At 33.7% G+C, this 72,089-nt stretch overlaps 6 protein-coding genes and 1 pseudogene across 6 annotated transcripts in view; 6 read left to right on the top strand and 1 right to left on the bottom strand.

Moving 5' to 3' along the window:
• Positions 1 to 5,646: 5,646 nt before the first annotated feature.
• LOC133294196 (cysteine-rich receptor-like protein kinase 44) lies at positions 5,647 to 8,488 on the top strand. The gene is made up of 8 exons (XM_061492841.1): positions 5,647 to 5,686; positions 5,758 to 5,814; positions 5,901 to 6,059; positions 6,155 to 6,261; positions 6,351 to 6,558; positions 6,676 to 6,919; positions 7,851 to 8,001; positions 8,097 to 8,488. Exons 1-8 carry the CDS (start codon positions 5,647 to 5,649, stop codon positions 8,418 to 8,420), a joined length of 1,290 nt encoding a protein of 429 aa, XP_061348825.1. The 3' UTR covers positions 8,421 to 8,488.
• Positions 8,489 to 19,676: 11,188 nt separating this feature from the next.
• Positions 19,677 to 20,201, top strand: LOC133294195 (cysteine-rich receptor-like protein kinase 25). The gene has a single exon (XM_061492840.1). It carries the CDS (start codon positions 19,677 to 19,679, stop codon positions 20,199 to 20,201), a length of 525 nt encoding a protein of 174 aa, XP_061348824.1.
• Positions 20,202 to 22,836: 2,635 nt separating this feature from the next.
• Positions 22,837 to 26,807, top strand: LOC133294194 (cysteine-rich receptor-like protein kinase 25). Its single transcript, XM_061492838.1, has 6 exons — positions 22,837 to 23,023; positions 24,954 to 25,075; positions 25,147 to 25,357; positions 25,596 to 25,692; positions 25,859 to 26,009; positions 26,778 to 26,807. The coding sequence occupies exons 1-6, from the start codon at positions 22,837 to 22,839 to the stop codon at positions 26,805 to 26,807; spliced, it is 798 nt and encodes a 265-aa protein (XP_061348822.1).
• Positions 26,808 to 28,536: 1,729 nt separating this feature from the next.
• LOC133294193 (cysteine-rich receptor-like protein kinase 10) lies at positions 28,537 to 32,121 on the top strand (annotated as a pseudogene).
• Positions 32,122 to 41,211: 9,090 nt separating this feature from the next.
• Positions 41,212 to 45,527, top strand: LOC133294192 (cysteine-rich receptor-like protein kinase 26). The gene is given in 10 exon segments (XM_061492837.1): positions 41,212 to 41,254; positions 42,521 to 42,993; positions 42,995 to 43,361; positions 43,566 to 43,691; positions 43,985 to 44,037; positions 44,039 to 44,109; positions 44,215 to 44,429; positions 44,551 to 44,788; positions 44,896 to 45,049; positions 45,204 to 45,527. Coding segments are annotated over 10 exon segments (2,064 nt in total).
• Positions 45,528 to 65,438: 19,911 nt separating this feature from the next.
• Positions 65,439 to 68,552, top strand: LOC133294190 (transmembrane 9 superfamily member 10-like). The gene is made up of 7 exons (XM_061492836.1): positions 65,439 to 65,564; positions 66,259 to 66,423; positions 66,516 to 66,625; positions 66,730 to 66,838; positions 66,924 to 67,036; positions 67,142 to 67,292; positions 67,395 to 68,552. The coding sequence occupies exons 1-7, from the start codon at positions 65,439 to 65,441 to the stop codon at positions 68,550 to 68,552; spliced, it is 1,932 nt and encodes a 643-aa protein (XP_061348820.1).
• A 927-nt stretch (positions 68,553 to 69,479) lies between these two features.
• Positions 69,480 to 72,089, bottom strand: part of LOC133294189 (probable cyclic nucleotide-gated ion channel 5) — an 8,552-nt gene continuing 5,942 nt past the window's right edge. Inside the window, exons 8-9 of the mRNA XM_061492835.1 lie at positions 71,092 to 71,328; positions 69,480 to 70,390 (exon numbers count right to left, since the gene is read on the bottom strand). Coding sequence (XP_061348819.1) covers positions 69,695 to 70,390; positions 71,092 to 71,328 — 933 coding nt within the window. The 3' untranslated portion in view covers positions 69,480 to 69,694. The remainder of the gene's footprint in view (positions 70,391 to 71,091; positions 71,329 to 72,089) is intronic.

Raw genomic sequence — 72,089 nt, 5'->3', positions numbered from 1 at the left:
CTCGGGTATCATTCTTTCCCTGCGCTAGTCGCCCAAGGTGGCGCCACTAGCGCCAGAACGTTGATGTTGCTTTTACAAATTTGGAAATTTTGAATTTTGAAAGTTTGATCAACGACATTCGATTGATTATTTGTTGGAGATTTTAGGAAACTTTCTCCTCGATATAAAGAGAGAATTTGGATGCATATCTGATTGTGGATTCTACAAAGATTTGTTATGATTTAAAAGGAAACTATTCTCTTCAATATAAAAGGCACTTTTTGGAAACAAGAAAGGGGGTTTCATTCTTTCACACACGAAGGAAGAACGCAGAGAGGGAGGGAGAATTCTAGTTCAGGGAGCAAGAGGAGGATTAAAGAAGATCAAAGCTTAGCAGTAGAGATCAACCATTATTCTTCTACTAGTCTTCATCTCTTTTCTTTTATTTAATTGTTTTTTTAAGCCAGATATATCTAGCTAATTATTTTTTTGTAGTTAGGAATATGGATCCTACATGAATCTGTTATTTGGTTTAATTCTTTTCATTAATTAAATGTCTCTAATTGTTTGTGTTTATCTTGAATGGCTTGTTTAAATTCTTGTATGATCTAACCAACTATATAGGAATAAAGAGGTTCGCAAGAGACATATTGGGGTCTTAATCTAGATAGGGGTAAGCATTGATTCTTGCTTGATCTAGACATAGGCTGGTAGGAATTGTAAACTTTTGTAATTCATCGCGTGTAAGGCTTAATCTGAAAGGGGTTTATAAGATATTAGAATTTTGATTGGGTTAAAGGGTTAAAGAACTAAGACATTAGGATTTGACCAATTAATTCTTAGATGGTGAATTGTTTGAAACAATTGGGACAGAGAGTTATTGAATTGAATTAAATCGTAAAAGGGGGATCAAAGATGAACTATACCTAGCTGCAGTTTTTAGGCAAAAAAATTAAAATATTATTATTTTAATAAATAATTACGAATATATAGTTGTTTCGAAATTATCTACGGATCTATTGCACTCATTCTCATTCACGCCCAAATTAGGCGTGACTATTCACGTCCAAATTAGGCGTGACTCCCAAGGCATTCACGCCTAATTTAGGCGAGAATCATCTGGTGTTGACACATGGCAAAAAAAAGTCAACTTATGAACTGTAAAACTTTGAAAAGCCATAACTTTTGTCTCGGGTATCCGAATGAGGTAATTCTTTTTTTGATTCCACATAACTTTTTGATATCTACGCAATGACATTTTATTTGATATATTTTATCTCTCACAAATACAATTCAAATTTGCAATAATTGTATTATATAGTGTATTACCAAAAAAATTTAAAAAATTATGATTAATAAGAAAAATAAAATAAAGATTTAATTTGTGATTTAAACTCAAAAATTAATATGAAAAATCTGTATTAATAAAGAAAATAATTAAATAAATATTCTAAACACTTGGTAGAATATTATATAAATTTGTATATATTTTAATAATTAAATAAATAACCTTGTACACTATTTTTTTTCAAACACTTGGTACTATAACATTAAATTCAAAATTCAAATAACCTCCAATAAGTTGATTGCATTTTGTATTTAATAGCGTTGATTGTGTTTTGTATTTAATAGGACCTGATTGCGTTGTAATTTTATGAGTTTGTTATCGATTGTCGCCAATTCAAATAAATTTGCTGAAGGTTATTTGAATTTTGAATTTAATGGTATAGGAGTTGATTGCATTTTGTATTTAATAGGAGCTGATTGTATTTTATATTTAATAGAAAATTTGGTGTCATCTTATTTATAGATGAGTTAATCCACGTTGGTACCATCTTTATAGTATCATTGTTGCAAATTTGAATTGTGTCTGTGAGATATAAAATATATCAAATGAGATGTCATTGCGTAGATCTCGAAAAGTTATGTGGAATCAAAAAAATAATTACCTCAATCGGATACCCGAGTCAAAAGTTATGGCCTTATAAAGTTTTACGGTTAAACTATTAATTTTTTGTGCCACGTGTCAACACCAGACGAGTCACGCCTAATTTAGGCGTGAATGCCTTGGGAGTCACACCTAACTTAGGCGTGAATAGTCACGCCTAATTTGGGCGTGAATGAATGCAATAGATCCGTAGATAATTTCGAAACAGCTATGTATTCGTAATTATTTATTAAAATAGTAATATTTTAATTTTTTGCCAAATAATTACACATTTATTGCACAATATCACGTCCAACTTGGATGTCACCAATCACGCTTAAATTGGGCGTCACTCATCAGGTGTTGACACGTGTCACATTAAAAAATTGGGCCAGAGGATAAGCCAAAAATCTTCGGTTGGGGGATTAGTCTCGTCCTTTCTCCGGTTGCGAAGCTTAGTGCACCCACTGTTACAATGAGGGGCTAGCCCAAACGGGCCGTACCCCGAGGGCATGGTGCCCGGAGAAGGTTGAATGGGGATACCTCCTGGCAATATACCAAAAAATATATATATATATTAACAATTTAATCGTAAAACTTCTGAAGGCTGTAACTTTTGACCCGGGTATCCAAATCAGGTAATTCTTTTTTTGATTCCACATAACTTTTCGAGATCTACACAATGACATCTCATTTGACATATTTTATTTCTCACGAACACAATTTAAATTTGCAAGAATGGTATTATAAGAGCGGTTAAACCCAGAAGCCTCTGAGTTCTGGGTTTGTGATTTAATATAAATAAATAAATAAATATTTGATTTGTGATTTAAACTCAAAAATCAATTTGAAAAATCTGTATTAATAAAGAAAATAATTAAATAAATATTCTAAATCTCTATGGAAGAAGGATTTTATTTTTGAAATTAATGATTAATGCTATAAGCTTCTGGGTTATTATTCGTAGTCTGAAATTAATGATGGCTTATGAATATTTTTAAAAAAAAAATCCTTGTTCCTTAGAAATTTAGAATATTTATTTAATTATTTCCTTTATTAATACAGATTTTTCAAATTAATTTTTGAGTTTAAATCACAAATCAAATCTTTATTTTGTTTTCCTTTTTAATAATAATTTTTAATTTTATTTTTAATTTAAATCACAATCCAAATCTTTATTTATATTTTTATATTAAATCACAAACCCAGAACTCATAGGCTTCTGGGTTTAACCGCTCTTAAAATACCATTCTTGCAAATTTAAATTGTGTTTGTGAGAAATAAAATATGTCAAATGAGAAGTCATTGCGTAGATCTCGAAAAGTTATGTGGAATCAAAACAAGAATTACTTGATTTGGATACCTGAGTCAAAAGTTATGGATTTTAGAAGTTTTACGATTAAATTGTTAATTTTTTTTTTTGGAAAAAAAATGACACGTGTCAACACCTGATGAGTGGCACCTAAATTAGGCGTGATTGCCTCTTGAGTGACGCCCAATTTAGGCGTGATTGGTGATGCTCAACTTGGGCGTGATATTGTGCAATAAATGTGTAATTATTTCCAAAACAGCTATAAATTTGTAATTTTTTATTTAAAAAAATAAATTAATTTTTTTACCCATATGTAGCACAAAAAATGGCAAATACATATTAAAAAAATATATTTATTATTTACATACATACATATATATTAATAATCAATAAATAGTTACAAAATTTATTAAAAAATTAATATAACCAATTAGTTTTATGCATAATATAATTATTTTATTTCAAAATATTAATTTAAAACATTTTTTTTAGTTTATTAACCTATGTAAATACCCAACCTTCCGTGATTTTACAAAATAACAAGGCTAGCCTGATAAATTGATAATATACTTGGTTTATTGTACCACAATAAGTATAGTAGACAATTACATACTCACATACAATGTCTCGTCAATTTTACATGCCAAGGAAATTAAAGAGTGTTTCTGGTGCTAACCTTAATAAAAGGAATTTTTCAAGATACAGCTTTTAAAAAAAGTATTATAATTTATTCCTCCGTTTAAATAATTAAAAAATATTACTTATATTTTTTACTTTTATCCTTCTCTCTTAAAATTCTCATTAAATAAAATGTAAAAGAAAAATAATGAAGAAGTTATAATATTCCAAATATTTTGGCAAATATTAATTTAATCAAAGACAACAAGATTTTTCGGAATTAAAGCTTAAATAATAAACTGTTGGAGACGTTATGGCTATTGGAGATATTGTGACCGTTGGAGAATAATTTCAGTTATTGTAACTTTCATGTTTCCCGAACTTATAAATAAGGTATCATTGTAGTGTGACAACACAACAAAAATACATTTTCTTATCTCTCTTTTTCTATTCTTCTTCTAATTCTTATTAATTTTACAACATCTTATCAGCACGATTCCGCTCACATGAAGATTCCTTTAGCATAATTCTTCTAGCGTATTGGATTTTTGGATATAAAAAGCCTAAAAGGAAAAGGTTAGATTTTCAAATAACTATGGAGAAAGAGAAAGGTTAGTAACCCAATTTTTAATCTCATTTATATAAAATAATGAATTCTAAAAAGACACTACTGGTGATCGCATGACAATGGCATGCACAATGCTCTGAATCTCCTAAACTTCATTGATTTTCTTTTTTTTTTTAATTTGTTACATTGGTAATGACTATTATGATGAGCATAAAAAGAAAATGAAACATAGAAGCTCTAAAGCACAGACTCGTTCATTTTTTAAAAATGTGCGTGTCGGACACGTGTCCGACACGGACACGCGTCCGACACGGACACGCGATCAACATTTTGGGACACGTGGTCAATTTTCTGACACGCTCCGACACGTTTTTTCGACACGTGATCAACGCTCCGACACGTTTTTTTTAGTCTTAATTTTATTTTATTAACTAAAAATAAAAAAATAATACATTTTTTTTAAGTCTTAATTTTATTTTATTAATTAAAAATAAAAAAATCATTTATAAATCAATTTTTTTCTGTTATGAAATTTGACAAGTTTTGTTTGGAAAGAAATGTAAGAAAAGGAAATGATTGTGATTGTGATTTGTTTGGAAAGAAAAAGAAAGAAAAGGAAAAGGAAGTTGTGATTGTGATTGTCAATTTTACATGCCAAGTCCCAGTATAGCAGCAGATGTGATTGTGATTTGTTTGGAAAGAAAAGGAAAGCAACATATCTGATGTGATCTGAGATTAAAGATTTGAGAAGTATTTTGAATTATTTATTTGTAATATTTTATTTATTTTTAGATGTTAATTAATGTTATATTTATTTTAGGAAGTTTTATTATTGTTAGAATTTTAGATTTTAAATTTTGAATCAATTTATAATGGGAAAAATGTTCTCTGCAGTTAATGCAGATAATTATCTGCATTTATTTTCAAAACGACGTCGTTTTGGTATTGAAATTTTAAAAAATTTAAATATAAAGACTATTATAACCCTGAAATAAATTAAAATTACAAAAATATCATGATTTCCGCCCCAAAACGACGTCATATTGGGCTTACTGCAGATAAATTATCTGCATTAACTGCAGAAAAAGTAAACCCATTTATAATTAGTCTATAAAAAGGTGCTTACGACCCTTATTATAGGAGTTGAATATTATTATTTTGTTAATTGAAATTGAGAAGTTACTCTTTTGTGCAATCCCAATAGCCACTTTTCTATTGCGCTTGTATCCTTTTTTGTTCAATATGACTTCAATGACACCACTAGTTCCTTCCCCTTCTTCAGGTATACATATATATTTGATCGAGTTTCTTGTGGTCTTCATTCTTCAATTATATTCTTTTTATAATACTCAGTTTTCATCAATCTATTGTCAAGTCAAGGTTGTTTTGTGGTCTTTGAGGAGGAAGTTGGTTCCTTTTTGTGTCCACTCCTCTTCATTTGAGTTTGTAAAGCATTTGCCACTTTTGCACATCTTAAAAGAGGTTACCTTGGGCAGGAAACATATGTGCTTCAACGATTGTAGCAATTGTAGCAATTGTTGTCCCAAATGTTATTTTGGTGGCGCTTTTGGTTCTAGGCTGTTGCTGTTGCTGGAGAAGAAGGCGAAACAAAAACCATGATGCAGATCTAGAAATGGGAGATAGCAGTAATTGTTATTGCTCTTACTATTTATCTATTTCAAAGCACGAACAATAGCATGCTAGTAATTTTGCTTAACTTACTTTTTACCGCAGCTAGGAATTATTTTACTTGTCAAGAAGAGTTTGCATTTTGACTTGGCTACAATTGAAGCTGCAACAAATAGGTTCTCGAATGAGAAGAAGATAGGCCAAGGTGGATTTGGTGTGGTTTATAAGGTAAAAAGAAATTATAAGGAAACATGTTGTCATGCTCGTATGCTAATTTATGCTGACTGGAGCTATTCTAATCTCATGCATGTTTTCAGGGTACCCTTCCTAATGGACAAGAGATAGCTGCAAAGAGGCTATCCAGAAGCTCCTTGCAGGGTGACATAGAATTCAGGAACGAGGCTGCACTTGTTGCACTTCAACATAGAAATTTAGTTAGGCTTTTAGGATTTTGCTTGGAGGGAGCAGAGAGGATACTTGTTTACGAATTCATCCCCAATTCAAGCCTTGACCGCTTTCTATGTGGTTTGTAATTTTTGGACTCTGTTGTTCTGGTTTGGTTTTTAATGTTATTGTATGAACTAATTCTTCTACAGAACTCAATTTATTGCTAACTTGAATATTACAATTTGAAATTTGTAGATCATGAGAACCAAGCAGAGCTTGATTGGGCAACACGTTACCAAATTATAGTTGGGATTGCTGGAGGAGTTAAATACCTCCATGAAGATTCTAGTCTTAGAATAATACATCGCGATCTCAAGGCTAGTAATGTCCTATTAGATGACGAAATGAATCCAAAGATTTCAGATTTTGGCATGGCAAAGATTTTCCATGGAGACCAAAGTCAAGTTGACTCTACAACAGAAAGGATAGTTGGAACTTAGTAAGTTATAAAGGCCATTGTAGATTGTAATAAGGAGCTCCTGAGCAGTGTTTTAAAACCTCACCCCGCTCCCCGGTTGACTCGGGTCAACCCTGACCCCTCCCCTTTGAGGGTTGGGGTTACAAGTTGGACGCTATATGCATATCAACCCCTCTGACCCTCAAAACCCGGCCGGGTTTCAGTGACTCCCGGGTCAGAGGGGTCAAAGGGGGTCACTGCATATATATTTTTTTTTATTTTTTTCTTCATAAAACAACATTATTTTATTAAAAAAATAAAATAAAAATGCTTGCAAAACTAAATCTAATCGCTCTCTTCTCTCCCAACGACTTAGACGTCTTCAATCTTCACCTCGATGCCTTGAATCTTCTAGAAAATGTAAGAATTTTACTCATTCAAATGAAATCCTTACGGTCGTCGATGGAAAACAAAAACTCATTCTTACTTCCTTTAAATTTTCCTTAATTTGTTATGAACCTTCTCAAAAGAGATAGAACCGGGTCAGCGTAGTAACCCATTACAATATGAGTTTTGTACTTTGGTATCTTGATATTTTAATTAGGTTGTGTAATATTGACTTGTGGTTATAATTGGTGAATTATGTTAAGTATATTTTGAATCTTTGGTAATTGGTTGTTTATTTTTTAATATTTTCATATAGGATATATATATTTATATTTTTTTAATATATAAAACCGGATCAGCGTAGTGACCCCTTGACCCCCCGGTTGAACCCGTGACTCCATGACCCTGACCTCGGCCGGGTCGATGGCCGGGCCGGATTTTTAAACACTGCTCCTGAGTAGCCCAAAGAATTTTTTTCCAAAATGAAATTTATATTTCTTTCTTATTATGCTTCCTTTATTTCCTTTTTTGAAAATCTTTCATATTATTTTACTGGAATATATAGATTGTTATTTTTGGTTTTCAGTGGTTACATGGCTCCTGAATATGCAATGTATGGAGAATTATCTGTGAAATCCGATGTGTTCAGCTTCGGAGTCTTGCTTTTGGAGATCATTAGTGGCACGAAGAACACGAGTTATTGTCAATCACATGATTATGATGACCTTTTGAGCTATGTAAGTATAAACTATAAACTACGAGCAAATATTTTCGATTGTTGAGGGATGCCAGAACTTTCAAACTTTGTAATCTAACTTGAGTTTTGCCACAGGCTTGGAAAAATTGGAAGAATCAAACACCTTTCCTTATTTTGGACCCAAAACTGAGAGGTTGGTATTCTAGAAATGAAGCTCAGAGATGCATCCATATTGCTTTATTATGCGTTCAAGAAAATCCAGCTGACAGACCTTCAATGGCGAGTGTAGTACTTTGGTTGAACAGTTATTCAGTAACCTTAGCATTACCTCGACAGCCAGCATCTGTTTTTCTAGGAAGCCCTTCACCAGACAGATTAAGACACCAGCTTTATTCTGATCGGTCTACCAGCTCTATCTCTATGAATAATTATTTAATTACTGAAATATATCCCCGATAATGGTTGTAATCAATATCTGTAAATTCAGTATATGCTATAAGCTGATCAAACTATTATGTAACAACAATATATGGATATGGATATACATATTGTTAGTTTCTTTTATTTTGATTCTTTTTAGAAGCACCTACTTTCATGCTATGAAATTAATGGAGTGAATAAATTAATAGTGAGGTGACCAAATAATAACATTATTATCATTGAAAAAGGAAATCTCGAAACCACAATTCAGTTGTAAAATGGATTAATATAATGGCAAATTAGACTACGCGACACTATCTTTTAATATCATCCAAACCCCCCTTTGGTACGCGGGATTCTTGGAGATTCCCGGGAAATTGAATTTTTCTAAATTTTTAATTTTCAAGTATTATTGTAAACTGAATGTAAAAATTATATTTTTGAAAATTGAGATTCCCGGATAAAAAAAATTTCTCCTCTACCACATTTCATGTCACCAACTTTGGAATTGATATTCCACACTCTTAACTCTCAATCGAGGAAAATAAATCCGAAATCTAGAATGGAAAAAGTATCCAAGAAAATGCCAAAATGCAATTTCTGAAACAGGAGATGGCGGGCAAAAAAAATTAATTTAATACTTTTTAATAAATTAATTACGCATTTATTACAGTTTTGAAAATAATTACACATTTATTGCACAATATGACGCCCAAATTGAGCGTCACTCAAGAGGCAATCACGCCTAATTTAGGTGTCACTCATCAGCTGTTGACACATGTAATATTTTTTTCCAAAAAAAAAAATTAATCACAAAACTTTTGAAGGCCATAACTTTTGACTCGGGTATCCAAATCAGGTAATTCTTTTTTTGATTCCACATAACTTTTCGATATCTACGCAATGACTTCTCATTTGATGTATTTTATTTATCACAAACATAATTTAAATTTAAATCAGGTAATCCTTCTTCCTTAGAGATTTAGAATATTTATTTAATTATTTCCTTTATTAATACATTTATTTCAAATTGATTTTTGAGTTTAAATCACAAATCAAATCTTTATTTTGTTTTTCTTATTAATAATAATTGTTATTTTTAATTTAAATCACAAACAAAAAAATTTTATAATAAAAATAAAAAAATTTATTTTTTTAATTTAAATCACACATCAAATCTTGATTTATTTTTAATATTAAATCACAAACCCAGAACTCAGAGGCTTCTGAGTTTAAAAATGGGACACGTATCAACATGTGTACCTGACACGTCACCAATCACGTCTAAATTGGGTTTCAATCAAGAGGCAATCACGTCTAATTTAGGTAATTTTATTTTTGAAAAACATTCATAAGCCATCATTAATTTCAGACCACGAATAATAACCCAGAAGCTTATAGCATTAATCATTAATTTCAAAAATAATATCCTTCTTCCTTAGAGATTTAGAATATTTATTTAAATCACAAATCAAATCTTTATTTTGTTTTCCTTATTAATAATAATTTTTAATTTAAATCACAAACCAAATTTTTGTTATACTAAAAAAAATTATTATAAAAAAATTCAATAGGCGATCACGCCTAATTTAGGCGTCACTCATCAGGTGTTGACACGTGTCATATTTTTTTTCCAAAAAAAAAAAATTAATCATAAAACTTCTGTAGGCCATAACTTTTGACTCGGGTATCCAAATCAGGTAATTCTTGTTTTGATTCCATATAACTTTTCTAGATCTACACAATGACATCATCTCATTTGATATATTTTATTGATCACAAACATAATTTAAATTTAAATCAGGTAATCCTTCTTCCTTAGAGATTTAGAATATTTATTTAATTATTTCCTTTATTAATACATTTATTTCAAAATTTATTTTTGAGTTTAAATCACAAATCAAATCTTTATTTTGTTTTTCTTATTAATAATAAGTTATTTTTAATTTAAATAACAAACCAAATTTTTTTATAATAAAAAAAATTTATATTTTTAATTTAAATCACACATCAAATCTTGATTTATTTTTAATATTAAATCACAAACCCAGAACTCAGAGGCTTCTGCGTTTAAAAATGGGACACGTGTCAACATGTGTCAACACCTGACACGTCACCAATCACGTCTAAATTGGGTTTCAATCAAGAGGCAATCACGTCTAATTTAGGTAATTTTATTTTTGAAAAACATGCATAAGCCATCATTAATTTCAGACCACGAATAATAACCCAGAAGCTTATAGCATTAATCATTAATTTCAAAAATAATATCCTTCTTCCTTAGAGATTTAGAATATTTATTTAATTATTTCTTTTATTTCAATAGATTTTTAAAATTGATTTTTTAGTTTAAATCACAAATCAAATCTTTATTTTGTTTTCCTTATTAATAATAATTTTTATTTTTTTTTTAATTTAAATCACAACCAAATTTTTGTTATACTAAAAAAAATTATTATAAAAAAATTTAAATCACAAATCAAAATTTTATTTATTTTTTATATTAAATCACAAACTCAGAACTGAGAGGCTCTGGGTTTAATCGCTCTTATAATACTATTCTTGCAAATTTAAATTGTGTTTATGGGAAATAAAATACGTCAAATGAGATGTCATTGTGTAGATATCGAAAAGTTATGTGGAATCAAAAAAAGAATTACCTGATTTGGATACCCGAATCAAAAGTTTTATGATTAAATTATTTTAATTTTTTTTGAAAAAAAATATGACACGTGTCAACACCTAATGAGTGACGCCTAAATTAGGCGTGATTGCCTCTTGAGTGACGCCCAATTTGTGCGTCATTGGTGACGCCCAAATTGGGCGTCATATTGTACAATCAATATGTAATTATTTCCAAAACTGTAATAAATGTATAATTAATTTATTGAAAAGCATTAACTTAATTTTTTTTTTTGCCAGGGATGGCGTCCAAACAAAAAAAAGTTGAGCTGTCACATTGTTTACTAGGATGCGGCTTTTAGACCGTATTAGTTGCTTTTTCAAAAAAATTGATCGGATTAAGTTTTTGATCAAATTTATTATTAGAGTGATGCAGAATAAAAACGCGCTTCTTGTGGTACCGCATTCATACTTGCACTGATCAGTAACGTGTCGAGTGCAGATACAGACCTTGACAAAAAAAACACAATATTTGTCATGCCGCCATGACACCAGCCATCAGGAATGCTATTTATCATATTGAGAACTTGGGACTTCACGTGTCACCCGCTTTAATTTACCTGCATGCATAATTATACCTGCATGTTACTTAGCTGTATTCTAGAAAATATGTTGCAGAATTATAATTATTAAAATTTATTAACAGTTATAACTCTCTATACTCCTAAATTTTAATTCATTATATCAAGACCTAGCTATAAGGTAATTAAATGTAATATACAATAATTAAAATGTCAGTGGCATTTCAATTTTCTTTTTGTTGAATATTATATTTATGTAATTATAAAACAAATCATTTTGATTTACATTATTTATTTATAGTATGAATACAAGACCCAAGGTTATTCAAGATATTCTAAAAATTAATAGGTAAAATAATATAGATATTTTCAAGACCCGAGATAAATTAATGAGGTTTATCCTTATCCACGGTGAGGGAAAGTTACAAAGAAAAATAAATTAGTATTTGAATATAATTACACTTAACCAATCGTTTTTGTGTTTGACACACACTGTCCACATGAGGGAAATTTATGTACCCATTTCGGTACATCTTTTTTTTAAATAGGAAAATTATTATTTTTTATTTACACCCTTGTTATTTTTTATTATTCCCACTAAATCCTAAAAACTTTCCCCATTAGGTAAAAACGTACCTACATCTGATGTACCCAAGGTTTTCTCCCACATTAGAAAGACTACAACGTCTAAATGTGGTAAGTCATGTGTTACGATCACGACAAGTATACCTGTCGTACAAGTAATAAAGACGATAGTAGAGTATCATTCCCACGAGGATTAGTATTTCAAGCACTAATTTACTATTTTTACTTAAGTTGGACAAATCAAATTTGGTTTAAGAAGAATAATAGAAATCTAATTTTAAAGAAAACAATTAAAAGAACAAATGCCAACAACAATTAAATGCAAGAAAAGATTCTAATAATTAAAGATTAATTTAAAATCAATAATAAAAACTGCAGCTAGGTATAGTTCACCTTTGATCCCCCTTTTACGATTTAATTCAATTCAATAACTCTCTGTCCCAATTGTTTCAAACAATTCACCATCTAAGAATTAATTGGTCAAATCCTAATGTCTTAGTTCTTTAACCCTTTAACCCAATCAAAATTCTAATATCTTATAAACCCCTTTCAGATTAAGCCTTACACGCGATGAATTACAAAAGTTTACAATTCCTACCAGCCTATGTCTAGATCAAGCAAGAATCAATGCTTACCCCTATCTAGATTAAGACCCCAATATGTCTCTTGCGAACCTCTTTATTCCTATATAGTTGGTTAGATCATACAAGAATTTAAACAAGCAATTCAAGATAAACACAAACAATTAGAGACATTTAATTAATGAAAAGAATTAAACCAAATAACAGATTCATGTAGGATCCATATTCCTAACTACAAAAAAACAATTAGCTAGATATATCTGGCTTAAAAAAACAATTAAATAAAAGAAAAGAGATGAAGACTAGTAGAAGAATAATGGTTGATCTCTACTGCTAAGCTTTGATCTTCTTTAATCCTCCTCTTGTTCCCTGAACTAGAATTATCCCTCCCTCTCTGCGTTCTTCCTTCGTGTGTGAAAGAATGAAACCCCCTTTCTTGTTTCCAAAAAGTGCCTTTTATATTGAAGAGAATAGTTTCCTTTTAAATCATAACAAATCTTTGTAGAATCCACAATCAGATATGCATCCAAATTCTCTCTTTATATCGAGGAGAAAGTTTCCTAAAATCTCCAACAAATAATCAATCGAATGTCGTTGATCAAACTTTCAAAATTCAAAATTTCCAAATTTGTAAAAGCAACATCAACGTTCTGGCGCTAGTGGCGCCACCTTGGGCGACTAGCGCAGGGAAAGAATGATACCCGAGGATTTGGCGCTACTAGCGTCACGAGACAGTAGTTGTTCATGGTGTTGGCACTTGAGGCGCCATGCGGGCGCTAGTAGTGCCAACTTTCTGCTACTTTCACGTTCCTTTCTTCCTTCCTCTTGAGCTCTCTAACTAATGGGCCAAAAATCCTACAAAAACACAAGAATTTCATAAAAATACTCCTGAGAGTGAATTAATGATTAAATTCTAATTCTAATTTTTTTTTATTAATTTTAGATCAATTAAATGCTCGATTTGACCCTTAATATATAATATATTGGAAACATATCATCAGGTACTATTTTTGTTGTCAATATCTAACTGACTGAACGCGTCAAGAACTCTACTGTGGTATGATAGGTATCGTGTTTCTTGTGAAGGTCTGCACACTACACGTTACTGATCAGTGCGTGTCTAAATACAATACATCCTAAAGCGCGTCATTTTACATCAATCTGGTAATAATTTTGACCAAGAGTTTAATCCGATCAAACATTTTGTAAATGAAACTAATACGGTCAAAAAGCCCTAAGATTACACATGATTGAGAAAATACATAAAGGTGGTTTGATGATGGTAATTACACAATAATGTTTGGTGGTCCTTTACCCTTAAAGGAAATATTTTCTTCCATTTATACTCTTTCCTTCCTTCTAAAGTCTCTGCCAATCCTTTTTTCCTTATATTTTTGGAAAGGGAGCACAAAAAATGAGCTCCATAGATTGCGTTAGGAAAATCGACAAATGCCATTGAAAAAATCCCAGCCCCAAGAATACTTATTAGCCCAATAGAGGTAGCTGAGATTCTTCTGTATGTGAACATCCGAACAAAATCTTTAGCTACTTTTTAACAATTTTAATATAAGGAGAATAGTTTCTTTGCTGACTCAACAAAAATTATGCCTTACTTTTTTTTAAATGATAGGCCCACAATTTATTTTTCTATACAGGAAATTCAAAGTCTCTTATATAAGAGGAAAGACTTAAAAACCCTTTAGGGGGCATCTGGTAGAGAAGAAATTTTTTTGTATTTGAGAATCATGATTGCCAGGAATATGCTGGGAAAGTGAATTTTCTAGGAATGTGACCAAAAAGTTGTTTGGTAGGCCAAAATATTATCGAAAATATTAGCTTAAGTTTATTGATTCTATCTTTGGTTGATTATCAATTATTGATGGGAATGTGAGATAATTTTACAAAAGTAACCCTATGTAAAAGGACAACCCACGTTTATTGAAATTTTACAACCCATCTTCCAGTGAATATGGGGTATCCGAAATCTAAGTCCAAAATATAATTAATAGAGCGGAAAGTTGAATCAATTCAATGGGACCTCATTTTCTCCTGTTTCCACTGCCAGCAATTGGACGGGGTTGGTGACCACCGTCTAGATTCAATCTATCTCCGACAACAACTATACTTCCTCCAATTACTCCGACGCTCTCAAATCCCTCATGCATCTCACTCAGGTGGAGCTCAATAATCTGCCAAAGATGTCAGCAAGGCCTTTTATAATAACCCTAACTTGGGTAATATGGATGTAAGAATTGATTAACTATTTAATTGTGAAATTAATGGTCTAATTAGAAAAGTGCAAAACATGAGAGTTTTGGGGTATAATTGCTAGTAGGCAAAAGTTATCAGAACTTAAAAATAATTGAATGAAATATAATATAATAATTTTAGTGAAAGTCTAAGATCAAGTTAGATGAGTAAAATGGATGAGAGAACGCGATGGGTGTACCGCTTAAAGTTTCTTTGACTTTAAGTATGTTAAATATCTAATTTAGAAGACAAAAACCATTGCATCCTTCTTCCTCCTTCCTGCATGCGAACTCATGGCAATTGGTGAAGAGCTTGGATTTCCATCTTCTTAATTAGTCATCCAATCAAGAAAGTTTCAAGTAGAGAATCACTTAGAATCACAAGACAAATATAACCCCTAATTCAAATATCCTTGAAAGTGGGTGTGTGAAAAGAAAAAGAAAGGAAAAATGGCAATTTTTATGAGTTTGTGAGCAATGGAGGTTTGTTTGATTTCACCCAAAGGTTGAAATCTACTTCTTGCTTGATTGTGAAGCCATTAGTGGTAAGAATCCCATTTCTATCTATGTTTTTGATAACTTGATATTTAGGTTGTCATTTTGGACATATTTTCTTGGATGATGGTGTTAGAGGCACGTGTAGCCTTAGGTCTTTTGGAAATTATGCTAAGGAACCATAATAATCGGTAAAAAAGAGATCAAATCATCATTTGGGCTTGGTTTGATAATTTCAAAATTTCATATGTATATGGCTTGATTTCTTACAATGCAAGTAATTGTCTATTTGTGATTGATTTTGCTTATTGTTATTAAATACTAGGAGCGATTTAAGTGGAGGAATAGAGAGAAAACAACCATTGGATTAAGCCTAGGTGTTGCTAGTAGCTTGTGATGGATACTTTGTTACAAGAAAGATTTGATAGGAAGCTACTGCAGGTAAGCTTTTGGACCTTGGGATTTATCTCGCGCATGTTCCACCATGCTCTAAAGGAGAAATGGTGTATGTGGTATATGTAATTGCATAGATTTGATATAATGCATTGGATATATGTATGTGTATGCTATGTATTTACACTTGGTATGTATCAAAGATATTTCCTTGTGTAATTCATAAAGTATAGGTTCTCTGACCAGTAAAATTTATTGTTATTGCGGCATAAGCATTCTGGAGGAATGTTTGGATGAGCATTATTTTCATAGCATGGATATGTATATTTGTATCATATGATTTATTGTTTTTATGCTGAAGTGAACTTAGGGGTGGAAGAATCTTCAAAAGCCCCTAAGTTACTTAGATATATATGTATATCTCACCCCACGTTACGAGAATTTCATGTACAGGTACTGACGGTGCAGGAGTATCACAGGGTACGAGACATGGCTAGCTTGCCATGATATTGCATGAATGTGGGATTTATTTTGATGTATATATTTATATCTCACATATCATATATGTATTTTGGAGAGTATAGGAGATGTCCATACCTCTTTTGATTATGATTATGGATATTCGTTGAGCCATATGTATAGGTTATTTCACTTATGTGTCTTTTGTTACTATTGATGCATGGAGGAGGGACTTAGCCTATGATCAAGTTATTGGACATCTTTCATGTTATTAATGCATGTAAAAGACTTTGATAATATGTTTTGCATTAGGTAAGTTCTCATTTATGTAGTCTGTGGATATTTATGTATTTTGATACAATTATGATGAAAGGGCTTTATGCCTATTGGATAGACTGAGATGATGTCAGTATTTATTGAACTGTTTATCAGGTTGAGATATCATGTGGGAATTATCCCTAAATGTCCGGAAAACAAACAGAGCTCTGTCCGTTTTGTTTGGACGATGTTGGTAGGAGATTATCACCTTGTATGATTAACTATCTGCGTTGTCATGTGAAGCCATGTTGTTTATGGAAACTTCTTGGTGGTATAATAAGTTTAACCGAGATTAGATGTTTTGGCAATTTATATGAGTTATAATTACAATTTGAATTGTTTATAAATACGAAAAGTTGTTTTAAGCAGTAAAAGTTAATTATTTGAAAATAAGAAAAATTATTCGTGTTTTAATCAACTATTGTGATTGTAACTAGTCTTAATATCATACGTAATGGTAATAAACCGGTTATAGGATGGCAAGTTACACCTTTGGCCTTCTTGCCAGACTTGCCTTCGATCGGTTCCCTACGTGGAAAATTCTTCTCATTACTATGGGGTTCAATGGCTTATCGTTAGCCTGAGAATCAACCCCTTCCATACTGGCAGGTAGGTATAATTAACATTTTTTTATTTGGTTATGAAAAATCAGTCGAATGTTGAATCAATGAATGCAATTACAGGTGTGTGTGTTTCTCTGTGTGTGTATGGGAGGCAATAGCACAACATGGCTGACAATAGGGTAATTTTGTCCCTAAAAAATTACAAATTATTCTTATGGGATGAGATTTGTAAAATACCACGATATTTTAAGTTGGTATTTTTTTCATAAAAATAAATTCCAAGAATCTGATTTTTGGAAAAAAAATAATTTAATCCTCATACCAAATATGAGTAAATAGAATTTTTAATATCAATTTTTTTGAAAATCTAAAAAAAAATCTTCTACCAAACACTCTATATATATATATGATTAGTTCTTGAAATTTCTAATTAATTGAGTGACAGTGATGTAATACTCAATATTTTTATTTTTATTTTATGTTTTTACGTCATTTTCGAGGTTAGGTCTGTTATGATCTAACAGTTAAAATTAGTATAAAGTCCACGTTAAAAGTTTAATGTGAGAAGGAAAACCGGGAAATGTCAGAAGCGTATTCAAATTTCCATTTTCACAGAGCAGACGACAGTCCAGCAGGCGATTCTACTAGATCTCTGCATCACATCTAAAAAACGAGGCAGAGAGAGGTTATGTGCAATAATTAAGTATAAAAATAATGTATTTTTCTCTGCATCAGCCATCACATCCCAATTTAATGTATTTTTTCTTTTTAATTAAAAAACAAAGGGATAATGGTCCTTTGCAAAAATAATAAAAATAGGAAAAATATTTCTATATGCCACACTCACTTGTAAATAAGTGGGTTTCAATTAGTGATGTTAACGGGTCGAGTCGGGCCGAGCTTTGGTCTTAAAAGGTTAAGTCTGTGTTTAAATGTGTCAGCCTGATCAAATCTGTTATCTGTTATGAATATGATTATCGGCATATGGCCTAACTTATTCACACAAAATGGAAGACAATTATCGGCATGTGGCCTAACTTATTTACAAAAAAAGGAAGACTTATTTAGCCTGTTTAAAAAAAATAAGACAACAAAAATTCATCCAAGCAAAATGTACAATCAACAACACTAGTAATTTCATAAATATTCATAAATTCAATATATATCAAAATAACATAATATAGAACAAAATCATTCAAAAAGTTTGTTTAACCAATAAAATTGGATGAAATGTATTGAGGAGAGAGAGAGAGGATTATTACAAGTAGTATAAAAATATAAAATAAAAATATAAAATAAAAATAAAAATTAATATACCTTGCCAGCTTGAGAGGCTCTACGGCCGAGCTTTTGCAGTGAAGTCTGAGGCCTTTTTATTAAACGAGCTTTTATACAAGTTCAAGTCTGGTTCCAACAACCAATTTTAGGCATACAAGCTTAGGCCTTAACGAGCCGAGCTAAAGGTCCTTGGTTCGTTTATCACCCCTAGTTTCAATGTGCCAAATAAATATTTTGTGGCAAATATAAAAATATTAAAACTCATAATAAATAATAAAAATATGTAAAAACTCACCAAAACGACGTAGTTTCATTAAAATGACACAAAGTTGTGTCATTTAAAAAAAATTTATTTGTTTTACGGATTACAGTCTCTTGTCGCATAATTTGGCTTGACATTAAAATAATTGTGAAAAAGAGAGAGACAGGTAATAGCTTCTACGTTACCTGCGCAGTGCGTATATCATTAGGCAGGACTTGACGATCGGTGCCCTTCACTTAACATAAGTTATATTCTCAATATTTTAGGAAAATGAGCCGAAAAGTTTAGGGAATAAATTGAACAAAAGTTCAACAAAATCATATAACAGAATTACTATTTACTTTATTTAGAATATTAATTAAAAGTGGAATAGCACTCTAATACATTTAAGTTCACCGTTTTAGCCTAATTTCAAAAATAAAAAATGAGTTTAATAAAAACAATAAGAGTAAATAAATTTCCTTGATTTCTTTGTCCTTCTTTGTTCTTACCATTATGTCATCCAAATCCAAACACACTATACGAGTAGGTAAAGCCATCCTAATTCAAAATCAACACATATCCATGTTTAGTATGTGTGTCAATATTTTTCTTTTGTGTTACACGTCTTTAATATTATGATTTGATCTTAAAATTTCTATTCAGTTGATTAAAATGATAACGATACGAGTAGGAAAAAGAGACTAAAAATGGAGACAATGATATTTTCTTTAGTTTTATATCATTTTAGGTATGGTCAAAAGGTGCTTGGTTGTCGTTTCAAACTTCATTTCTAAACTGAGGAGACTAGTCCTTGGCGGTTGTTCTCGCTAAGTTTCCATTCATAGAGATTGAGGAATGCATAGAGTTCGATCATTTTATACGCTGCGAAATCCAAGCTAATGTGGAGCAACAAAATATTGATAAAACATGCATCTTTTCAACAATCATGTTATCCCTTCTCTACTCTTTTCTCTATTAGGAATTGTATTATTTACCTTGGCAGTTCCCGTTTACAACGATAATTACTGCCCAAACACCGTAACTTATCAATCCAGCATTACATTCCAAAGTAATCTCAAGATTCTCCTCTCAGATCTCACTTCCAACGCCTCCCAAGGCCGCGACGGCTACTACCTGACAAACATAGGCTTGGCGACCATAAACGTCGCCAGTGGCATCTTCCTCTGCCGCGGCAACGTCTCCTCTGCCACCTGTCAGGAGTGTGTCACCGCCGCAGCCACAGAGATAGAACGTCGCTGCCACAACCAGACACAGTCCATAATATGGTACGATGAGTGCACGTTGGGTTACACAAACAGGTACTTCAACCCTGTCAGCATCGTCCCAAGAGTGAACTTGTGGGATGACAAGAACATCACCACCTCGGATTTGAAAAGCTTCAACCAAACGTTGTTCAGCTTGTTGAACAGTTTGGCTAAAGAAGCTGTGTAACACCCCGTATATATCCGGTAATGTTATCATAATATCGTATTAAGCTGCGCTTAATTAAAAATGCGGAATTACTTTTTTTTTTTCAATTACGATGCCATTAACATTACCAACTTGCTTAATAATCAATTAATAAAACATCGCTTGTATGTAATTGCAATAAAACAGCTAACTGAAATATCTCAAAACATAGATAATAAAAGTGTGGCTCTAGTCAAGGAACTACAACATCGTAGACCGGACCATCTATTAGTTATACAACTCCAAATCAAAAGCACTAACATAAAGTGTCATGGACAATCCCCATGCTCACTCAAATAAGGCAACATGCCCAACATCAGTCTCAACAACAACATATCATAAATAGCGGAAAACATAAACAGCATCCAAATCCAGTCATGCTAACATAAAGCAGTAAAACATAATCAGCTAAGCTCCGGCCTCCTGCCGCCTGAGGCATCAGTACCCATACTACCTGATCCTGAAATAAGCATTCCCCAACGTGGGGTAAGATCTCTAATCTAGAAATCTCAGTAAGTCAGTGAGTCCTCAAGGATCTTCCACCCCAAGCTCACTTACATGTGCAATATAAGTTCAAAAGCAGTTTATCATTTATCATTTCTAAAACAATGCAATGCAGCAGATAATCATGTCATGTGTGTCAATACTAATCTACTGGCCAGAAACAGTGCAGGTATACGTCTATCACCTACACACCGTGCAAGTACCACTTGCATTCACCCCGGTACACCGTCTTGTATGGCGCTACATACTCAGGCTTCCCGTCAAGATGAAACAACACATGTATATTAAAAGCCATTACATGTAAAGTTCAATCAACATATCAAATATCCAAAAGCATGTACACAACATGCATAAACCATACCCCCATGGGACATGGTGGAACCACAACATGGCTAAACCGAGGACACGAAAGCTTACCTTGCAAGCTAACTCCAAAAGCCAAGAGTCCACAGCTCAAAGTCCAAACACAGCAGATTCACAATTTGTTATGGACCAACAATACATCAACAACATGCACCACAAGCATAAAATATTAAGACAACGCCTTTTCATTACGTTTTCAAGTCTTAAAGCTTCTAACAAAGCCACAAGCCCTTAATCCCATGATTCTGGCTTAGTCCATTAAATACAGAAGTTCAACTTCATCAATCTAGGGTCCACAAACCCCCAATAGCCTACTGTACACACAGCACAGCTACTGTTCTACGAAATCCCAGAATATCCGGATATTCCTCGGGACCATATCCAGATATGCGATATCCGGATATCTCACTGGACATATCCGGATATGCAATATCCGGATATCCAGAATCCCATATCCGGATATCTATTATCCAGATATCCCAAAACCCCATATCCGAATACACATATCCGGATATCATATCCGGATATCCCATATCTGGATATTCCACGGGCCGATATCCGGATATTTCATGACAGAATGCAGTTTCTGCATTTTCGTGAAGATATCCTTCCAAGGTTGGGTTTTTACCGATTTTAAACACCTAAACATGCATTTCTAGGTGTGTTCAACATTACCCCACAACAAGTTATCATCTTTTGACCTTAACATGCATCAAGCTTTCATTTTTAAGCATTAAACTCAAGATCAAAGGTTGGTATACATACCAAAGGCTTAAAACAGAGAAGGAGATGCTCTTGGAGCTCAACACAACCCCTCAAGTCTGACTCAAGAAAGATGCACGAAAATGGCTTCACAAGGGTTGGTTCTTCTCACCAAAGGTCACCACTTGGACCTCCAAAATGCCATAACTATGGCTTTCAGCAACCACACCACCCAAAACCAGCACTCTCACCCACACACATAGGATGGAAACTCAGAATACACCCTCACACTTCCTCACCATGCATGTTCTTAAGTGTAAACAAGCTCAAAGAGGGAAGAAATCAAGTAAAGGTGACAACTTGAGTTCAAAAATGGTGAAAGGAGGCAATGGAACAGTAAACCACCCTCAGCCCACCAAGTGCCTCACGTAGGAATTCTGGTATGCCTAGGGTTATGTGCTAAAATGCATATATATAGCCACTTAGCCATAAAACACACAGTATTAACTTTAATTGCTATGCTTAGCATTTTAATCCCAAACTTTGGATTATGAAACTACATAATTTTCTAAGATTTATCATATTTTTCTTATAATTTCTGAGCACTTTTCCGGTACGCGCTTTTCCAAGCCAGTACCGGTTTCCAGCACCAGTTCTCATTATCTGGACTTGAAACTCGTTTTGAAAGTCCTACATATTATTCTAGTAATTATCATGCACTTACATTAATTTTCCGGGATACTTTTTCGGCACGCATTTATACCGACTAGCAGAACCGGTATCTGCACTTTTCTTCCGAAAAGCGACTTTCAGCATTATTACTCACTAACTATAATTATTAAAGCCTCATAATAATTATTAGAGTCAATTATGGAATCATTTCCTATTTTCTCATAATTTATTAATTAAATACCTTAATTAACGGTGCGGGTTCTTACAAGCTGCGAGTTCCCAGCTTGTGAAGAAATTCGCCACCGGAGAAACAGAGTTCAAGGGGTCATCGAGGCATAACAGAGTGTATGGGCTAGCACAATGCGCTCCCAGCGTGATGAATGATCAGTGTGAGGAGTGTTTGCAAAATGCAATCGGAACTCTTACTATGTGTTGTGGGGGGAAACAGGGTGCGAGAGCTATGCTAGCATGGTGTAATATTAGATACGATCTGTACAAGTTTTATTATACAACTGAAACATCAGCAGCACCGCCCCTGGTTCCTTCTCATCCTCCTCCTTCAGGTACTTTTTTTAACCAATATTTAGGTCATCATCGATATATGCTACAATAATGTTAGCACTCTCTTTTCCTTTTTTGGTAATTAAAAGTTTAGGTGGGGAAAAATATTGGTTCCCTAAGGGAAAGATCCCAAATTTTTTGAGAATTTCTGAAATGAATTACAGATCATTCATCAACAAAGTGCTCAAATCGGTGAACAGAATTTAAACTAATACCCTTGTAGGGAATGAGCGTAGTCCTTAACCAATTATGCCTAACCTAGTTGGCGTCTTTGTCTTTTTATCACCTCCTTCACAAGGAAAGTTCGAAGACAGTGCGCATGACTAATATATATATATATATATATATATATATATATATACATACATATATATATACATACATATATATATATAGGGTCGGGATCATTTTACACCAGTGTAAGTTACATTATCAATCTTGTCCGTTGATCGCACTTATATCTAAGGGCTTAAATTTTTTAGTAATGTGAGCCATTGGATATAAGTGGATCAATGATCAAGATTGAGTGTAAGACTTCTAATTCTTACACCGGTGAAAGATTCGTTTACAATTTTTTTTTACAAATTACACTGAGTATGATACACTCTTGATTAGTGTATGTATAACACCCCGTATGCACCTGGTGTATTAACATACATATGATATTAAGCGCAACATGTTCAACTTAATTAATGCAGAAGCCAACTGAATAAATTTTCTCTTTTTTTCTTATGTATTGCAAACTTTTTCACTTCTACGGCCAAAATAAAACGGACAATATTTCCTCTGTATTTTGGACCATTGGGGATAATTCCTACCAAGATAATTTCTACCTGATTGACCATTTAATATAATCCAGGCATCCACCATAGGCTATCTCATAATCATAATAGATCTCTCAAAATAATATCCGTAGAGTTACTTATTTGATTACAGTATGACCGGTCAGACATAGTGTAGTTTGTAAAAAGCTTGTAAATCTTCCCCTATATATATAGAGAAAGATAGGATCTTTTGACACCAGTGTCAAATTTGAAATTTGACGCCTCATCTGAAAGTCATTAGATCAAAAAAATCAATGACTCTGATTTGTAAGCTTGTGACACATTGTTCTTTTTTTATCTAATGACTCTCAGATGAGGAGTCAAATTTCAAATTTGGCACTAGTGTCAAATGATCCTACCTTATATATATATATATATATATATATATATATATATATATTTATATATATGGGGGAAATTATATTTACAAATTGTTTGTTTATAAACTACATTATGTCTGACCGGTCATACACTAATTAAGAATGTATGACCGATTATATTTAGTGTAATTTATAAAAAAAAATTATAAATGAATCCTTCCCAATATACATGTGCCATCTTTCATGACCACAAAATTCTTCTAACATGACCTTAATAAATACCTATTCATATGAAATAAAGTAAGGTCAATACTAATCAATGTCAGTAGCGTAAGTAAAAAATATTGAACTGCATTTTAGTTAAATCAAATTTTTTGTGATGGAGCTTAATTAACTTTATAAGATTATAGATTGAAACTTGAGTGTCCAAAAAAGAGCTTTTCTGATTGATAATTAACAATAATATAGTTTATAAATAGATATAGAATATTAGCATTTTTTATTTTTTAATTATTAAAGCTTGAATTTTTTTCTCTACAATTATTTATGCAGGAAAGAAGAAAATTGGACCTCGAAAAATTGTCTTGATTGCTGTCCTTGTTGCCATTTCGATAATTCTGTTGTGTTTCGTCTGCTATTTTCTACTGAGAAGATCAAGGAAAAATTATAAGACTCTTCTAAGGGAAAATTGTTAGTAATTTGAAATGAAAACTCAAATCCTTTCTCAACTCTTGATTTAGAAGGTTAATTTGGTGATTTTTGGCTTGCCTAACTTGATGTTGCTGCAGTTGGGGATGAAAGTGGCACAATACAGTCGCTACAGTTCAATTTGGCCACAATTGAGGCTGCCACAAATAAGTTTTCCTATGAAAACAAAATAGGAAAACGTGGATTTGGAGAGGTTTACGAGGTGATGAAATGTAATGAAAAATGAATATGTATGTTTGTTTCTCATACTTAACTGATTGGTTATAATTTCAGGGTGTTCTTTTAGATGGACGAGAAATAGCTGTAAAAAAACTCTCGCAAAGTTCACGACAAGGTGTAGTAGAATTCAAGAATGAGGTTTTGTTAATAGCAAAACTTCAACACAGAAATCTTGTAACATTATTAGGATTTTGCTTGGAAGAACAGGAGAAAATGCTTATTTATGAATTTGTGCCCAATAAAAGTCTTGATTACTTTTTATTCGGTAAATAATTTCTATTCTCACCTTTATTTATTGTTAAATTTTAAAATTTATGTGTTGATATATAAATTTTCACTTTTCTTACTTGAGTGGATTTTGACATTTATAGACCCTCACAAGAGCAATCCATTGAGTTGATACAAAATTATTGAAGGAATTGCACGTGGAATTATTTATTTACATGAGCATTCACGATTAAAAGTAATACATCGTGATCTCAAACCTAGTAATGTGTTGTTAGATAACAACATGAATCCAAAAAACTCAGATTTTGGCATGGCAAGGATGGTTGCTATAGATCAAGATCAAGGAAATACTAATAGAGTTGTTGGAACATTGTAAGTATTTTTGAATCTTTATTCTTTTCAAATCTTGTTCTCCTTAATTTCTTCATTTCTTCAGTTGTTGGAACATCGTGCTTGAATCCATTTTAAATGTGGTTTTAGATTTATTGTTGTCAAATACGTTCTATACACAATTTCTAATGTTGATATTTTTATATAGTGGTTATATGTCTCCAGAATATATAAAGTATGGGCAATTTTCAGAAAAGTCTGATATCTTTAGCTTTGGAGTCATAGTTTTGGAGGTCATTATTGCTAAAAGGAATGCCCATCCTCTTGTATCATCAGATGATGATAGCCTCCTAGCTTATGTGAGTATTTATTTCTTTCTTTCAATAGTAGAATACTTTCATATTAGTTGTTGAGACATATAGTCCCACATTGGTTAGATGTGCAACTAATGTAGCCTTTATAAGGCCTTGGGCACTCCCACCCTCAGAGCTAGCTTTTGGGGTGGTGTATCCCAAGGTTCTTTACATGATATCAGAGCTTGAGCCCTCACCGCCTCCCACATCAAAGTGGAATTAAAATAAAAAAGGACAAAAGGTAAACCAAAAATTGGGCCTGTGCAATTCCACGCTTCTAGCCCAAAGGGCTCTTGCGTGAGGGGACGTGTTGAGATATATAGTCTCACATTGGTTAGATGTGCAACTAATGTGGCCTTTATAAGGTCTTGAGCACTCTCACCCTCAGAGCTAGCTTTTGGGACGGTGTATCCAAAGGTTCTTTACATTATTATTTTTGTTTTATATTTTTTATACTACTTGTAATAGTTCTCTCTTTCTCCTCAATCCATTTCACCCCATTTTATTGGTTAAATAGTTTTTGAATGATTTTATTTTATATTATGCTGTTTGGATATACATTGAATTTTTGTTGTCTTATTTTTTAGAAACAGACTAAACCAGACTTTTATTTTTTTATAAATAAGACAGGCCACATGTCGATAATTATATTTATAACAAGTAACAGACTTGACAGACTTAACCCTTTAAAACCAAATCTCGGCTCTGCTCGTTAACATCCGCTCTACATTATCAATCGATGTCTTGGAACTCATTTAATTTGTTCTTTTGTAGTATCGCTCACTCTCCTTTTGTGCAAACTGAGATAGAATAATCCTTAATATGTATGACCTTCTCTCTTGATCTTAAACCTTGCTTGGTAAACCTTATGATTGCATTGAGTTTTCACAATGGAATAAGAATTAATAGAATGATTTGAAATTATTATTTGAAACACAAAATATATGTACGGGTAACTTGTTATTTAACAAAAGTGGACTTAGATTAACCCATGGACTACCTTGCTTAATTGATTGATATTTCAAGAATTCGGGTTGAGTTTAAAAAAGGGGAACAAATGGGAAGTAAGCAAAATTTTTAGAAATTAAAAACAATTAGTATTTTAGGAACTTATAGATTAACGAGAAATAATTGAAAATTTTCTAACATCAAAGTAGTGTTTTACACTATTTTATTTTAAAGAATTAAAAAAACTCCCAAGAAATATTGTTAAGCGTTCTTTTGTAGCCTCAAATCAGCGTACATTTCAGAAAGCTAGAAAAAGAACACGTAGGATCTACAAATGAAGGCTTGCATTTTGCCGGGAAGATGAAAATTAAAACTGACGCAGAATTGTTCGACCCATAAACATGATAGTCTTCAATTTTGTGTTTTGAATACAAATTCAAGATTCAGAAGTGTATGGAAAAATTCAAGTTTCCCTAAGATTTTCCTTAATTTTCTCTTACGTATATAGATATGTTACCCAATTGTCCATTTTCATGCCCATTGTCATTTTCTATATTGTTGTTGATGCTAAAAATTCATGTGAGTGATGAAGTGTCACAGTCACATGAAGTGTAAGTGGAGTTCATATGAGTAAAAGATCCGTGAAATTGTTGTTAAAGATTTTGAGTTAAAAGAGGTCCCAAGTGGGAATGGAAAAATTGATATATCCTCTGTATGGATAACGAACCAGTTCAAAAAAAAAAAATGTGGTCTCAGTTCACTGTAGTAGTTTGTCATTTTATCCACTGAAGAAGGTATCATTACTTCAATGTATATATTTTTGAAGTAAAGTAACATTAAAAATTTCGGGATTGATTGAGAACGGAATTGAAGGAAGATAGAGGAAGGGAAAGGGAGCTTTATAATAAGGACTGCCAAATGTCAAGGCCTCTTATTACTGGGCTAAGTTGAAGGCTAACGATCCACAAATTAGTAAATTTGGGCAAATGTAAAGTTTAAAAGAGCAAGAAGCAAAGACATCGGAGTTGAAACTAGTTATTCTATTAGTATACCACTAACAGAATAAAAAAGAATAGGCAGAAGCTTCCGTTCTTTGTCATTATATGTCATACATATTCTATGGTCAAACAACAGCTGCGCAAGTGTTTCGCGTGTCATAGAAATTTTATTCTTTCACCATCAAGCATTCCACAAGTCTCAGTCTCACCGAAGCTTTTAATATATTAAGTGATGGAATGATTTTATATTTAATACATTCTCTCAAAGAATAGAAGTCTTTTGGGCTCGAAAGTAAACAAAAAGACATTTTCCCTTCATTATTAAAAAGCTCCTTTTTTGTTTTTTTTCCTTCCAGTTTAAAATAACAAACAAGGAAAAATGTTTTGGTTTTTTTCAAAATTTTCCACTTTGTAGACTACCATGGGAGTTTTTTCTAGACTTCCAGTTCTACATGTCATTCATCAACCGAGAATACACAAGAGAATGAGTCAAAAATAGAACAAGCAATGTGGAGAGTTTATCAAGTTAAACACATCCTAGTTCAAGGTTGGAACAAGGCATCATAATCATATTGAGGATCACCGAGATGATTCTCTTCAACATTAACCATGTAGCCCTGTTTCTTCTCCTCTCTCTGTTTGGATCGCTTACCCCATCAAGCGCATCAGCTCCCAATTTCAGCGATATTTACTGCCCGAACAACACCACCTACGAATCCAACATCACATTACGCACCAATCTCAATGTCCTCCTCTCTTCTCTCATCTCCAACTCTACCCAAGGCGCTTTCTCCTACTCCACCACCATGGGATTCGGCACCACCAGCGCCCGTCAACGGTCTCTTCCTCTGCCGCGGCGACGTCTCCTCCGCCACATGTCAGGAGTGTGTCACCACCGGAGCCACAGAGATAACACGGCGCTGCCCCAACCAGATAGAGTCCATAATATGGTACGATGAGTGCATGGTGAGTTACACAAACCGCTACTTCAACCCTTTCAGCATCGTCCCAAGAAAGAACTTGTGGGATCAAAAGAACATCTCAACCTCGAATTTGGAAAGCTTCAATGCATTGTTGCTCAGTTTGTTGAGCAGTTTGGCTGCAGAAGCTGCGAATTCTCAGTCAACGATGAAATTCGCCACCGGAGAAAGGAACTTCACCGACTCGTCGCAGCAGTTAACGGTGTATGGCCTGGCTCAGTGCCCGACGGGCATGACGAATGCCCAGTGTGAGGGGTGTTTGGTAAATGCCTCGAGAACCCTTCTCACATGTTGTGAAGGAAAACAAGGTGCGAGAGCTCTGCTTTTACCAGTTTTACAATACAAGTGGTGCATCAGCATCGCCACCGGTTCCTCCTTCTCCTCCTTTAGGTCATTTAACTCAACCAATGATACCATAATTAAATGATATAAATATAACAAGACTTTCTCTTTAAAGAAGTGAATCCACCCTATAACTACTAAAGATAATTGAAATTAAAAAAAGAAATTAATATTTATGCAGGAAAGAAGAAATCTGGGAAACGAAGAACTGTCACGATTATTGTCATTGTTGTCGTTTTGATCATTCTCTTTTCCTTGGGTGGCTATTTCCTTTTGAGAAGATCAAGGAAGAATTATAAGACTCTTCTAAGAGAAAATTGTAAGTAATTAAAGAAAAAGAAAAAGTCAAATCTACTCTCATTTCTTAAAAGCTTTAAGGGGAGAGACATTTAGCTTGCTTACGTCTCCGATGCCTATATATTTATTCTTGCAGTTGGTGTTGAAAGTGCCACGTTAGAGTCATTACAATTTAATTTGGCAACAATTCAAGCTGCCACAAAGAAATTTTCAAACGAGAACAAAATAGGCAAGGGTGGATTTGGAGAGGTTTACAAGGTAAACAAAACGTAATGAAAATTGTATGTTTGCTTTTTTTTTTTCTCATTCAACTGAATGGTTAGAATTTCAGGGTATTCTTCTGGATGGACGAGAAATAGCTGTAAAGAAACTTTCTCAAAGTTCAGGACAAGGTGCAGTGGAGTTCAAAAATGAGATTTTACTAATTGCCAAACTTCAACACAGAAATCTGGTAACGTTAATAGGATTTTGCTTGGAAGACAAGGAGAAAATGCTCATTTATGAATATGTGCCCAATAAAAGTCTCGATTACTTTCTATTTGGTAATAAAGTTCTTGTCTGTCTTTGTTCATCATTTAAGTTTAAAATTCATGCATTGGTAGAAAAATATTAAATTATATTTCATCTTTGATAACGTATTTGTAGATTCCCACAAGGGCAGATTATTATATTGGTCTGAGAGTTACAAAATTATTGAAGGAATTGCACGAGGAATACTTTATCTACATGACCATTCAAGGTTGAAAGTTATACATCGTGACCTCAAACCTAGCAATGTACTGTTAGATGATAATATGAATCCAAAAATATCAGACTTTGGCATGGCAAGATTGATTGCTTTAGATCAAGATCGAGGAAGTACAAATAGAATTGTTGGGACATAGTGAGTATTTTTTAATCCTATATTGTCTTTTGATCATCTTCCTTTCTCTAGTTACTTAATTTGTTAAGAGATATAGCTTCATATTTGCATTTCATCCTTAATTCTTTTCATTTCATATTAAATTTAAATTTAGAATTACCTAGGTGAAGACTTTGTATGAAAACTCATGGTAAAGATAAAACTAATCCTAACTCTTAACAATTTATACATTTAGTTTCATATTATTTTTTAAACATGTCTTGTCTAAATTCGATTGAAAAGAAGTATTTATGTAAACTAATGCTTGATCTACATTTGATGACTACCTACTTGGTTTACTTTTTATTGATGTCATATAATTTCATCCTTGTATCTTTCTCAATTTGATACATGTCTATATCTAATATTCATATTATTATTATTATTTTGTTATAGTGGTTATATGTCTCCGGAATATGCTATGCATGGACAGTTTTCAGAAAAAATCAGATGTCTTTAGTTATGGGTGTTCATCAACCGATCCAAACCGATTCAAACCGCGAAAACCGAACCGAAAAACCGATAACCGAATAAACCGAAAACCGAAAAATCGAAAACAAAAAAAAAACCGCAAATTTTAATTGGATTGGATCGGTTTCCGGATGGGTTGATGAAAATCGATCCAATCCAAACCGATCCAATATATTAATTATCCTCTATCTACTTGTCCTTTCTCCAATCACAACCCAAAAATTTCTAAACTCAAGACCCATTAACTCATCAACTAAACCTAAGAAAAAATTTAGTCACGTCTCATCAACTATAGTATTGTTTAATGATATTTTTGTATTTCAAAAAAAAAAAATTTACAAAGCCAATATATACAAAAGATGTTATTTGCACAGTAATTATGAAACTAATTTTAGGATATTCAAAACATCGAAAACCGATCCAATCTAAACCGAAAAAAATTGGATTGGATTGGATCGGATCGGATCGGATTTGAAAAAAAATCTAAACCGAATGGATGTTGACATGATTAAACCGAAGGGATTGGATCGGATGAGTTTTGCTTCCAAAACCGATCCAATCCAGACCGCGAACACCCCTATCTTCAGTTTTGGAGATGATAAGTTCAAAAAGGAATGCTCGTTCTCTTTTATCACATAATGTTGATGATCTCTTGAGTGAAGTGAGTATTCTTTTTAAATATTATGTTTCCTTTTGTTGATACAAAAGAAGCATAACGAGGGCGATAATTCAAATATCTAATTCAACAAATTGTTGCAGGCTTGGAGACAATGGAGGGATCAAACACCCTTAAAAATATTAGACCAAGATATAAAAGAATCTTGCAATCATGATGAAGTGATTAAGTGCATCCAAATTGGTTTATTATGTGTACAAGAAAAACCTGATGATAGACCTACGATTTCAAAAGTAGTTTCGTATTTCAGTAGCCCTTCAGCTGAGTTACCATTCCCAGAAGAACCCACAAATTCTATGCATAACGAAATATTAAGGAAGATGGGAGTTGGGGAGTCCAATTCAGGTTCTACATTAACGGTCAAGGAAACGTATTCAATTCCTCGGTAGTACAAGGTTCTACATTTTCGTTCAATTCTTATAAATCATGCAACATTTTCATTTTTAATCTTCATGTCTTAACAGAGCGAGAAAGGTTTTTAAACGTTGATCTTAAAGCTTTGTGATTTTTCCTTATCTTACAGAATACAAAGAATATGGGATTAGAGATTGTGGGTAATACTGTAACTAATCAACATGAAGTTGTGAAAGTAATCGGCAATGGGCTTGAAAGATTCGGCATTTGGACGTTGGAACATTGCAGGATTTGAACTTTCAGGTCAGAGCTTGAATTGAAACCACCATGATTCAAGAGATATATCAGCAACAACTCAGCAGCTTAAAGGAAATGGCATCAGTATAATTAGTGCTGCAGTGTTGTCTTTATGTTCTCTTAATATTTTCTCACCCTGTGTTAGTTTCCTTGTGATGATCCTGGTTGCAACAACTAAGGATTATATAGTGGAGTAGTGGTGTAATGAAATGGGCACGAAGAAAATTGCCTGAATTATCTCTCTATTTCCTATCCTTCCCTTCTCTTTCTTCTCCTTTCCGTTTATTATTTCGCAAATTACCCGCTACAATATCATTGTAATGAAAATTAATATTTGTGTCACGAAAACTCTTTTATTTGATATTCCTTGGAATTTAGACTATGTACAGAAAAAGAAAGTGATCAAGCATAAGAATAAAATTCTAAAGGGTTAATTAAAAACTTAAGAAAAAGTGGGGGAAATGGATACAATTCGGGACAAGAAGTTGGACTGTCCAACCAATCGGTTTCCCTTAAATTTTCTCAGTTACCAAATAGAAACTTCTCGTTCTCATTCAAATCACAGAGAAAACAACGCAGGATCATCACCATTTTTTTTAAAAAAAAAAAGGAAAAATGTAACCATCGAGCGCTTCGCCAGATCTAACTCTCCGATTCAAACACCTCAATTCTTTCAATTATCACACAGCAACACAAACAGAGAGAGAGAGAGAGGATAACCTGAAAGATGCGAAAATTCTGGGAAGTGCGAACGCTTCTTCTTCCTTCTTCCAAGAACAACAGCTGAATCATTAACGGGGATAGCTTACTGGCAACACTTGTAATAGTTGAAGTTTGTGGTGGAAATTAGGGTCAGTAAAAAAAATTAAAAAATAAAGAAATTGAAAAAAGAAAAAAAAAAAAAAACACTCTAAAACCGATCATATATATATAGAAATTGAAAAAAGAAAAAAAAAACAACACTCTAAAACCGATCATATATATATATATACATATATACGAGGTAGCCTGCGTTGCACGGACACATTTTTTTTTTTTAATGCGTGTTGGATATCGACACGTATCCGACACACGGTCAACATTTTAGAACACGCGGTCAATGCTCCGAAACGCGGTCAACGTTTTGACACGCATCCGACATTTTTTTTAGAACTAAATTTTGTTTTATTAACTAAAAAAGAAAAAAAAATTATAAATCATTTTTTTTCTGTTACGAAATTTAACATGAAAAATTAACAAGGTACGAAAAATTATTTTTGTTTATATTTATGTTATAAAATTTAAATATTTGATTGGTTATAGGACTTATTATGGGTTGTTATATGTATTAAATATAAATTATATTATATATATTAAAAATATTATTTAATATCAAAACGTGTCCCAACGTGTCGGAATATGACATTTTTTAGAATTAACGTGTCGTGTCCCGTGTCTCGTGTCAGTGTCGGTGCATCATATGAGGTAGGATCATTTGACACCAGTGTCAAATTGGTGTCCAATTCCAAAGATCTTTTATACTATGTCCAATCCCAAAGTTAGTTCTATACATATGACCAGCAACGAGAAAAATCAATGCAATAGCTAAATGATGATGGGCAATATCGGTCAGCCATAAACTTTGTGTTTGCGGATGGAATCCCCCAAGAAGTGTTAGAATGGCAATTCCTGCTCCTTGGGAGGTACCAATAAATGACTACTAGAATCGGGGTTTTGAGCATAAAGATTCCATTGACCTATAAAAAGTAGGCCTAATCCTTGGGGGTGTGGCAATACACTTAAGAAATTATTCCAACGAACGTATTCCCCTATGGATCCCGGAATAATGACATGGACTAAATGTCCTGTCCAAGCCAAGGAAGTGACTCCGAATAGTCTTGACAAATGATGATTAAGGCGAGATTTCGCATTTCTAAACTAGGAAAAACTCGGTTTCCATTTCATTTGTAGATGTAAGCAACTCGCTATTAAAGATATGGCAGAAAGAAATAATAGAAACAGAGCCCCAGTATACAGATCTCCATTAGTACGAAAACCGATTGTATACCACAATTGATAAACACTGGATTAGGCGATATTCACTGGGCCAAGAGCACCCCCTAGAATAAAAGCTTTTACAGCTGGTTGACCAAAATGAGGATCCCAAATTGCATGTGCAATAGGTCTTACATGTAAAGGACCCTGTACCTATGCCTCAAAATTTCCTTGCCAAGCTACATGAAATAGATTCCCAGAAGTCCACAGAAAAATTATTGCTAATTGTCTAAAATGAGAAGCAAAAATATTCTGATAAAGACGTTCTTTAGTAATATCATTATGACTCTCGAAGTCATGTGCGGTAGCAATACCAAACCAAATACGACGAGTAGTGGGGTCCTGTGCTAAACCTTGGAAATCTTAATGTCATAATGCTTTTCAAATCCTCCTAGCCATTATCGTACTGCAATAATTCTTGCTAAGAAGAATGCCCATGTTGTGGCAATTCCACCCAGAAGGTAATGGGTTACTCCTACAACATGTCCTTGTATAATGCTCAAGGCTCGAGGTTGAGTAGCACGAGCAACTTTTAATTTATTATGAGTTTAAACGATGGATTCAATAAGTTCTTGCCAATAACCACGCCCGCTGAATAAAAACATTAAACTAAAAGCCCATACAAAATGAGCACCCAAGAAAAAAAGACCATATGTAGATAATGAAGAACCATAAGACTGAATTCCTTGGGATGCTTGCGCCCATAAGAAATTGTGGAGCCACCTATTAATGGAATATTACTACCGAAATATGAGCTACTACCCCTTGATCTCTTATACTACCCCAAACATCTGACTGTATTTTCCAACTGAAATGAAATATTACTACCGAAATTGCATTGTACATCCAGAATAGCCTTAGGAAGACATGATCCCAAGCGGAGACTTGGCATGTCCCCCCTCTTCCGGGTCCATCACAAGGGAAACGAAAACCAAGATTTTCTTTATCCGGTATCAATCGCGAGCTACGAGAAAATAGAACACCCTTTAGTAGTATCAATACCGTCACATGAATTGTAAATGCATGAATACGAAGGACCAAAAAATTCGCAATTCCTAATGGAATAGGTAACAAAGAACCTTTGCCGCCTACTGCCACTAAATCACCCCCCCAAGTCAAACTGGTGCTTGTTGTTACATCAGGGGTCGTTGTGCCTGGCGCTAAGGTGTGTGTATTTTGTATCCATTGAGCAAAGATAGGTTGTAATTGTATAGCGGTATATAAAAACATATCTTGAGGGCGCCCCAAAACGCTCATGGTATATAGAAATTGAAAAAAGAAAAAAACAACACTTTTGAAACTTAAAAAAAACAGAAATTGACAGAAATTAACTGTTAGGATTTGGTTTTTAATTTTAAAATTTGACACCGGTATCAAAGAATCTTGGCCATATATATATATATATATATATATATATGGAAATATATTTCTACAGCTACTTTAGATAAGGTTATCTACAGCTATCCCAAAATTACATCGTTTTGATTAATGAAGAGTGTTTCTGTAATTTTGGGTGAATTAGTGAAGGATGTTTCGGTAAAATGCATATGATAAAAAAATAAAAAAATACGGAAACACCCTTCATTAATTCACCTAAAATTCTTTACCAAAAAAAAAAATCACCTAAAATTACAGAAACATCATTCATTAATCAAAACGACGTAATTTTTGGGGTAGCTGTATATAACCTTATCTAAAGTAACTGTAGAAATGTTTACCCATATATATATATGAGGAGGGTTACGTTTATAACTTTTTTTGTTTACAACTCTTACAACCTCAACTATGTTCTCCTAGGAGAACACTCTCCAGTAATGTTCTCCTGGGAGAACATAGTTAAAGTTGTAAACCAAAAAAGTTGTAAACGTATCCTGCCCATATATATATATATATATATATATATATATATATATATATATATATATATATATATATATATATATATATATATATATATAGTACATTGTCAGGAGGTATCCCCATTCAACCTTCTCTGGGCACCATGCCTTCGGGGTACGGCCCGTTAGGGCTAGCCCCTCATTGTAACAGTGGGTGCACTAAGCTTCGCAACCGGAGAAAGGACGAGACTAATCTCCAACCGAAGATTTTTTGGCTTATCCTCTGGCCCCCAAAGATTTTCCAAGAAACTGCTTGAGGCAGGGTTTGATCCCTGCACCAATCAATCCCTTGGGAGCTCAGCTGCCAACTGAGCTACCCTTGGGGGTTATATATATATATTTATATATATATATGAGGAATGTTATACTTACAACCCTTTTTTTACAACCTCTTACAACTATATCTTAACACCTTTGATTTTCGCCAATCAACGGTTATCATTTATTGAGAATTAATAATTAATTAATGAGTTTAATTTGCGAAAATCATAACCGTTGATTGACGGAAATCAACGGTGTTAAGATATGGTTGTAAGAGGTTGTAAAAAAAAAGGTTGTAAGCATAACCTTCCTCTCTCTCTATATATATAAATAAGATATATTTTTCTTATGTTGTAGGAAAAATATTATCTCATGTTGTAGAAATAAAAGTATAAGTGGGACCCACATGTAAGAGGAGAGAGACAAAGGAGTGGTGGGACTCAACCCCTTTTTTGTGTGTGTAGGAAAGTTGTTTATCTCATGTAAAATGAGATAAACATAACCATATATATATATATATATATATATATATATATAAGATAAAATTCTTTAATATCGGTGTCAAACTTTAAAATTTGACACCAAATATTAATCGTTAATTTTTACTAATTAATGGTTATCATTTATTGAGAATTAATAATTAATTAATGTGTTTGATTGGCAAAAATAATAATCGTTGATTGACGAAAATCAATGGTTAGGATTTAGTATCAAATTTCAAAATTTGACATTGATATCAAAGAATCCTATGTCATATCTCCTATATGGAAGGTTATACTTATCATTATTTTAGACGACTTATTGCTCTTACTACCTGATTAATTACCATTCGATTGATTTGAAATCAACGAACTTTAAAATTGATTAAATGGTAACCATTCAAGTAGTAAGAATAGTAAACCTAGGGCATGTTTGGTGCATAATATAGAATAAGGCCTGATTGTATAAGTCTTGATTAAATTTTAATACTATCCAGTGTTTGATATGGTATTGTATAAGATAATATCCTCGAGTATTTTAAAAATTAATATATTAAAAAAATTATTTTAATATATTAATATTGAAACGATATATTAGTTCTTGAGAATTGTATTTGTAAGCAATATTAATACATCAATCACTTATCAGACCTAATCCACCCCCTTAGGCCTGATTAAGCTATACATCATTTTGATATATTAAGGGGTTCTGTTGTATAAGCTTATACTATAGAATGGTCACATCAAATAACTGAAAATGTCGTAACGTATAATATAAGCTTATACTATCAAGTCTTATATATCACACCAAACAGGTCCCTAAAATAATAATAAATATAACAGCCCCAACATACATAATATGTTTTTTATTTTTTAAAAAAAATAGAACACATTGCAATGGGTTGACCTGAAAATTACATTACAAATATTAATTTACATTACAATGATATAACACTCTTTATATGAAATGCAATGTTAAAAGAATAATATAATAAAACTAAAATAGGTTAACCTTTTAGTTGAATTTAGACTAAATATATTTTGGCTCCTCAATAAAAATTATGAAGTCCAATTTAATCTCTTAAAAAATATTTGACTTGTGTTCCTTCTGAAATTTAAAATAGACACATGTTAATTTTTTTGAAAAATTAATATGAGTTTTTTTTTGAATTTTAAAGAGATGACATATGATTTTTTTTTGAATTTTATTGAGGACCTTTACTCTTCAATTGATTCTTTACATACTTTCACCCACTTCAATACTCACATGACATCTTCCAACAAAATATCACAAACTCCTATGTTAAGGTCAAACAACAAAAGCTCTACAAATGAAATAAAGAGATACATCCACATTGGGGTTACTTTGGGTTCAAGAAAATGTGGATATGGATTCTACTCTACTTATACTTAACAGCAACTATTTTTCTCGCAGTGGCATCACAATCAGCATTTTTTTTTCTCAATAGTACAAATTTAACAGACATAAAATCAAGGGAGCAGTTTATCAAAAATAAAAATAAAAATCAAGGGAGCAATATCAGTGGCATCTAGTTCCAGCGAACGACAAGGTAACCCTGTCGGCCAGTTCTCAAAAAATGGGGATTTTTTAAAGTGATCGGGGCCTATTTTCTTAGGATGGTCACTTTTCTTTTCTTTTTGAAAAATGTGCTTCATTTTGTCCTTCACTTCTTTAAAATTTTCCTCCCACTTCCTTGTTCTTTGTTACTTTTGGTATGGGATAATGTATACCCTGTCCACTAAAACAAAGCTCCAGAAAATGAGGACTTAATTACGGAACTAGATCCACGTACCCAAGATTCTAATCATACGGGTGACGACATTCTTAAGCATAAAATGGTTCAAATTTTTTCAGCAAGAAATTACCAGTAGAGATGACCTAATCTTATTGTTTACGTCAAAGGAATTAGTTTCAGTTTAAAAATGTGGGAACCTGGGGAAAAAAATAGAAAAATAAAGATTGCATTTGCAGTTTATCAAGAAGAATAAAATGCACATTGACGGAGTATTCTTGGACCCGATCACTTAAACAAGATAATATTCAAATTTGATTTCTAAATATTAATTCAAGTTTTTTGTTGTGTATTGAGCAATGAATTAGTTTCTTTCGCTATTTTCTAGAAACTACCCTTGTGAATATAGATTCATTAATAACTTAACTTTTTACCATTAACATATTTTTTTAAAAATAGATGAGGGGTAAAAGCAGTGGTGGAGCCACGCCTAGCTAAATTTTAATAAATTATATTTATTATATATAATTATATAATCAATTATAATTTGGCTTGAGTTAAAATTATAATTTTGCCCGAATTATATTTTGTAATTTGGCCTTATCTAAAGTTTAAAATATTTTTGATGAAAGATTTAGATAAGTTGTATTAATTTATGTGTTCAATTTTCACTTGTATAAAAAAATAAATATATTTTTAGTAAAATTAAAAAATATTTAAAAAAATTATAACACTTCTTGGTTTTTCATGCTTAGGTGCTCTGTATTTAATATAATTTAAATATATTATGATATGAATAAACTAAAATTAAAAAATATATATATATATACATATAATTTTTTGACCGATCTCAAATTAGAACCGGCTAAGACCCAAGAAACTACTTCTCTAGTTAGAGAAACACCAGCTAAATTTCCTTAACAAACTTTGCCTTAACCATTGGGAGGAGCTCATTTACTATCATTTTGATTAACATTAAACATTTTTATTTATCCATCTTTGTATATCATATTAGAATACATTTTGTTGATAATAACAATCTCTCAACGACCTCCTTTAAAATAGTGACATATATTATTCTTAATTTCTTTTATTTTAAATTTAAAAGTCAAATTATTTTGAATTAGTTAAACAAATTTATAATACAGTATTTTTCATTCAAGTTAAATTAATTATTTTTTATAATTTAAAATGTTTTTCCTCAAATATGTATTTTAATTTATATTTTAAAATTCAAATTTAAAATATACAAATACGTGCTTATATTTGTCTACCAAACTTGCGAATAATAATTTTTTTTTATTCTTTTGACGTTGTTTATATATAATAATTCTTAGATGAATACCAATATTATGCCGTGTTTTTTAAATTGAATAAATAAAATCTTTGATTACATTCCCCATGCTAATATAAAATAAAGTACAAATCTTACCAAAAAAAAAAAAAAAACTTTGCGCGTTCGACAATGATAAAAGCCTTTAAAATTGACAATGAAAAAATCAATGGAGGGATTTCCGCGTTTGTCTCAATCAACCAGAGTACCAGACAACCACCGTCTTTTAATTTTGAAAAGTTGATGAGCATTGTGACAAGGGGTGTTAACAGGTTTAGTGTAACTTTATGTTTAAATATTTCACTTTGACCTAATTTGTTTTTGTTATCAATATAATTATTGAACTATGATTTAGTTTATTTATAAAAATGAAAATCTGGTTTAATCTATTAAAAAAAAAAAAGAAACAAAAATTTATCCAAACATACTATACGAAACAATATTAATAATTTTACAAAGATTTATAAATTTAATGTATATCCAAGCAATATAATATAGAATAAAATTTTCAAAAAATCTGTTTAACTAATAAAATGGGATGAAATGATTTGAGTAGAGAGAAGATTATTATGAGTAGTATAAAAAATATACAATAAAAATAAAAATTAGTATATGTCAGACTTTTAAATTAGAGTCTGAAGTTTTTTTTATTAAATAAAATTTTATACAAACTCAAGTCTGATTCTAACAATTAATTTTAGACATATAAAGTCAAACTAGCTAAAAGTCGTTGTTCATTTAGCACCCTGATCATGGAGAATTGGAGATGGATTGCTACTGGAAAAGCGAACAAACAAGGGTTTGGTGTTTGTCATTTTAAATGATATAAGTTATATCATTTTAAGAGAGATATAAACACAGAAAAATGGAAATCATGGGAGAGAGAAAGTGGATGATTTTTTTAATTTAAAATTCAAATAAATTTTTTTTTCTGTGTCTATCTCTCTCTTAAAACGACATAACTTTATATTATTTAGAATGACAAACAATTTTCCCAACAAATAAAGTATAAAACTTAGAATATAAAACTCTTTGTAAGACGGTAAAGATATATGAATTAGTCAATGAATTAGTCAACTGGAGTTATTTACAGTGTCCTTGTTAAGTGCGATTAATGGAAACCAAAACACCGCAACATTTCACCGTTCTAGAAGTTGAGACGTTAAAACAAACAATAGCACCAAAATGGGCAGAGTCATAAGGGCACAATTGGGTGAGTTTTTTTTTTTTTTCAAAAGTTATTTTTTTTAAGAAAAACAAACACTTCTCAAAAAGACTCTATTTGGATGTCTGCTTTTAAAAAAAGTAGAAGTCATAAAAAAGTTAAAAACTTACTTTTTTCTGAAGCTAAAAATTTTAGCTTTTAAAAAAAGCAGAAGTCAAAAGTCAAATATTTTTTTCAAAAAACCAATATTTTTTTAAAATTCTAAATAACAGTAACTTTTATAGAAAGTACTTTTAAAATAAAGAAACGATAAAAAGAATTTTCTTAAAAAGTCAATCCAAACAATCTCAATGAGCCAAGCACAAAAATATTAGTGTACTGCGTTCCCTTGAGAGGAGAAAGAAAAAAAAAAACAACCCATAGGATAGCAGTGCATACGAAATGATATTGGTATTATTTGTTTTGGTTTGATATTTTTTATATAAGAGATAATTTTATCTCTTATACATATATAAAAATATGTGGAACATATATTTTTGTTTTCTTTTTTTTTTATATGACTCTACACACTTTTATGTAAGAGATAAAATTATTTCTTCGAATATGGGAAACAATAATTTTTTTTCCTTCAAACAAATTAGAAAAAAAAAAAATGTTGGGATCTGGTAAGCTTCTTGAATGTGCATAGGTGGTCCATGGCAAATACAGTGATATATTTGAGGGGGAAAAAAAGAAAAGATCTTTGTGGCTTACAAGGCTTGCCAGATTGCATTGGGGTTTGAATCAGACACATACTTCTTCAAGCAAATAAATATAATTTAGATTTAAAAAAAATAAAAACAAGGGAAAAAGCTCAAAGAGCGTTCAAGGATAGTTTGGAGCTGCTTTGACTTTGCAGAATAAACAATTTACTTTGAAAGTTAATATAATTCTTAGAAGAAAAATACACAAGCAAATCTGTAACTGTGTCAGAAGCGCTCTTCCTAAAGTATAATTTTAATCATAAGTTTTGTCTTGGTCTGAATAAACACTTTACACTCTATTGACTTTGTGCTTATCCAGAGTTGGGAGTGGATCCCCCTCTCGTGTCAAGAAGAAGTGGTCATGTGGTCATATTATTTGATCACAACAATTCATTTAAAAATTATATATTTTCTCTCTCTTCATTCATCATCAATGAATGATTGTGATCAACCATATAACCACTTTTTCACGTGAGAGAGGATCCTGTCTCCCCACAGTTTGATCGTTTCAAAGACGGTGTCTACGAGAAGTAGCTCATCTCTTAATCTTCATAATGTTACAAACATAGAACCTAGCTTGTCCTAGGGAACATTCTCAATGTCTATGGCGCCTTCAAGAGTGATTTCTCTTCTTTGTCTCCTTGTTATACTCATATCATATCTCATACCACCGCCCAGCCAAACTTCCTTTTCCATTTTTGCACGAATGATAAAGGCAACTACACTGAAAATAGTACCTACCAGACCAACCTCAATGCTCTTTTGTCCAGTTTATCTTCCAACACACAAATTGATTATGGCTTCTACGATTCCTCTGAGGGTCAAGACTCTGACAAAGTAAATGCAATTGGGATGTGTAGAGGAGATATTAAGCCAGATGCATGCCGCAGTTGCCTCAATGATTCAAGAGTCCTTCTCACGCAGCTTTGTCCAAACCAGAAAGAGGCCATTGGTTGGTATGACAATTGCATGCTGCGCTTCTCAAACCGTTCAATATTTGGTATTATGGAACCTGATCCTGCGTACTCTCTGTGGGTCCAAAATAATGCAACTGATATTGGATCAGTTTAATCAAGTGCTTATGGACTTGGTGGACAGCCTGAGAAGCAAAGCTGCATCCGGTGATTCCCTTAAAAAGTATGCTGCAGGAAGCGCAATAGGTCAAAGCTTTCAAACTATATTTTTTCTTCTACAATGCACACCTGATTTATCAGAGCAACAGTGCAATGATTGCTTGGTTAGAACTATCTCAGAAATCTCAACTTGTTGTGCTGGCAAGACTGCTGGCAGAATTGGAAGACCAAGCTGCAATCTTAGATTTGATACATCTCCCTTCTATGACTCTACAGCCGATGCCTCTCCACCACAAGTGCCTCCTTCTCCTTCTCCTCCCCCTCCTTCAGTCAACAATACCACTTCCACAGGAGGTACCTGTTTTTATTCTTACTAGTACTCTACTTGAATTTGTCCCTTCATCAAACCACATCTATACTCAAAAATATTCTCTCTGTGTTTGTCTGTTTTTTTAAAGTTCAACTGTCAGAAGGGTCTTTTGGGTTTCAAATTTTCAATATATCTTTGACATTGAATATCATAGTCAGTGTTCAACATGGAATTCTGTATTTTTGCAGGAAAGAGCAGCACAACACGAACTGTCATTGCGGTAGTTGTGCCAATTGTAGCTGTCGTTACACTCCTCATCTCTCTGTGCATCTTCTTAAGAGCAAGAAAGAAAAGGAAAAATATTGGCATGGACAGTAAGACAAAATATTGTTTTCTTGTGATTTGTTATTAACAATAAGACAAAAGTTTACACAACTTTCAGTATTAACATGATAAAATTTTCCTCGATATAAATACAACTCATTAATCAAAACAAAAAAATAAAAAATATGAAGAGATTTCGGTACATCTAAAAAAATGTGTTGAATAACTGAGACAGAGAAGGGAAAAGTTATCGTTAGCCATCATGATTTTACTGATTTGCTGCTGTTAATCTTAAATCACCTTTCAAGAACTAAAATTTATTAAACTCCTTTCCCATTTGTAGCTGAAGTTGACAATGAGATTGAACCTACTGAGACATTGCAATTCAACTTTAACAACCATAAGAATAGCTACAAATAACTTTTCTGAGACAAATATGCTAGGGCGAGGAGGATTTGGACCTGTTTACAAGCTAAGAATATGCAGTTACATATTAGAAAAATATTAATTTTCAGATTGTGCCATCCACTTACTGTTGGCCCCAAGCTACATGTAGCTAACTCTGACATATTTTCAGGGTAAGGTTTCCAATGGACAAGAAGTTGCTGTTAAAAGGTTGTCAATGAATTCAGGCCAAGGAGATACAGAATTTAAGAATGAAGTGCAGTTAGTGGCCAAGCTTCAACACCGAAATTTAGTCAGGTTACTTGGTTTCAGTTTGGAAAGAAATGAAAGGCTACTGATCTATGAGTTTGTTCCCAATAAAAGCCTTGATTACTTCAGATTTGGTAAGTTTGAACTTTTCTTGATTGGATTGTACCTTTACTGATATTTCAGTTCAGCTGAATGGTATGTGCATAATTATAGTACACATGGTTTAAAAGATTACAACATGGCTTGGTTTTGCAGATCCAATTAAGCGTGCACATTTAGATTGGGAAAGGCAGTATAAAATCATAGGAGGCATTGCCAGAGGCCTTCTTTACCTTCATGAGGATTCGAGACTGCGAATTATTCATCGTGATCTCAAAGCAAGCAACATTCTCTTAGATGAAGAGATGAACCCCAAGATATCAGATTTTGGCATGGCAAGATTGTCTGTTGTGGATCAAACTCAAGGAAATACAAGTAGAATTGTTGGAACTTAGTAACTACAACGATGTGCAAGGGTTAAATAATTGTTTTATTCAGTTCTTTCTAACCAAAATGGAGGAAAACTTTGTGCTAATTGAGCTTGACCATATTGACATGTAGTGGATATATGGCACCTGAGTATGTAAGGCAAGGACAATTCTCTGTGGTGAAGTAAGATGTCTTCAGTTTTGGCGTACTGGTTCTAGAGATAGTAAGTGGCCAGAAATATAGTGGCTTCCGTAATGGAGAAGATGTAGAGGATCTAATAAGCTTTGTAAGTCTGTTCCTTCTTTTCCAAGTTTTCATTGTTAGTTTTCTTTGTCTTTTGAAGTAAAAGATTATAAATTATGCATAACTAGTTCAGATGAAATTTCAGAAGATAAAAGTATTTGAACTAACCTTTTTTGTAATTGTGCAAATCCTTGCAGGCCTGGAAAAAATGGAGGGAGGGAACAGCATTAAGTTTCGTAGATTCCAATATAAATAAAGGTTCAAAAAATGAAATTATGAGATGCATCCACATTGGTTTACTGTGTGTTCAGGAAAATTTAGCTGACAGACCAACCATGGCTTCTATTGTACTCATGCTTAATAGCTACTCTCTCACTCTCCCAGTACCTTCAGAGCCAGCATTTTTTATGCACAGCAGAGGTTTGTCAGATATTCAGTCATGGGAGTATAACGCAGGGGCAACAGAGTCAAGCAAATCTGTTAAAGCTTACTCAAGTGAGTGTTGGGAGGACGATATTTGAGAAAAGGAAAGGTTTAGAAAGATTTGGAGGAAGAAAACACTTTTATTACTACACAACTCTTTTTCCTTTTTGGCTTGATGGCTTGATTACAAAATGATGGAGGACACACCTATTTATACTAGTGGCACCTCCTTAACCAATGGCTAGGATTATGCCAACACTATTCTCATCTAATGGCTACAAATCATTCTCTAGAATTCTCCACAATTTTCTTAGCCTAGATATTTCCATGGAGTAATCTAGAGTGGATTACTCTAGAATTTGGGCTAAACTACTCCTAAAGATTATTCTAGAAGTTGGGCCAAATGTATTCTAAGCCCAATGGACCAAAAAAATTAAATCAAGTTTATTTATTCAACACCCCCTCTTAAACTTGATTTTGTAAACCAATTATATTTTGTGGAACACATTTGTCCGGTGGATTTGGGATTGGTGGAAGATAAACAATCTTTATCGATTTTTGTGGCGTCTCCGGTACATACACGATCTCTGTTAAATTTGACCAAGTAAACCTTGGTTTTTCCCTTTGCTCATTCTCCAAAATATCTTCTTTCTTTTGCTTTTCTCGCACATCAACGAGAGTTTGTTTTTCTTTTGGAATTATTTCTCCTTTGTTTGTCTTCTTTGTTGGTACTCCCTCTGACTTGTTGCTACTGCTCCTTGGCTTCACTTTCTGTTTGATTTCTTTGTTGATGTTGCTTCTTCCTGGTGATGGTGTAGATGTAAGAGCTGTTGGAGTAGCACTTGGTGGAGGAGTTTGATCATTTCCATCTTGAACTATCTGCCCTTCTAAGTCATGAACATTTCTAAAGAATATGCCTTCAAAGTTCATTTCTTCAGTTGCTATATGCTTTTTCTTGGTTGTCATTGTTTCATCCAATATAAAATTTCTTTGGGGTTCTATCTTTGATTCTGGCAGTGGTAGTACTGCTTCATTCTCCTCTTCTTCCTTATCATCATCATCGACGTCGTCAGGATCACCACTACGCTCGTTGTCACCTTCTCCTCCTTTTTTTTCTTCATGTTCTTTCATCAAATCGGATTTATTTATCCATTCAACAACTTCTGTATCTTCTTCCATATCATCAACATTATCAGCTTCAGCTTCAGTTTCTTCTTGATGCTCTTCTTCTTCCATAGTCTCTGATTTCTCTGACTCCAATTCATTTTGGATATCGAATTCTGATTCTGGATTGCTTGCTCCCGAGTCTAGATACCATGTATTCTCTTGTTCTCCGGCAATGTCGTTGCGTACCATCAACAAAGTGCCATCTTCTTGACTTTTCTCTTCCACATAGTTTGTCTTCTCCTCAATCCTCTTTGTAGGGGCTCTACATTCAGAAGCATAATGGTCGAACCTTTGACAGTTGTAGCACTTGATTTGTGATTTGTCATGCCTTGATTGGAAGCCACCTCTTCCACGACTTCTTGTTGAGCTTTCTCCTCGATCTTTATGGGCATAGTTGTTGTTGAAGCCTATACTTCCACGTCCACGACCTCTTCCTCGACCACGATATCCTCCTCGTCCTCTTGTGTTGCCAAAGTCTTCTTCCTTTCCTTTGAAGTTGAGTTTTGTCTTGAGTAATTGTTCACCAACCCCTTGCTTTTTCTTTTGCTTCTCCTCATATGCTTGTAAGGAGCCCAAGAGTTGCTCTATTGTCATAGCTTCCAAATCTTTTGTTTCTTCTATGACAGTGACAATATGATCGAATTTCGAGTCTAAAGATCGCAAAATTTTCTCCATAATTTTTACATCATCTATCTTTTCACCATTTCTTTTTAATTGATTAGTCACCGTCAAGACTCTAGAAAAATAATCGGAGATACTTTCGGCATCTTTCATGTGTAAAGTTTCAAACTCACTTCTTAGAGTTTGAAGACCTTCTTGACCGGCTCAGCACCTTTGTAAGAGATTTGTAGCTTCTCCCATGCTTCCTTTGCGGTGGCTCCCTCCGAAATCTTCTCAAAAGCATCTTCATTCAATCCTTGATAGATGAGATATAGAGCTTTCTTGTCTCTCTTTCTTGAATCCTTCAAGCTATCCCTTTGAGTTTGGGATATAGTGACTCCTTCTTTTGGCTCATCGTAGCCTTTCTCTACCACTTCCCACACATCTTGCGATCCAAGGAGGGCCTTCATCTTGATGCTCCAATTATCATAGTTGCTCTTGGTGAGCATAGGGACTTGGAAAGGAACCATGTTGCTACTTGTCATTTCTCTAGAAAGGATCTTAAGGCTCTTGATACCACTTTGTTGGGAGGAGGATATTTGAGAAAAGGAAAGGTTTGGAAAGATATGGAGGAAGAGAACACTTTTATTACTACACAACTCTTTTTTCCTTTTTGGCTTGATGGCTTGATTACAAAATGATGGAGGACACACCTATTTATAGTAGTGGCACCTCCTTAACCAATGGCTAGGATTATGCCAACACTATTCTCATCTAATGGTTACAAATCATTCTCTAGAATTCTCCACAATTTTCTTAGCCTAGATATTTCCATGGAGTAATCTAGAGTGGATTACTTTAGAATTTGGGCTAAACTACTCCTAAAGATTATTCTAGAAGTTGGGCCAAATGTATTCTAAGCCCAATGGACCAAAAAAATTAAATCAAGTTTATTTATTCAACAGTGAGGTCTCAACTACTGAGCATTACCCTCGATAGAATTCAGTGATACAATCATATTGTTTTTTTTTTCCCCGCTCGTTGGGGTTGGGTCTTTATGTGTTGGTGTTTGCTTGATGACCTGTTAACAACTGAAGCTGATGTTCAACCTGCAATTTTGCAATTGAAACAACTGATAGAGTGGCTGTATGAATGCAATCTCTTAATGTCATTATGTAAGCCAATAAAACTAAAGTAAACAACGCCTGATCCTTTGGAAGACCAATTAGGCATTGTGCATTTCAAAAACTTAGAACGCATGGGGTGCGCAGGGTGCATTTGTGTAAAGTGTTGGTGTTTCGGGGTAAGTCTATTGGGAGAGATAAGGGAAAGAAGAGTGCTTCATTAGCTTGGCTAAGACACAAGTTTATGAGGCAACTTTGGATTAGATAACGGGTTACCTTACATTTTCAACTATGTTATGTATTTCGGGTAACATATACTCTCAAATAACATACGTAATATATAACATATTTGTGTAATATATAACATATGTATTTGTGTAAGAATTTGTAAATAAATTTTTTATAAATATAACATATTTTTAAATAATTCCATCAAAGTTTGAGAACTTTCTTGCCCCAAATGCATTGTTGTAAAACCCGGCCCGACCCGGCCGGGTCGATCGGAACCCGGCGATCCGGTCATTGGACCGATCCGAGTCAAGTATTGAACTGGTCATGCATCGACCCGGTCAAAATCCGGCCAAAACCGGTGACCCGGTCGGGTCATGCATTTAAAAAAAAAAACTAAAAAATCAAAATTGTTTCATCTTATAAAAAAAATGTAGAACTCATTGTAAAAACTTTTTATAATTTTATTTCCTAGTATACTCTTCTACAATGACCTCAAATTTCAGTTTTCAATGCTGAAGCAATTTGCAGAATAATAAATTAAGAGAATGTGATATAAGTTATTTTAATGTAGTTGAATTTGAAAAATATGAGTTCAACGTCATTAAGAGGTATGTTTATGGAGATTCTGAGTTGCAATTTAAATTGACATAGTAACAACGTGCATTTTTATTTATTTATGTTTCATATTTTTGAGCTTATTTAGTGAACCTTGTTTAATTCATTTTAGATATGAAAAATATAATTGAATTTATATGTTTATATCTATATATTATATATATATATATATATATATATATATACATATATACGGGTCAACCGGTTCGACCAGTAACCCAGTATCCCGATCGGGTCGATGCCTGGGTCGGGTTTAATAACATTGCCCAAATGATTCTACACTAGGGGTGAAAATGGGTTAGGTTGGGCTGAGTTTTGTCTCAAAAGCTCAAGCTTATGCCAAAAAATTTCAATTTGACTTGGCGTGATAACATAATATGAGTTTAATTGTTAGTCTGATCTGACCCATTTATAAAAAAAAATTAAATGATCTGGTTGTTATCCTATTAATTTTAAACTTCTAAGTAGAACATAACTTCACAAAATACTCAAATTTTGTTGTTAAAACAAAAATCACAATTTCAACGTTCAAACAAAACCATGAATCACAACAACAACTTATCATAATCTGCAATTAAGTCACTTTCAAAAATAATATGCCCAAATTAAATAACATATATTTCATTAGATCCAACAAATCAATTCATACTATGTAAATTATAATAACTGCATGAATCCAACAAATGGATCATGATGCTTGTAGTAGCTAAAAATTTCTCATAATCTTCTCTCCCCTGCAAATAAAATTCTAAGGTTACATAAGTTGGCAAATAATTTGTAAATATAGAAAACCAAAAACAAGATTAAAGAATAGAAAGAAAAAAAAAGATTAAAGCTTGGATGGTATCTTCAGCCAAGTTAGAACGATACTAAATGTTGATTCTAATGATACTGTAGAGATTGATACAGATCTTATGTTACTCCCAAATGTAGTATTGGTGTGGATCGAACCTAGGTCCTTCCACCACTTACTCAGCTCACATGCACCAACTAAACTATCACAATTTGGTATTATTATAAATAATATGATATAGGTCAGTCTGTCGACTTACATAGCCGAAATGTAAATAAAAAGCTTATGGCCCGATTTCTAAATAAGTTTTTTTAAAATTCTGGGCCTATTCTATTTGACTATATGTAATAGGTCTAGTCTGACATGATATAAGTTATGTCGTAGCCCGACTTGTCCCACTTTCACCTCTATACACAATCATGCCAAACACCCATCAAGGGGGCGTTTGGTAGAGGAGAATTTTTTTTACAGGAAAAAAATAATTTTCGAGAATATGATGGAAAATTATTTTTCCTAGGTAAGTTATTAAAAGATGTTTGGTAAGTCAAATTTTTTCTGGGAATGTTGGATTATTTTTACTGATGGTATGTGATAATTTTTTCATTTTTTTCGCACCTCATCAATGGCAATCTTTCATGACAATTCTATGTGGAAAAGCAAATGATGAGAAATTTTTCTTCCCCGCCTTACTTTTACTCTTTCTCCTATCAAACATAGACAAATGTTTTCCCCATCCCATTTTTTCAGAGAAAAAAAACACCCCCCAAAATGTAATGTGGAAAAGTCTTTTAATATCTCAAATGTTTTTAAAATTCTAATCCAATAAAACCAAATCTAAAAAAATCCTAATCCAATATCTATGTGGAAAAGCAAATGATGAGAAATTTTTCTTTCCAGCCTTACTTTTACTCTTTCTCCTACCAAACATGGACAAATGTTTTCCCCATCCCATTTTTTCAGAGAAAAAAAACACCCCCCAAAATGTAAGACTTTGTTGATTACCCGCCTAAAACTAAAAGGATCACACTGCAAATAATAATAAATAATAATAATAATAATAATAATAATAAGGGAAAACTTCAAAAACTCCCCAATAACTTTTCTCATAATCATTTACCCCCTCTCCAAAATTTTGAATCATTTACCCCCTTGACTTAAAGTTTTTTTATCATTTATCCCCTAAGTGAGGGGTGTAAATGATAAAGAAACTTTAAGTGAGGGGGGTAAGTGATAAAAAAAATATAAATAAAGGTGTAAATGATTCAAAAAATTTATGAGGGGGTAAGTGATAATTAAGAAAACTTATAGAGGATTTTTTGAAGTTTTCCTAATAATAAGAGTGGGGTTTTCAAGCTCTGCTACATTATGATCATATACCAGGTTTTCTAGGTCAAGAGCCCTCGCGTTTGGAATCTCAATGCCAGCTTGCTTCTTTTTCCTACTCGTATAAGCCCAAAGCTCTTCTGTGATTTCCTTTGGATGCTACTAGCTGCAAAATTACCCTTCTTCCTCATTAACTCTTTGGCTCTATCTAATGATTCCTCCTTTTGTAATTTTTCTGCAGAAATTGCATACCCTAGTTTTTGTGTCATTTTTCTCAAAGGAATGACAAAATTTTCACCCTGGACTAGTCTTCTTAGCAGCCCTTGAAGTTTGTGATGATCCTCGGCTTGTCTTGCCATTATTAATGTGAAAGAACGAACAGAAAAGTGAGAACCACTGAACAGAGAACATAAAGGACAGAACATAGACTCAGAAAAGAGAGAGGAATAAAGAGAGACTCGGAATAGATAGGAAAAGAAAGACACTCGAAGAACAAAGAGGAATAGCGAGAGATTAAGAGAAAATAGAAAAATTGAGAGACTGAAAGAACATTTTACGGTTTTTCCGTGAGCTCTTCTTCAGTGGAGAGGTCGTCGGCTCCACCATTAACGTAGGGAGAGATATCAGCATAATGCGTCGTCTTCTTGCTGAAATCACCATCATGGGTAGGACTCACTTCCATCCTTAGAGGAAAAAATCCCACATTCTAGAATTATATAAAGATCCGAAAAGGTATAATCAAAACACAGATAAGAAACACGGAAAATATTTTAAATTTAATGATTTCAGAAGCAGTAAAGGGTTGCAGGGGCAGAAATCAAGAAGACAGTAGAGTTTTGATAAATTCACTCTGCTCTGAAGCTTTCTGGCACTGCAAGGGATTAGAAATACTAATTAAGAATCAGAAGAGAGATTTCTGCAATTCCGCTTACAAAATTGATCTGGGCAAGCGGTGGCCATTGGCGGTGGGTGTGGCCAGTGGTGATGGGTTAAAGGGTATTTTTGTCTTACAAATTATCTGATATTCTTAATTGTTATAAGGGAAAACTTCAAAAACCTCCCTTAAAGTTTTGTCAGAATCACTTACTCCCTCCCCAAAAAATTTAATCATTTACACCCATACTTAAAACTTTTTTATCACTTACCCCCTAACTTGATTTTCCATCCAAAGTTAAAGTTAACGGAGTTAGTCTTTTAAAAAAAATACCAAAACTACCCTTAAAAAAAGAAATTAACCCCTTGACACCTTTTTGTTATCTTGTAACTTTTTTTTCCAGCCTCACTATATGTTTCACCTTTCATTTGTAAAAGATGAACTAATTTTCAATGCTTCCATATTAATTAAAGGACCAAAGGTGTAAATATTTTCAGCAAGTAAAAAAAATGGACAGCAAAAAAAATTAATTAAAGGACCAATTTCATTAACTATTATCCATAAGATAACATGTCTGGACAGCAAAAAAAATGGGTTTCCAAAAAATCTGGAAAAACAACAACAAGCTTCAAAAAAATCTTCTTTCAAGCATATTAATCTAAAAAAAAAAAAATATTGGACAACAACCTGCAAAAAAAATACATCATAGTCATCCATTGCAACCTGCAAAAAATGAGTCAATAGTTCAAAAAAACATACAACCAAATATGTTATTCTACATATTTTTGTTGGCGTTTGGAACTCGTTAACTATTTATCATTTGAATTGTTGATTGGGTCGGTTATTGTCTTATATATATATATATATATATATATATATATATATATATATGATTCAAGAACTCGCAAATGACAGAACTCGCTGATTGAAGAATTCAGAATTCGCAAATTCTCGCAAATGGCGGAACTCGCTGATTGAAGAATTTGCAAATGGTATAGAATCATAGAATTCGCAAATGGTATAGAATATCCAGTGCTGTGCGTTTTTTTAAGGGTAGTTTTGGTATTTTTTTAAAAGACTAACTCCGTTAACTTTAACTTTGGAAGGAAAATCAAGTTAGGGGGGTAAGTGATAAAAAAGTTTTAAGTAGAGGTGTAAATGATTAAAATTTTTGGGAAGGGGGTAAGTGATTCTGACTAAACTTTCAGGGGAATTCTTAAAGTTTTCCCTTGTTATAATTATATAGTATAAAGAGATTAATCACTCCAATTAAAAGTATAAGGTGCTTATTTGAAAAAATTGGTGGTTTTATGTAATTTAGTTTTTTATTTTAAATTTTTTTAAACTAATTATTCATTTTTTATAATTTTGATTAATTTGTTAATCTTTATACTTTAAATTTTACTTAAATTAATAATACATATTTTTAAATATTTTTTATATTTTTTTATTTTATGTAAATTTAAAAGTACCTCTTCCGTTCCATGCACTAATAATTGCTAATTATTTTAATTTGCCTTCAAGTAAAGAAGCTACATCTTACGGGCAGCTCGCTTGGACTGTGAATAAAAAAAGAAGCGTTGCAGTTTACCTATTTACAAAAAAATGTGTTATAATGTGTATTTGTTTTTTTTATTTTATTGTCTCTAAAAGAAATGGAAAAAGAAAAACTTAACTTTTTTTAAGGGATTACACACACACACACATATATATATAGGCTTTTTCACCCTTTTGCCCCTCATTAATTAATTAATAACCATTTTGCCCCTGATTCGAAACTATCGACCAATCTGCCCCTCTTTAATCGACTACCTTGCATTTTTAATCGATTAAATGGTCAAAACAGGCAAAAATGGTTGTTGGGAGATTTAATCGATTAAATCTCCCTATTTAATTGATTAAATCTCCCAACAAGGCAAAAATGGAAACTTGATGCATGTAACAAGATAAGATGAAAACCTAACGTTGGGTAATGCTTAACACACTTAGAAATGCATGTGTAAGCCTTTGTAATCCGTAAAAGTTGGACCTTTGGACTGGATTTTCGCAAAATATAGAACCTGGGTATGGGGATCTGAATATCCGGATATTAATATCCGGATATGGGGATCTGAATATCTGGATATTGGAAGAGAGATATCCGAATATTGATATCCGGATATGCCCACGACGAATATCCGGATATTCTGAGATTTCGAAGAACAATAGCTGAATTGTTCATGCAATGGGCTATTGGGGGTTTGTGGACCGTAGATTGTTGAAGTTGAACTTCTGTTTTAATGGAACTAAATCAGAATCAAGCGATTAAGGGCTTATGGCTTTGTATGAAGCCTTAAGACGTAAAACGTGAAAGAAAAGGCGTTGACTTTTGTTGAATGCTTGTAGAGTATAATTATTGATATATTATTGGTCCATAACAGATTGTGATACTGCTGTGTTTGGACTTTGTGATTTTGTGGACTCTTGGCTGGGATAACTAGCTTGCAAGGTAAGTTTTCGTGTCCTCGGTTTAGCCATGTTGTGGTTCCACCATGTCCCACTGGGGTATGGTTATATGCATGTTGTGTTACATGCTTTGGATATTTTGAAATGCTATTGAGCTGTTATATGCTAGTGACTTTATGATATGTATGTGGTGTTCCACCTATACGGTAAGCCTGAGTATGTGGTACATACAATATGGTGAGGCTATGGGTGAGGTGCAAGCGGTGTTCCTTTTACTACATGTAGGTAATAGACGTATTCCTGCATTTCTCTGGCCAGTAGAATAGTTTAAACACACATGGCATGAATATCTGTTGCACTGCATAGTTTTGGAACTTATATTGGAAATTACTGCTTTTGAACTTATATTGCACATGTAAGTGAGCTTGGGGAGGAAGATCCTTGAAGACCCCTTACTGAGATTTCTTGTTTAAAGATCTCACCCCACGTTTGGGGCGCTTATTTCAGGTTCAGGTAACCAGGGGGTTGATACCTCTAGTTGTAGGAGGCCATATTTGTTGTTATGATGATTATGTTGGATGCTGAATCCTGTTTATTGTCTTATGCTCTTAGCTTCAGTTTATGGATTTTTATGTTGAGACTTTGTTGGTTATGCTGTTGATTTGGTGAGCATGGGGATTGTCCATGCCACACAGACTTGATTATTGTCTTGCTTTATTAGGAGTTGTATTAATGTATCAGGATATTGTCCGGACTACGTGTTGTAGATCCATGATTTTTAGATACTCACTTTATCTATATTATGAGGTATTTCAATTAGATGTTTATTTTCAATTTACATACAGGCGATATTTTATGAAAACGATTAAGTAATCAACTCGGCTGAGTATAATGACGTCATAATTGAAAAGAAAAAGATATTCCGCATTTTTAATTAAGCGCAGCTTAATACAATGATATGTTAACAAACCGGGTATACACGGGTGTTACATTGGATCTCGAGCAAGAGGTCAAGATTACACCTTAGAGTCGCATAATGGGGAGGAAACTCTCAGGCAAGTTAAAGGTATGATTTGAAAATCTCTTTCTTATAAAGTGTTCACCCAGTGTAGTGATGATAAACATGTTGTTGCATGAAGTGTAAATGCATGCATGTCAAAGAGGCATTATTGATAATGTATGCCATGTCCATAAGAGTGAACATGGTGTTGCATTGATAGATTTGAGGTTAGTCCGATTATGGGAGCATAGGCTCCATAACCACAAGAGTTAAATTTAGCAATAGAGTTAATGAAATGAAAAGATACAATTGTGGACTAAACGGTGAACCTCTAGGTTTAGCTTATGGCTATAAACCACTAGGAGGTGAAGGTATACCAAAGAAAAATAATCTAATAACGTGCATAGTTATGCCTGATTGTATGTTAATGTATTGAGGCAAAGAATAAAAGATTATTGCATGATGATGTGAAATTGAATGTTCTTGTAAACTTATGTTATATCAATTTGCATCTAAGATGGATGCGAAGTACTAGTGAAGAAATTCTCTAAAAAGGAGAATAAGTTGATATGGGGCTTTCTTAATGGAATAATTCCTAGGAGTAGTGACTCTAGGAAGCACCCAGATTAAAATTTGTTTTAAATGGGATAATTCCCTAAGTGTAACTCGTGAAGTGAGAGGGAAGATGGTATGGTTAGTGAAAGGGCTAATGTACCATTGAATGATAAAATTATCAGTGAAAGGACTGGTGTGCAATGTCAGTGAAAGGATTGATATGTGAAATCAGTGAAAGGACTGATAAAATCATCAGTGGAAGGACTGATGTGTGTGCCAGTGAAAGGATTGGTGCGCGATATTAGTGAAAGGACTAATATCTAAGTAAAAGTTTAGGTAAGGATTGTATTATCAGTGGAAGGACTGATAGGGTCATCAGTGAAAGGAATGATGGTCCATTACGAATGTAGTTGGTATTATCAGTGGAAGGGCTGATGCACTGATGTTTCAGTGGAATGGTATCATCAGTGAGAAAACATATGTACAATTAAATAGAAAAAGGTATTATCAATGAGAAGACTGATGTACTAAAGCACATGTAGACGGTAATATTAGAAAAAATGACTAATATTAGATCGATAACTTAAAAAGGGTTCAAAGTCGTAATGAAAGGACTAGTTCACGAAATAGAAAATTTTGTGAGATTTATTATAAACAGCCTTGTGAGGGTAGAACAGGAGAAAACTGAAAGAAGAAGAACCTTATGTCTGATAGACAAGCAAGGTAAGAGGTGAGTGGTGATAATGAACCATTGAGGAAAGATTCTGTAAAAGACTACGTGTTTAACGAAAAGGTTAGCACACTATATGGGGATTGGTGATGATCTTACGATCGTCTTAAAGATGAGGAATCTGAAAATAACCTTATTATAACTAAATAAGTGTTGACGATGTAAGACCCTAATAGTTCATGGTTCAGTACCAGACGGAAGGATAGAGACCCTGACAGGGTTAAAATAAATAGGCTTGAGGAGATCGAGTATTGCATATAAGCTCTAAGGCTTACACCTAAGGGCAAGGTGTGTATGAGTGTAGAGATAAAACCATTTCGATGGTCGAGGTGCAATGGGAAGGCAGAAGGCCTGACCTGTCCAGTTGGTAACGGGGAGAAAGAGTTTCTCTGGCGGTAGCCCGAGTTCAGGGATAAGCATGTTCCCAATTTTGCGGAAAAAATCGCTAAAAGGTGGGGTGACTATAATATCCCTAACCTAATTAAATAGTAAATTACATTAATTTAGTAAATTATCATGTATTAGTGAGTTGAAATAAGTAAAATGCCTAATTAAATTAATTAGGGCCCATTTTGGATCAAAAAGTGCAGTTAGTGATAATTAAGGGGTAAAAATGGGTGTAGGCAAAAGTACCCAAAATATAAAATTATTAGTAAAAATATTACTAGAAAAATATTCTAAACCTTTGGGTAAAGTTTGGAAGTGAATGGAGTTAACTAGAAAGATGAGCTGATACCCGGTTGAGATAACTTAACCTTTTATAGGTGACAAAACACCAACCCAATCTCATTTCTTCTTCTTCTTCCAGCGAACAAACCGTGGAGGGGAGGGTGAGAAGCCATGGAAGTTGATCTCTAAACCATAACTTTCTCATTTCTCATCCAAATCAACTCATTCCAAAGCCAAAATCACTCCAAATCTCCTCCTCTTTCATAACCCTAACTTAGTTTTGAGTGAGAACCATGGTGGAGTGAGATATTCCTTGTGGAAGGGGGCGAAAATCTTGAAGTGGAGGAGCTTGAGGTGAAGCATTGTCTCCTTGTTGCTTGGTTATCCTTCCTTGAACCTTTGTATTTGGATTGTGGTAAGTTTTCCATCCATTTTGGTTAATTTGATTAAGATGCATGTTTAGGGTTTTGGTTTATGAAAATGCATGAATAATGAGGTATGTTGGAGAGAGGTTGAGACTAAATTCCTTCGTAAAAGTTTTTAGGAATGGTAAATAAACGGTAGAAGTGAAGTTAATTTGTGATTGGAGTTAGTTTTAATAATCTTGGAAAATTATGCTTGAAAGTGTGGATTTTCTATGTTGTTGATGAAGATAGAGGTATTCATGGATGTATGTTGATTGATTTCACACTCTTGAATAGGCCGATGTATTGGTGATTGGAAGGAATTTCCAAGTGGACATACCAAGAAATGTTGGTGTGGATAAGTGAGCTAGAAGAAATCTTGCAAAAGGAGGGGAAGCATCAAGAGGTAAACCTTTGGATCTTGGAGGTTAATCCCTCTTGTGTTTCCACCATTGCTTTTACGGAAGTAATGGTTAATGAATGGATGATTGAGTGGTAATGTTAGTATTTTGGTATGTTTGTATTCATATAGTATTGTTATGTCATTGGAGAAAAGGCCAATGGACAAGCACCAGAGGCTAGGTTGTATGCTTAGTGGAAAGGACTAAGATGCAACTAAGCGTGTATGATGATTTGATTGTTTAATTCTTTGTCCATTTGAATGCACGAGTATGCTGTGATTAAATCATTACTATTATTGCCTCTAGATATATGATTTAGTTCATGCCATGTGTATACTAATCCTTCATGCAGGAAGTGAACTCTGGGGTTGGAGCAATTCTTCAAGAACTCTAGGTTTATTGAGTTTTATCTCACCCCGTTTGGGGACTGCTATTTCAGGTGTAAGCAGAGATGATACTGGGCGAGGCAAAGGGCACGAGTAGGTTGCATATGATAGTTGATATTTGAGATATTTTGATGCATTAGTAATGGATGAATGCAATTAGGACTTAGAAGTTGATCATTGATGTTATATTGCCCTGATGGGACTTTGATTACTTGTTATTTCTAAGTCGTTGGTATGTAATCATTTTGAAGTACATTTATGTAATTGAGCCCTTTGGATATCATGTGAGCCTTTAAATGGCAAGAATCATGTATTGAAATGGTTGTACAATAACTATTAGGTGCAAGAAAACCTTTGAGGTTGAGAATTAATGTAAAAATAAATATGTCATGTCTTGTTGTCCATTTTTCATATCATATATGATAGATTTGGATCCTTGTGTCTTAATGAAAGTTATAGATCTTTTTCTTAGCTTTCCAACGAGACCAAGATTGCGTCAAACGGATAAGTATAACTTAAGTTATGGGTAAAATACCAAAATATAGTGAAATCTCCAGAACTGTGGCACTTTTGGCGCTATTAGCGCCACCAAATAGTGGGTTGGCGCTATCAGCTCCAAGTTGGCGCTGTCGGCGCCGTAAGATGCGAGAAAGGAAGTAAGATTGGCGTTATAAGCGCGGGTTTGGCGCTGTCAGCGCGGGACACCTGTGAAATTCAACATTTTTTCTTCAAAAATTCATAACTTGAGCTTCGGTGCTCCGATTTGAGCGCGGTTTGAACCCATCCGTAGCTAACAAAGAAATCTATAACATATTGGAAAATTAAGACCATAGAAATAGTATAAAATTCCTTGAGTTAACTAAAAAGTGAAGATTTTTAGTGTTGAATAACGATAAAAATGAATTGTTAAGCCTTGTTAGTCTAAGGGGACTACTTGGCACACTATAGTGGTAACGTATGGTTTAAATAAAATTACATTAGGTGTTCCACACATAGTTTAAGTTATGATTACAACTATTGGAATTGTTTTAATTACGGATTTGATTTTAAATATAAACGTTTATAATAAAAAGGAAAAAGTTTATCCGTACCTTAATTCAATTGTTGTGATTGTAACTGCGCCTAATGCCATACGTTATGTTAACAAACCGGTTCTAGAACGGGGTGTAACAACCACTCTCTTTGTCTTAGTGTACATTGATGGCATTCTTGTCACTGGCTCCTCTTCATCTACCATCCAATCCTTGATTTGATCACTCAACAGCGTCTTTGTACTTAAAGACCTTGGCCAACTCCAATATTTTCTCAACGTTGAGGCTACCAAGACAGCATCAGGAGGTTATCACCTTCACTAGTCCAAGTATATATTGGATCTTCTCAAGAAAGCCAACATGGCATATTGCAAGCATGGTATCCAATGTGAAACTTTTTTCTCGAGATGGCTCTCCTCAACCTGATCCTACCCAATATGGCTACATACTTGGTGCTTTTCAATACGCCATTATTACTAGATTTGACATCACATTCAATGTCAACAAAGTATGTCAATTTATGCATACTCCACTTGATACACACTGGAAAGCAGTCAAACGTATTCTTCGTTACCAGAGTGGTACCATGTCGTATGGCCTGACAATTAATCCCTCCAATCATTTTCATCTAGTCGCTTACTGTGACTTTGATTAGGGTTCAGATCTTGACAATTGTTGCTCCACCAGTGATTTCTGCATCTTTTTCGGCTCTAATCTCATTACTTTGTCTTCGAAGAAGCAGCAAGTTGTTAGTCGTTCGAGCACTAAGGAAGAATATCGTTGTCTAGCTGTCACTGTTGCTGAGCTCACATGGATACAATCAATGCTTTCCGAACTCAAGCTCTGAATCCCTCACCCTCCCTCTGTCTACTGTGATAATCTCTCTGCAGTTCTCCTAACTACTAACCACTAAGCCCAATGGCCCAACAACAGTTTCAGATAGAATCTATTTTCTGTTTAAACCATATGCAGTTAGAATATTTAACAACTTGTAGTTTGTTAGTTTTATCAATCTATAAATAAAGATTGGATCTCACTATTGTAACTAATTCACTCATACTTTACAATTACAAAATATCAAAGCGTTCAGCTCTCTCTCTCTCTCTCTTTTCTACTTCGTTCTTTCTCTTCTTCTTGATCTGAAACTATAATACCCCTAATTTAAGAATTTAATTAATTACTTTTAATTAAGTAACCAAGCATGTATAAGTGGGAAGAATTAAACAAGAAGTTAAAATTAATGAGTTAAGGGCAATTCGGAGGTAAAAAGTGCAGTCACTGAGAATTAAGGGGTATAAATGAGTGTAGGCAAAAGTACCCAAAATATAAAAGTAAAAGTGGAAATATTCCTAGAAAAATATTCCAGACCTTTCGGTATAGTTTAAAAGAGAACGGAGTTGAACAGATAGATGAGCTCATACCCGGTTAAAGTCACTTAACCTTTTATAAGTGACAAAACACCAACCTCATTCACATTTCTTCTTCTCCTACCCGTCGATCAAAACAGAGAGAAAGGAGAGGGAGAGACCATTTCCAAGCTTCAAACCCTAGCTTCCTCATCTCTCAACGAAATTCATCCGTTCCAAAGCCAAAAACATAGAGAATCTTTCCCTCATTGCAAATCCTTGCTTGGTTTTGAGTGGGAAGACTTGTGGAGGGAGATCTCTCCCTCCAAATATTTTGAGTTCCTTGAAGATTTGAGGAGTTTGGGGGCATTTTCATACATGGGAGCTTAGGAGACCTCTATTTCTTGGTTGTGTGACCTATTGTGGTAAGTTTCCACTTCTCCAACCTTGTGTTCATGGAGTTTTCTAGAGGTTGAAGATGATGAATAGTGTTTTTGTGAGTTTTTGAGTTTGAGTTTGATGGAGGCTTAGTACCTTTGTAAATGTTGTTAAAAATGATAAATAAATGGTAGAAATGAGTTTAGATTGTCATTTTAGCATGCTTTGATATTTGAGAAAGTTATGCTTGAAATTAAGGATGTTCTTGAATGGTAAGCCATTGATTGTAGATTTGATTGTGATCCTTGTATTGATAGGATTGAGGCAAGAGAACCAAGTGGAGTGACCAACCCTTGTGGTTATGTTTAATTGAGGAAAGGAAAGCTTTGAGAAAAGTTCAAGAGCAAGGTAAACCTTTGGACCTTGGGGTTGATCCCCTTGATTGTTCCACCATACTCCGTTGAGAAGGAGTGGTTTATGAGGTGTGATATGTAATGATGATAGTAATTGTATGCTCATGCATTGATTCATGCATTGAAAAATATTATGATTGCTTAATGATAATTGACTTATGCTTGATTGTTTAAGAGTAATTGAGGAATGATTAATAGAGGTAGAAATAATGAATTAGGTAATGGTTGAGGATTGTGATTGAGGTTATGATTGATATCATTATGATGAGGATGATTGGTAGGAACTTCCCTTGGAAACAGCCCTACATGGATCTCCATGTGGTAAGAGCCTAAGAGAAACAACCCTATGAGGATTTCTCTTGGAGGTTCCTAGATTGAGGTTAGGGACTTCCCTTGGAAACAGCCCTATATGGATCTCCATGTGGTAAGAGCCTAAGAGAAACAGCCCTTCGTGGATCTCTCTTAGAAGTCCATGTGATGTTAATGAATAAGAATGTGTTAAGATGTTAGGATTATATGTACATCGGAAGTGAACCTTAGGGTGGAGTGATCTCCAAGGACCCTAGGTTTACTGTGATATATTCGTATATCTCACCCTGTGTTGTGGGGCATCATTTCAGGTACTGATAGAGGTGAGGTTGACCGAGGCAAGAAGCATGAGTAGATGGTACCTGAGATATGACATTTTGAGATTCCTTTCATGTAGAAAACCTAAGTATAGGATATTTTGATGCATTAGTTGTATATGAATGCATATAGGACTTAGAAGTTGATCATTGATGTTGTTTAGCCATTGTGCACCATTTTGGGACTCTGATCAATTGTTATTTCTAAGTCTTTGGTATGTAATCCTTTTGAAGAACAATGATGTAATTGTATATTTGAATATGGATGTAATATGAATCATGTCTTTATCCTTTAGATTGTAAAAGGATTGTTGAAGGTAGATGATGGAATGTTGAATTATATTTTATCCTTTGGGATTATATAATGAATTATGAAAATGATGCAACTATTGAAGCATGATATGATGTAAGATTGCCTATTAGGTGTTAAGAGAATGATGAAAAAGGGAGGAAATTCCTCAAGATAGTATATGAAAACAGGGGAGGCATGTTTGGCCCAGCTGGAGAGCGTTTTAGCGCTGAAATGGGCGCTAAAACGCGCTATGTTCGTGAAATGGAGGAAAAGTGTCTGCCCTTGGGCGTTTTAACGTGCTAATGGGTGCCAAAACACTCAAGTGGGCGTTTTAACGCACAAGTTGGGCGCCAAAACGCTCTGGAGACCTGGAGAAGGCAAATTTTTCTGCCTCTGGGCGTTTAAAGGCTCAGTTGGGCGCCAAAACGCTCAATTCGAAAAATCAGCAAAAACTTAGTTTAATAAAACTAGCATAACTCGAGCTACAGAGCTCCGATTTGAGCGCGGTTTGAACCCACTCGAAGCTAACAAAGAGATCTACAACATAGTAGAAGATGAGAACTATATTGGAAGTATTTTATTCATATAATAATAAAAGAGATGAAGACATTTAACAACGCGTGGTCTAATAAAATAAGAATATGATGTTAAGCTTAGTTTATTTTATTCCGCAACGTAATATGGTTATGATCACGTAATTGGATATTTTAAATTCGGCTTTGTTCAAAAAGAAAAATTTATCCGGATTTCTAATTGAACCAATGTGATTATAACTGCGTTTAATATCATAATGCGATGTTAACAAACCGGTTCTAGAACGGGGTGTTACAGATACCGGGTAATCAATGAATTGAAGTAAAAAAAAAAAAATTGAATTATCTTGATAATGCCACATGATGATATCCTATTTCGTTACTTATAATTTTTAGTCAAAGCGTTTTGCGTATCGCAGAAAAAAATAAAATAAAATCCTGGTTTTCATGTTTCAGAATAGATTATTTTGATAAACTTAATTTTTTTAAAGTTTTTTCATAAAAAAATTGATTAAAAGTTATTTATATTCTTCCTTGATGACCGTAAACTAGATTTTATTTGTAAACTGAAAGTGGTTGGTCAACCGTTTTTTCCCTCTATTTGGAATAGACAAATTTATATAATTCATTAATTATTTTTTATTGTGTGAATAAATTATCATAGATTTATATGGAACTCAATCGAACAGAGATGCAGCCACATTTAATTTAATTTAGAGTAAACACGATTTTTAGTCCCTGACAATATCTACGAAGTTCTTTTCAGTCCCTGACAATAAAAAAGGACCAAATTGGTCCCTGAAAGTACAAGAAAAAGGCCACTCTACATATTTGGGAGTTGACATAAGGACTAACATGGCCCTTTTTTTGTAATTTCAGGGACCAATTTGGTCCTTTTTTATTGCCATGGACTAAAAAAGATTTCGTAGATATTAACAAGGACTAAAAAGGATATTTACTCTTTCATTTATAGATTTCGTACTTAACACGTACCTTTGCCAATAGAAAGTACCAACTAGCGCTTACCAAAAAAAAAAAAAAAAGTACCAACTAGCTATTTAACTAATGATTCCTGAATTAATTAATAAAACAAAATAAATAAAGCTGAGTAGAAGGTTTCTTACAAAGTAGGTAATTCGGTTATGCCTTAACTATCATGACCAACTGAAAAACACAACTAAAATAAACAATCCCCACCGCACATCATCGTTCATCATTTTTTTTAGATTAAATTACCTATTAGATCCGTACGTAAATCAATTAGTAAGAAATTATTACAGTGATTTCGAATTCAAGTTTTAATATATAAATATATTATAGGATTTAAAATTTTTAAAATTACTTTAAATAATTTTATCTAATATTCATCGAAATACACACACAAAAATATGTGAGGGTCATATAGAGCCATGTAAAAAATATGGGCTCTAACATATTTTTTTATATATGTTTTGATGAACATTAGATAAAGTTATCTAAAGTAATTTTAGAAACTTCAAACATATATGGATTAGTTGATTAATCTAGGGGGAAAAGTATCTAATATTACTTTAGATAACTTTGTCTAATGTTCATCGAAACGACGTCGTTTTGGGTTGAAAAATTAAAAAATCAGAATGATAAAGACTATTATAACCCTGAAATAAATTAGAATTACAAATACACCATGATTTTCGCCCAAAACGACGTCGTTTCGATGAAGATTAGATAAAGTTATCTAATGTAACTTTAGAAAAAAAACAAACCCATTAATCTATGATCCAGTGAAGAAATTAAAAAAAAAAAATACCATTCATCGTATCATTTATGGGAAATTTAGTCATAGATATCTTTATTTTTAAAAAGTACAAATATAATGTCCAAGACTAATATGAACCGAGTTTTTGGTTTGTTTAAGGATTGCATGTTTTTATTATGTCCAACAACTACAACGTCGTTTTTGTAACGAACAAAGCAAGAAAACTTGATAAAAAAAACTAAAGGGAGGAACAAGAGGAAGAGTGAGAGGAAGAGAAAGTGTAGAGAGAGAAAGTAGGAGAGAAGTGTTCCTTGATCTACGTTGTTCGGAAAACCATGGCTAGAGTGCTTCTCACATGTCACCTATGGCAATGGATCTGCGTGTGTTTTCTGCTTCTTGTCAATGTACACCATGTAACTTGTTTTTACCTTCCTGGTGTTGCACCCGAGGATTTCCACAAGGTCATTCCCTTAACTTACGTTTTGTTTTGTTTTTTCCAACTAGAAAAATGTTTCTGTGTCATTGTTGAATTTGCATGTTCAAGCTTTTTTCATTGAATTTCGGGTCAGATCGATATTGGGTCCTCTTGATTTTCTTGTATATCCCTTTTTTTTTTTGGCTTAGTTGGATTGATTTAGATCTTTGTTTGGTTTTGCAATTTGGGTAATGGTGATTTTGGCTTGTTGGGTAAATTCTATGTGGGTTTGTGAGATCCGAGCATTTTGGTATTCTGGGTGTATGAAATCCTTGTTAATTAACTAGAAGTTAATGCATTCCAGTAGTAGTCATTTTACTTGATCTCTTCTACATTTTTTGCTTTGTTGATTTCCGTTTATTGAGGAACTAAAGAATTTAAATTTGCAACTCATGTGATGAAATTTTGATTGGTACTAAAGGTGATGACATTGTTTATTCATGAATGTTTTACTATAATTCCGCTTTTATCAAGCAATAGAGGGAGTGAGTTATAGGAATGTAGGCATGTATTTTACATTGCAAAAATGTCTACATATTTCATTTTCTAAGGTCAGGTTGACATAATTGACAGTTTACAGATTATTCACTTCATTTAATTAATAGTTGGTTGATCAGAATATATGTTTTTCCTAATCATAATATTAAAATATCTTATCTAATAATGTTCATTGGTGACAGGGGGATCTATTGAGGGTGAAAGTGAACAAACTAACTTCCACCAAAACACAGCTTCCTTACTCATACTATTCACTACCTTATTGTAATCCAGATCAAATTGTTGACAGTGCTGAGAATCTTGGTGAAGTTCTCAGGGGTGACCGCATCGAAAACTCTCCATATGTGGTTGGTTAAATTTTGTGCACATTTTGCAACATTCTTCCTTTCATTTATTATGTTCAATTACAAAAATATTCAAACAAATTTGATTCTTCCAGTTTAAAATGAGAGAACCACAGATGTGCAATGTTGTTTGTCGTCTAACTCTTAATGAAAAAACAGCCAAAGAGTTCAAGGAAAAGATAGAAGATGAATATCGGGTCAACATGTGAGTCACTAATGACCTTAAATTTTACTTACTTATTCTCACTTGTGTCATGCCTTTGTGACAAAAATTTCTATATTTCTATCCTTGCATTCATTTTGTTGCAGGATTTTAGACAATCTTCCTTTGGTTGTTCCCTTAAGACGGCCTGATCACGAATCTTCCTTAGTGTATCTGCATGGATTCCTCATTGGTCTTAAAGGACAGTATGCTGGAGTAAGTGCCAGCTTCATGACCATTTTTTATGTTGTGGTTGGTTAGTTTAAATTTATTTTAACCTTTTGTACACTAATGTTGACAGAACAAGGATGAAAAGTATTTCTTGCACAATCACTTGACATTTGTGGTTAAGTATCATAGAGATCCAGTGACAGAGATGTCAAGGATAGTAGGCTTTGAGGTTAAACCTTTCAGGTTGTCTTATAATTCTTTCCTTGAATATATATATTGGCTTTGTGCTAATTTCTTAATTTTATGGTTAATAATACTTGTAAATTGAAATCATTCCTATGAGTACAGTGTAAAGCATGAATATGAAGGTGAATGGGATGAGAACACCCGTTTAACAACCTGTGATCCTCATGCAAAAAGGATAGTCTCAGGCTCTGAACCTCCTCAAGAGGTTGAACACAAGAACGAAATTATTTTTACCTATGATGTTGAGTTCCAGGTTAGTTCCATGATTCATGTTAATTAACTGAATTACCAAGGTGGAACTGAGAATTGGATTTTGATGTTGATCTTTTTTTCTTATAACTATATAAACATGTAGGAGAGCGATGTGAAGTGGGCATCTCGCTGGGACTCCTATCTTCTAATGGCAGATGACCAGATTCACTGGTTTTCAATTATTAATTCTTTAATGATTGTGCTTTTCCTATCTGGCATGGTGGCTATGATAATGTTGAGAACACTTTACCGTGACATCTCTAAGTATAATCAATTAGAGAGCCAAGAGGAAGCTCAGGAAGAGACAGGGTGGAAACTTGTGCATGGGGATGTTTTCAGGCCTCCTTTAAACTCAGATTTACTGTGTGTTTATGTTGGAACAGGTGTTCAGTTTTTTGGAATGATTCTTGTGACCATGATCTTTGCTGCACTTGGATTTCTGTCTCCCTCAAATAGAGGGGGGTTGATGACAGCCATGCTCTTACTCTGGGCCCTCATGGGACTATGTGCTGGATATTCTTCAGCGCGTCTTTATAAGATGTTCAAAGGAACAGAATGGAAGAAAATAACTCTCAAAACGGCTTTTATGTTTCCTGCAACTGCTTTTTCAATATTCTTTGTCCTAAATGCTCTAATTTGGGGCGAAAGGTCTTCTGGGGCTGTGCCATTTGGTACAATGTTTGCTCTTGTTTTCTTATGGTTTGGCATCTCAGTTCCACTTGTATTTGTTGGTGGTCACATAGGTTTTAAGAAGCCAGTGATTGAGGATCCTGTAAAGACAAACAAGATTGCTAGGCAGATCCCAGAGCAGGCTTGGTATATGAACACAGTCTTTTCTGTATTAGTAGGAGGCATACTCCCCTTTGGTGCTGTCTTCATTGAGCTTTTCTTCATTCTCACATCTATCTGGTTACATCAGTTCTATTATATATTTGGTTTCCTATTCATTGTGTTCCTCATCCTCATTGTTACTTGTGCTGAGATCACAATAGTTCTCTGCTACTTCCAGCTTTGTAGTGAGGACTACCTTTGGTGGTGGAGATCATATCTGACTTCAGGTTCCTCCGCACTCTACCTTTTCCTATATGCTGCATTTTACTTCTTCACAAAGCTTGAGATCACAAAACCAGTATCTGGAGTCTTGTATTTCGGGTACATGCTGCTTCTTTCATATGGTTTCTTCGTGGTGACTGGTACAATTGGTTTCTATGCATGCTTCTGGTTCACAAGGCTAATCTACTCCTCAGTGAAAATTGACTGATCCATGGCATGTGAAGGAAGTAGCTGGATTCTTATATCATTTCAAGAAGCTTATGTTTTTTGGTTCCCGCTTTAAATTTAAACATCAGAAATTCTTAGTCTCCTCAGTATAGGTTGTTTTGCAGTTCTGATTTTGTTTAAATATATTTTCCAAGTATCATATTTTGTATCTTAATATTCTCATTGTTTAATAGGATACATTCATGAGGACCATTATCTTACTGTCCTCAATGCTTATCTTGGAGAGAAAAAGGAATTACTGTTGGTGGTAAATGTACACCTTCATATATATCTCGGGAAATAAAATCAGTTCCTTTTGTAGTGAGGGAAAATGTGCTATGAGTCTTGCCATAACTTACTTGAAATTTTCTTTTTATTGAAACGGAGCATGGTTTCATGTGCATATGCATAGCGCTTGTTAGAAAAGTGAAATCAAAGATGCGGTTAGAAATTAAGTTGGGCAATGTAATAGAGTGGCGTCTTACTGATTTTGACTCCAGTTTTTACTTTGCTGTAGATAAAATTCCCAGGCAAACACATTTGCCAAATCGGTGACAGAAATGACACTGCAATGTTTCTGTTTGGATAATTGTCAGCAAAGTATTAGCGCTGCGTAATGCAAGCTATCAGTGAAGTGCAGAAGCCTCGACACATAATAGCCAATATACATGCTAACTTAACTACTGAAGAATGCATTAATGCACGCAAAAGGATATGGCGATGCTGGAAGATGAAAGCAAACAAACACTAAAAATGCAGCTTAATATTGCAAATTTTAGCCAGTACCTAAATTAAAATAGGCTTAGGTTGTCTTTCATCTTGGACATTGGTTGTCGATTAATACGGAAGTGAAAACATGTTTGACCATTACGTGGCATGTCCTATAATTGCCCAATTAAAGTGTTGAACTACGCTAAAAGTCGTTCGAATCATTAAAAATCCAAAAGCATTTTAGTCTCACTTCCATTACATATCTGCCAACCAATGTCCACAACAATTTATAAGACTGTGAACAGTGCATTGCATTCTCTCTGGCAGAATTCTTGATTTACAAGGAACCAGAAGCATAGTACAACTCAAAGTTCAATCAAAATAGGTATCAATGAAATCACGCATTTTAAAAGAGTAGTTACAAATGAAAATTTAATCTGCATCATCTGCTGCAGTAAAGTCAGGCTCTGGAGGTTTCTGCAATTTCATTAACTCCCTCGCACTTTTAGCATTCCGATTACGATGTACACCACGAAGAGCATTAGCGGCAAACCTAGATGCCAAGAAGGTAGCACCAAGGCTGTATGAACTGCCACTGGCATTGCTGCGAGCTCTTTCCGAGTCATCATGTTCCTCCTTTCGACGAAGCTCCATATTTTTCCGTTTGGAATACCGTCGCCATGCTGCTTGAATAAAGCATGCAGCCCAAGTCCTCCATTGTTGGGAATAAAAGCGGAACGTGTGCTGAACCTGTCTACTGTGAAGGCGCCTGAACTGACTGGCAACAAATTTTAACTCTTCAGCAGTTAAGGCAAAAGTCTCAACCTCGGTTAATGCCCTAACTGTACGAGTAGAAGATGGGAGGTTAGAGCCAGATTTGGGATCCAGTGCCCAGGTTAAAAGCTCCTCTCCACAGAAGTCAGCCTCTTTTAAAAAACCGCGATTAAAAAATCCACTCCTACCACCATCTGTGGTAACACTTTCGAGGCGACCACGAATGATGAAAAGCATCTCATCAACTGGATCTCCTTCCCGGACAATGTAAGTACTTTCCGTAAATAAACATGGCTTCAGTCTCTCACAAATGGCATCAAGCAATCTCTCATCCATATTCTCAAATAGTGGAACCTACAAATCCAAGAAATGCAGTTAATAAATTGACAAATTCAGATGCTCAGCACCAATTTGGCGAGTTAATCTAAGAGAGAAGTCTGAAGGATATCAGAGGGCATTGCATGATTAGAGCCTAAGAGATTCTGAAAAGCACATAATAAGAGCGAGAAACCTATTATTACTCCGGAAAAATGAAATAAGATAAAGGATGCTATCAAGATAACAAAAGCATCCAAAACAACACTATCAATGACTCCCTTTTAGGCACAAGTCCTAGTCAAAGAACTTGAGCATTGAGGAATGACTTCAATTTTTTCATCTGATTAAGAGTTTATTGGGAGGAAAAAAAAGGTACCGCTGGCTTAAGAAAATGTTTGTTAGCAAAAACTTTAAATAGTTTAATAATAACAATTTTGTAGTAGTTCCCTTCCATGTAAGACCCAAGAAAAGATCATGAACTGTTCCATGACAAGTGCAACAGAGAAAGTACCAAACAGTTAATTCATGCAAAAGGACCACTAACCACAACTCGATGTGGTTAGGTAGTTGTAACACAATAAACACAAAACATGGAAGTAACTGACAGTATATTAATTCTTTTATGTATAACTCTATTGGTCCTCTTCTTTGTCAGGAAAAATTTCAGGCCCTTTTCAGTTACATATTTAAAGGGCCTTTTTGGTGCTTTGCTAAATTTCAAGTGTTTGACAGCATACCCTTCTCACTAAAGCAAGACAGAGGTGTCGCTTAATGTCTCTTTGAAGATCCTTTGGTAGACTCTGAACCAAACTATCTTCATCTACTCCGCGTGTTGCCAACCACTTATATTGATCATAACGTCTCACACGCTCTCTAAGCTCTTGTGGGAGTAAGCGATGATGCATCCACTGTTCTGAATCACGCCTTTTGACTCTCATTTCCTCAAGCCTAATGGTGAGAGACTGCAGATATGTCTGTAATCACATGAAAAGAATGAAAACTCAGTGTCAGTTACAAACAATCTACTTTTCATGCTTTGGTGAACATAAACCTTGAAAGCTATTACATAGCCACTCTATGACAAGGAGAAACAACATTTAGAAAACAAATAACATCCACTGCTCTCTCCTCAGTATCTGTATGCACATGTGAATGTGTATTTGCTGAGACTCCATGCAAAACTGTCTTAGAACTTTCTTAGCATGAATATTTCATCAGTTCTGAAAAAGGATACTGATACGAACTTTGGGAGAACCTCACCCCAAAAGCTAGCTCAAGAGGTAGGAAAGCTCAAAGTCCATATAAACCCCACATTAGTCACCCATATAACCAATGTGGGACTCAAGTCCTATACCTTGCAATTAGATCATAAGATTCCACCACGCTCCGCAGCCACGCGGGCTAGCTTTGCGCTAGCCTTTTACTAGCTGTGGACGAAAACTGCAATGCAGGCGACACCACCCGCGCCGCTCGATTGCAACTGAGAGACATAGTGGAAGACTCTGATACCAATTGATACGAATTTTGAGAGAACATCACCCCAAAAGCTATCTTAAGAGGTAGGAGAGCCCAAAGTCCACATAAACCCCACATTAGTCACCTATATAACCAATATGGGACTCAAGTCTCGTACCTTGCAATTAGATCATAACAAACACAAAGAAGATCTAGCAATAATAGCATTCATCTGAAAACTATACATGCTTTAGCCAATGAAAAAAAGATCAGAGGCAGC

Source organism: Gastrolobium bilobum, unplaced genomic scaffold (assembly GCF_033153095.1).
Source record: "Gastrolobium bilobum isolate Gb01-03AN ecotype WA unplaced genomic scaffold, APGP_CSIRO_Gbil_v1 utg22184, whole genome shotgun sequence".
Taxonomy (NCBI): domain Eukaryota; kingdom Viridiplantae; phylum Streptophyta; class Magnoliopsida; order Fabales; family Fabaceae; genus Gastrolobium; species Gastrolobium bilobum.
The sequence above is the reverse complement of the archived record's forward strand: the minus strand, read 5'-3'. Positions and strand labels throughout refer to the sequence as shown.

Coding starts and splice junctions, on each gene's coding strand:
- LOC133294196 (XM_061492841.1), top strand. CDS start 5,647: ATGACTTCAATGACACCACTAGTTCCTTCCCCTTCTTCAG. Junction 6,060..6,154: donor GGGAGATAGCAGTAATTGTT/ATTGCTCTTACT, acceptor GAATTATTTTAC/TTGTCAAGAAGAGTTTGCAT. Junction 6,920..7,850: donor GAAAGGATAGTTGGAACTTA/GTAAGTTATAAA, acceptor TTTGGTTTTCAG/TGGTTACATGGCTCCTGAAT.
- LOC133294195 (XM_061492840.1), top strand. CDS start 19,677: ATGCATCTTTTCAACAATCATGTTATCCCTTCTCTACTCTTTTCTCTA.
- LOC133294194 (XM_061492838.1), top strand. CDS start 22,837: ATGAATGATCAGTGTGAGGAGTGTTTGCAAAATGCAATCGGAACTCTT. Junction 23,024..24,953: donor TTCTCATCCTCCTCCTTCAG/GTACTTTTTTTA, acceptor ATGTTGCTGCAG/TTGGGGATGAAAGTGGCACA. Junction 25,076..25,146: donor GATTTGGAGAGGTTTACGAG/GTGATGAAATGT, acceptor TTATAATTTCAG/GGTGTTCTTTTAGATGGACG.
- LOC133294190 (XM_061492836.1), top strand. CDS start 65,439: ATGGCTAGAGTGCTTCTCACATGTCACCTATGGCAATGGATCTGCGTG. Junction 65,565..66,258: donor CACCCGAGGATTTCCACAAG/GTCATTCCCTTA, acceptor CATTGGTGACAG/GGGGATCTATTGAGGGTGAA. Junction 66,626..66,729: donor GATGAATATCGGGTCAACAT/GTGAGTCACTAA, acceptor ATTTTGTTGCAG/GATTTTAGACAATCTTCCTT.